Below are 70000 nucleotides of genomic sequence, written 5' to 3' on the forward strand. Positions count from 1 at the left end.
AAACGTGCCATCGTCTTCAACTCGTCCTCAACTCTAGCAAGTCTTCATCACGTCAGATTTCAGCGTGGTGAGCTATTGTTCCTAGCTCGGACTGGATTCTCTCTCATTCACGTCTTGATGCCTTGAAGTTCTGGCATGGACTAGCCGTTCATTTATTTTAGCTTCTTAGATACTCTTAGATTTAGTAATTTGAGGATGGATGTTCTTGTGGTGATGACTTCCAGATTTTGGGAATAATAAGTATTAAATTTTAGAAGTTATTTATTGGTTATATTAATGAGTTTTAAGTCTTCCGCATTATATTCTGTTTATTATGGTTGAAATATTGATAAGAAATTGGGATTAGATTGGTTGGTTCGCTCACATAGGAGAATAAATGTGGGTGCCACTCGCGGCTCGTTTTGGGTCGTGACATTATCATTTATCCTTATTAGCATAAGTATAATTTTATGACAGTAAAAATAAATACCAGGATCTTTAACATAAGCAATGGTGTCACTGAGCCACTCAACATGAGCTAAGTACCCAAATATTTAATTTTGAAGAAGAAGAAGAAGAAGATGTTCGAACTTTCCGTTGTTTTAAAATGAGAGGAAATTATTTTATATATAGACAACAAAGGATAGTGTAAATAAATATTTATTGTACCTTATCGGAAAAGGTTATAATTATTTGAAAAAGTTGCAACCCTTCGGAAAGGTCAAAACCTTTTACAAAAGTCACAACTTTTAATAAAAATCTTAACTTTTCATAAAAGTCGCAATTCCTTATTAAAGTCACAACTTTTCATGAAAGGTAAAGACTTATTTTGAAAATAAATAAATTAAAAGAGAATTCTAATTCTATTTTGTGGTGGCGCCACGTAGGCGAGCCTGAGGTTCTCTTATATATGTATATATATGATAATGATGATTTGGAACCTATGACGGGAAATTTACTTATGACATGATTTGTTGATTGTCATTTTGATGAATGCGTATGCCAATATTATGGAGAGAATATAAGCAGTTGAAAAAAGAGATAGATTGAAATTCATCCTTATCTCATTCAGAACCTCAAACAAATCAATGTGAACAAAGGTTAAAAAGATTTTTTATTTGTTAAATGTTGCAAATCAACTGCCAGATACATTTACTAATCTTTTAAGGGTTACTAAATCTTATTCTTCAGTTGCAATTTCTCCAGTTTGAGTTGATGTCTCGATAGGACAAATTGTTAAAGCGAATGAGTCTAAACACATTTAAACGTGATAGGTCAATTGGTTCAAATTCTCGAAAAAGAAAAGAAATAAATTAACAAGAAGATCATATTATGGAGGAAATTGCTCAAGAAGAGTTCCAAGAGATAACAAATGATAAGACCATAGAGGAGGTCAAAATAACTGAAATAATGAAAATGAAGAAATCTCAATAAGTCATGTCTCGACGAGAAAAAATCGAAATAATATTGTAGTGAAAAATATTTTTGCTCATAATGTTGTTGAAATAATGTAACAAGATGAGAATTTAGAATCGAAATCTGTCAATGAATGCAGACATAAAAATGATTGGTAAAATTGAAAGGATGTTATGCAAGCGAAATTAAGTGATGTTTTTGGACCAATAGTCCAAACACCTGAAGGTATCAAACCAGTGGGGTATAGATGAATTTTATTGGAAAATGAAACGAAAAAAGTGAAGTTGTAAGATATAAAACACGACTTGTGGCAAAAGATTTTTCCCAAAGACCTGACATTGATTATGTGCAGGCATATTCTCTTGTGGTGGATGAAATTACCTTCAGGTTTCAACAAAATTTGATAGTTCATGAAAAGTTTAAATGCGTTTAATGGATGTTGTCACAACCTATTTATATGGCTCATTGGACCACAATATTTTTATAAAACTCCATGAAGAATTTAATGTACACTAAGCATATAAAAATTCGCAAGAAACTTGTTTGATAAGGCTTCAAAAAGACTTGTATGAATTGAAACAATCAGGGAGGATGTGATCGTGTTAGCATTATTTTGCTAAAGGAAGGGTACAAAAATGACCCTGTTTGTCCTTGTGTTTTTATAAAATGGTCTGGATCCAATTTTGTTATAATAGATGTGTATATTGATGATTTAAATATTATTATCACTCCTAAAGAGTTATCAAAAGTTGTTGACTGTTTAAAAAAAGAATTTGAAATGAAATATCTTGGTGAAACAAAATTTTGTCTTAGCCTATAAATCAAGCATTTGAAAAATGAGATATTTGTTCATCAATTAACATACAAATAAAAGATTTTAAAGCGATTTTACATGGATAAATCACATCCATTGTTTACCCTGATGGTTGAGATCCACTTGACATATATAAAGATAACATTTCGATCCCAAGAAAATGATGAAGAATTTCTTGGCGATGAAACTCCATACTTTAGTGTCATTGTGGCGCTAATGTATCTTGCCAATAATACTCGAGCAAATATATGTTTTGCAATAAGTTTATTGGCAAGATTCAACTCATTACCAACAAAGAGACATTAGAATAGGGTCAAACACATATTCAGATATCTTCAAGGAACCATTTATATGAGATTATTTTATTCTAATAAATTCAAGTAAGAAATGATTAGTTATGCAGATGTTGAATATTTGTTTGATCCACATAAAGCTCGATATCAGACATGCAATTTATTTACTTGTGGAGGCAATACTCTTAGTGTTCAATGAAGCAAACATTAGGTGTTACTTCATGAAGTCATGCAGAAATAATAATTACCATGAAGTAATTTGGGAGTGTGTTTGGTTGAGATCAATGACTCAACATATTCAAGAAATGTATGATTTTCCTATGAAATAAATATTAACATATTTGCTCAGGTGATGATTTAGCGGATCTGTTCACTAAAGCATTGACAACCTCAACATTTAAAATGTTGGTATTCAAGTTTGAAATACGTCTTCTCTAAGACGGGGAAATAAACTACGCGCTGCATCTTGTTCCCTTGGCCTAGGTTATGAGTTTTCCTGGAAAAGTTTTTAACGAGGAAACAAATAAAGCGTATTACAAGATATGTCTATTCTTTTGTCCTTCACTAAGATTTTAACCCACGAGTTTTTTTCTTAGTAAGATTTTAACGAGACATATTGTATATGGTCATTCAATGGAGAGTGTTGTAGATATTTTTGTGGTTAAATGGATGGTCCTAACTCCTAGATTAATTCCCTCCTTTATGAGTAATAATGTTGTTGATAATGTGATCAAATGAATGATCATAACTCCTAGGTTAATTTCCTCCTTTATTGATCGTAATGTTATTGATAATATGATCAAATGAATGACCATAACTGTTAAGGTTTATTCTTCCTCTATGGGTAGCAATTCTCAAGGTTTAATGTAATGTTTTTGACACTCATTGATATTCATCAATGTAATCTTATATATAGTGGCGTTGAGAATAATGTTGAATACACTTGAAAAAAAGAAACTTATCTTTTATTGTTCCTCTTATCTTATATTTTTCTTGTTTTCATCTTTATATTGCTTTTTTGTTCTTAAATTTTATAACAGAATTTTTTTTTTCTTTGCATCTATTTTTGCAACTCAAATATATTGCTTAGTCATATTGCGTAATGCTTTAAAGTTGTGTACTCAACTACATGAGTTATACACGCAATAGTTTTTCTTTATTTTATATATTTTTTTCTTAGTAGACGTAAATCATGTACGCTAAACTGTATTAATTAATAGCGTCATAACTACATATAGCTTAGATTGATCAATCAGACATTCTTAGCCAAAAAATTATAATATCAAATTTTACTAAGGGTCAAAAATTAATTTTCTTACATATATATTAAACTAATTTTGAACATCTTTAATGAAATTTTTGACTTTATTATTATTAATTAATGTATAGTGTTAGATCTTGAGAAATAATTTGAGAATATAATTAAAAATAAATATTTTTTTTAATATAATGAACAAATAAAAGTTACTGAAAGAGGTAGTTGTTTCCCTCAACCTAAGTTGCTTTTGCGTCCGAGCAAAACATCCCTAAGTTGAAACTAACCAGATGAATATGAGTATTTCCTAACAGCTTTTAATTTCGAGAACCCCAATCACAAAATAATCTGTGTATACATGTGGACATTGCAATCACAAATATATATGGCAATAATTTAAGCATGTTTCATGTATTAATGTATCAATAGAAATAAACGAACGATTTGCACAATATGCTTAAGTTACCACTACTTTTAAATAGCATTTTTATTTTTCACACAAATATATAGATAAATATTGGCTCTGTGCATTTATTCGTCTATTCAGTATAAAGGAAGGAACTGGAAGAACGTAGTTTACCAGATTAATTGGACAACTAAAGAAGTTGTGAGTAATTGAGGTAATACAGAAAAACATAAAACACACTGTAACTAATATTCTGAGAAGTGTGCAGCTTAACTTACAGGTTGCAGTTCATTGTTTATCTACATTATGTATAAACTCTGCAGTGAGGTATCTAAAATACTAGTACATCTCTGCAGTCAATACAATGCAGAGGTGAAATGAGATATCTGTAACTTTTGGCCTGATATCATATTTCACAAGCTGTTACATAGTAAGCAACCGTTTCTTTAATGTCATGCTTCATGTCCTGAGCCTCTGATAAAATGGATAGCCGTTGCAGTTGTCAATCCCAACAATCCACCAGCTACAACCTGCACTTGAAAGCCTTCCATATTCACTCTTTGCGATATGTCGGAAACATTAAGCATACATGTCCACTAATATGTTCGCTCTTGGAATTGCATCTTATGCAGGATACGTAACATTAGGTTGTTGACTAACAATTTTTCCCATCACCATTATTCCACAAGACATCACTTTTAACATTAGCATCATTCCACAAGACATTTTTGTAAGGTTATTTCCAGAGGCGTAGCAACATATAGCTCAGGGTGGCCAATCGGACACCCTTCTTTGAAAAATTATATAGAAATTTGTACAAAATATTTCTATCACAAATGATTTTCATTAAATCTTGGACACCCTTAACATAAATTGTGACTTTGCCACTGGTTATTTCATACTATAACTTATTTTTAGGGTAAGAAGAGAAAGGTCAAAAGTAAATGATGATCTACTGTTGGAAAGATTAGGTTGTATCCATAGTCAATTTCCTGTGAAGGACTGAAGATTTTTTCACAAGGACAGACTGCATATACACACACATGCACACACACCATTATCATTCATGTACTCCCTGCCCCTCCACCCCTCATAAAAGAAAATGATCAAGTAATTAAATTAATTATATTTAGAATACAGAAAGAAATAAGGCAAAGAAACAAGACAGAAAAGAAACTTGATCAACATGGCAAAATGGGGTGGGGGAGGGAGTTACATTTCAGAAAGCCTTTTACGGTGGATTAGGATAAAAGCCGATCTACAAGTATTTTTAAGTAGAGTCAAATAAAGAAACCTGAGGAGGAGTGTGACCAAGGAGTTCTCGTAATGGCCTACTATCTGCAAGAGGATGTTCAGAAGGAAGTTCGTATAAAATTTGATTCAGGACCTGAAAAAGAGAAAAAACAGAGAGTTAGAGCTGAATGTTGGTATATGTTTACTGAAATTTCTGTGCAATTGATTATACTGCTACTCTAAAGTACTGGAAAGGATATAATGTCTCTGCTTGAAAATTCCTGTAAACAAATCTAAGCAAGGCAGCATGCATGTAAGTTGATAGACATGCTTCAATATCAAATCAGATATCCATCAACAAACAATCACACCTCTGCCTGACGTCCAGCATGTAATCTTACACCCGTGGCATCATACATGACCTGCCACAAGAATTTATGACATTAGAGATTTCTTGGTTACCAGAATACAACAGAAGACAAAATGCTCAGTTACTTTATTGGGGAACAGTATTAGGTAATCACGAAAGAGGACAACTTTGCCCAAATACCGGACAATACATAAGAAGGATCTTTTCTTACTTTCAGGAACCAATGGGATCTAGTGTTTGATAAAACTTCTTGTGGTTATCCTTGCTATCAAACAATCAAAGGATTATATTTATCCCACCTTCCCAACAATATAAGATGTGTAAGAAAGTAAGATAAAAGCCTACTTTTTTTAAAAAAAATTTGTAAACTTTTTGAAAAAAGATACATCTTGACCAACTCTAAGTGTAACAATGGTTTCCTGAAAAAAACATGGGAACAAAAAGACTGGCACGTCTTCAAGCTAGTTGAACCAAAGGTGGAATTATTTTATGTTGGGACTCTAAGTATGGAAAGGGGAGATCTTACAGATTGGAGCATACACATTATCTTGTAATTTCAAGGCCCAACTATGTGATTTTGAATGTCTTGACTGGTGTTTATGCTCCTATAAAAGCAAACTGGAAAGAAGATTGGTATGTGAGGCATTAGCTAATGTAAAAGGTCTCATGGAGGGATATTGGGTTATTTTTGGTGACTTTAATGTGTGTAGATTCCACTCCGAGAAAAGGGGCTGCGTTAGAAGAACTTAAGTTATGGGACTATATGGAGGGTGTATAGAGGATAGAAGCTCATTGCTTTATTGTAAGATGTGCTACTTACACTTTTCTTAAAGGAGGCAATCATAACATTGCGGCTAGAATAAACCGGATATTGTTTCCACAGAATGGAATAACTAGTCCAGCAACATGAAGATATCTACTATATAGAGAGTGATTTAAGAACATGTTCCAATTGCTCTCTTCTGTGGACATTTGAAAATTAGTGGTTAAATGCAAAAGGTTTTGTTGATAGAGTTATTAATTGGTGGAGTGATTTTGCATTTTTCTGGGAAACTTGATTGCATTCTAGTCTGTAATTTAAAAGCTCTCTAAGGAAGCTAAAAGAGTGCAGCAGGAATGAGCAAGGGAATCAGAAGCTTCAAAAGAATAAATTGACTCTTGTTTGGAGAATAGAGCATTAACAGAGAAGGAAATTGCTAAGGAAGCCAATTTGTTCATGGAATATGAAGGATGTCTGAAAAATGAAGAAGAACCTGGAGACAGAGCCAAGGGCTTTATCGCTCCAGAAGGGGAACAGAAACACCAAATGTTTTCGCTAGACTGCTAATCCTCACAGGGAATATAATCACATTGACCAAATTGTAGTACATTTTTGAGAAAGAATGAATATGATTACCATCAAACCAATAACCTTTGTTACCAAATTGTGGTACATGAAGAGACCATAGTTGAGCCTAACAAAATCAAAGAGGAGATCATTTTTTCTACAAGAAGTTGTACACTGAAGAATTGAAATCCACTAAAAAAATTAGCAACCACCCAACAATCACCGATGTTAAAAAAGAGGCATTACAAGTAAAGTTTGAAGAACAAAGAGGTTTTTGAATATTTGAAGATGTGTGCCACCGACAAACACCCTGGCCTTGATGGTTATACAATGGGCTTCTATTTAAAATGTTGGGAGGTTCTAAAGAAAGATAAAATGGAGACTTTTTACAATTTTCATTCAAATGAAATGTTTGAAAAGTACATTGCCCTGAACCCCAAGAAGGGGCAACGGAGCTCAGACTTCAAATCTATTAATTTGATTGGGAACTTTTACAATCTGATCTCGAAGGCCCTGACAGAGAGATTGAAGAGGGTGGTGGAAAAATTGATGGACAAACAACGAATGGCTTTCATTAAAGGAGGGCAGATAATGGATGCAGTGTTGATAGCTAAAGGACATAGCTTACGATCATCGGCTTTGATCATGCAACTAGGCACTTGATTAAGACATTTTGCACAAACCATTCGTACTCTCATAACTCAAGTTGGATAACTGTCAAACAGTTTAAAGGAAAATCTTTCGACAATTTCATTTATTTTCCTCCTTTTTTGTTTGTGTCACGCTCATCATCAATCCCATTCTACTACTCTAATAGTACAAATTCTTGCCAGTCTCCGAGGGACATCGAAGACTTGGAACTACATCGATAGAAGGTAGCCGTACCGGAAGGTGCGGCTGGATCACCTCCTTTTCAGGGAGAGCTAATGCTTGTGGAGTATTTTGGTTTGACAGTGCTTCGCACCCCCAAAAAAGAAGGGAGCTACGTCTGAGTTGAACTAGGAGATGGAAGTCTTCATTCCTTTCTCGACGGTGAAGTAAGACCAAGCTCATGAGCTTATACTATATACACTATATACGATATTCTTAGAAAAAATCATATAGAAAAACAAAGGAACCTATCCGTAGTAAACAAGAACTCATATCTAAGGGATTGCTCGGTTCAGGCCAAAGAAGCAATGTCACTCGATCATTATCAAACTGACTGATGTGCCGTGCAGTTAGGCATCCTTAGTCAAAAGAGTGGTATTCAGGATTGGTCGTTGTGTGTCACCACCTCCCAAACTATCCTATACATTCGATTAAGGTTGTCACTGTGAAGCTATAGTTAAGGTCGCACATCCGATTCATGAACAGAGGATTCATAAACATAATCAGACAGGCTTGACATTCCTTAGAAAGCAGAGAAGAGCAATTGACTCCATAATGACGCAAGGCAAACATGACATTTTATGCAAACTTGATATTGAGAAAGCTTATGATTTTGTCAACCGGGGTTCATTCTTAGTATGTCGAGACAAATGGGTTTTGGTGAGAAGTGGATCAACTGGATTAAATGCTACAATTCTATTGTGAACTCTCCGTCCTTATTAATAAGGCTCCAAGAGGCTTTTTTAGTGCACACAAAGGGATTAGACAAGGGGATCCTTTATCCCCTTTCCTGTTTATCATAGCAATGGAGGGTATAAACAATATGTTAAACATTGCTAAGATAGGAGGAAGGATATAGGGGTTTGAAGTTGCCAAAGACAGTGAGAGCACTTGAGAGATCACTCATCTTCCATTTTTGTGGTGTTGAGAAGGAACAGTGGTTAATACTGAGGTTGATATTGGTTTATTCTTAAGCCATTTCTGGTCTGCTCTACATACAAACTGGAACAAGAGTCACCTTTTCCTAATTAATTTGGTCCACAATATAAAGCACCTACAACAGATTCTAGGAGGAGTGTTGGGAGCACATTGACATTATATCTTGCCATGCCTTTGTGAGCAAAGTCAAGATCCATAGATATGTCGAACCCAGTTATGGAGAAATGTGAGAAGAAATTGTCCAGATGGAGATCACAGTATTTTCCACTAAGAGGTAGACTAACTCTGATAAACTGTCTTAGATGCTCTACCAACTTACATCTTGTCCCTATTCCAAATACCTCGGGCAGTGGTTCAAAGGCTGGAAAAAATCAGGAGAGTTTCTGTGGCAAGGGCAACAAGGAGAAGAAAAGCTACCACCTGGTAAATAGAAGCATATTATCATAAGCCAATGATAAGGTGGATTAGGCATCAAGAGCCTTAAGAACCAGAGCAAAGCTCTTAAGGTGAAATGCATACGGAGATACCCACAGGAGGCTCGAGCTTTATGGTGCAATGTCATCAAAAACAAGTACGGGGAGCTGCACAAATGGGCAAGTAAAGAAGTCACTGCCCCTTATGGTGTTAGTCTTTGGAGATCCGTCAGGCTCTTCTGGCCATTCCTTAAAAGTCAATCTACTATCGAGGTACACAATGGTAACAAGACTCTTTTTTGGTTAGACAAGTGGATAGGTCATAATAGTTTACAAGGCTTATTTCCTAACATCGTTACTTTGGATCAACATCAACACAAAACAGTTGCTGAAATGTGGATATAACAGGGCTGGGATTTGGTCCTTAGAAGACAATTAAATGATTGGAAAATTTCAAGAGTGACTGCATTCTACAAGTTTTTGGAGAACTTTCAAGGACTAAAAAGAGAAGAGGATTGCGTATGGTGGAATCGGCATAGAAAAGACATATATAAGGTGGAAGAGGGATGCAAGCTGACAAACCAAACTGGATCTCAAATTATTAAGTGGCCGTGGAAGCACATTTGGAAAGCCAAAGTACCACACAAAGTGGCATGTTTCACTTGGCTTCTAGTTAATGAGGTTGTTTCGAACAAAAAGGGGAATTCCACTATACAACATATGTCCTTTATGTTTTAAGGATGCTGAGACAGTCATGCATCTCTTCCTACATTGTAAAGTCACTGACCAACTGGGAAAAATTTTCCTATCTCAAAGGCATCTCATGGATAATGCCGAGTCAGATTGATGATACTCTTTTCAGTTGGGAGGAAGTTGGATGGAGCTAGAAACAGAGACAGATGGAGGATTATTTCTGCCTGCATTTGATGGACTATATGGTCAGAGAAGAAGGACAATTATATTGGTAACAGGAGCAACAATGTGTAGGAGATTAAACTTAAATGTATGTTGTTCTTCTGTTTTTGAAGTACAAATGTTTACTCTAATGAGACTGAGTCAATTCTAGATGCTTTAGAGTCCATTTAGAGTTAGAATCAGTTTCTTTGGAAGTTTTTTTTGTTTTTTTGTTTTGTTTTACCTTCCTCTGTTGTAAATATGATTAATTCAGTACTACCTAAGTACTAATATCAATACAAATGTACCACTTTCAAAAAAAAAAGTGTTGGATTCAATAGTTAATCTTTAAAAAGTCTTTGATAGTTAGAAGGTTAGATAAAATTATTGTGACTAAAACAGGAAACAATCTCATATTCAGGTTCAAAAATTAAACCAGACCACACCATAATCCTATATAACTAGTTACATGAAATCTCCCTCTATTGTATAGACTGTACACTATCCCTAGCAACCTAAGGTGATATGTTGTACATAAATAACCAAACCAATAAATGAGTATCAACTCTTGAAGGCACTACTACATAAAATTTGAGTTTTCTGAGATTAAGCATGTACAAATCTTACAGGCACGAATTATTAACATTTGAGTTCTAGTGATTAGGCATGTACAAGCTGAGAACTGTGTTCTTTGTAACAGTGCAATAAGTGTTGTTTATCCAGTAATTCTGCATCTGCTTGATGCTCTTTAATGATACCGCACTTCATATAAAAAAAATTTATACGTCGAAGTGGTCGAAGTTCAATAGAAATACATATAATTGAGAGAGAGAGAGATACCACACACGCTAAAACTAATGCACAAGCAAAGAGCACCCCCCCAAAGCCCTCTTGCAAACCAACAGCCACAGCTAGAGCAGTTACGGTTGATGAATGGGATGAGGGCATTCCACCAGATCCAACAAGTTGCTTAAGATCCCATCGTCTTTCCTTGTACCTGTAGGAAATTCTTTTTCAATGTCACACTCAAAATGCCTGATCTCTGACTAAATCATGTAATCCATTTGTAATGTAAACAGATAACAGTAAGCAGAGATGTGGATATACACAGTGTTACCAAAAGCAAAAAGCACAAAAAATCTCTAAGGTCCGTTGGGGCTTTAAGCACAAATAAAGTGTTGACTTTAATGTAAAAAGGCATAAAGGAAGAAAAAACGACAAATATATATTCATGCTTAGTCCAATACTAATAATTTATTAGCATGAATGACAAATATATGAACAAAGAAATTGAAAAATAATTACGATAAAATGAAATATCAATTGTTGTTTAGTGTTGTCTCTTCAGAGAGATTCATTAGCAAGGAAAATTATGCCTTAGAACCTTGACAGCGACTCAACACATTTTGAGGCTCGCTTTAGGACTTAAGCGCGCCTCTGTTAAGACTGGATATACATTTGATATGCCAATAATAATGAAAAATACCCCATGTGGCAGTTAACTTTCCATTAGCAGAATACTTGTATTGTGCAAATACACACATGGATGGAGAATTTGAGTATTTGAAATTGTAATATTGGTTTTAAACAAAACAAACTTTTCTCTAATTCATCAAATGACCCAGACAACAACGTGGAAGAGACGGAAAGTACAAAATTACAGAGAAAATTCAGATCCAACCAGAAAAAAATATGTTCTTAGACACTTAACCAAGCTCTTGATGAGTAGCATTAATCGTCACTTCATTCTACTCTCCTTTGCCTCCGTGTTGGGCATTTAGTGCCCTATCTTATCACCTCTGTCAAGTCCCTGACTGCTCTATTTTGAGATAAGTGGGTGTGATGCTATTATTTATAAATTAATATCTTTGTCAGTTACATTTATGTATGCAAGATCCAAACTTGTCTTGTAGCAGCTGTTAAATATTAAAGCTGTTCTCATCTAAACGCCAAATAATGTCCTAAAGCATAAGCTAACAATCTGAACAAATGCCATCTTTCAAAAAAAAAAAAAGAGAGGGGGAGAAAGGATACCATGAAGTGAAGAGCTTGGTGGATTGGGCAAGAGCAAAGGCAATAAGAGCAGACATAAGAGGATAATTAGTGAAAAATGAAGATGACCCAACAGAGACCGTTGTTGTCATGGTAGCTGTCATCATATTTTCACTAATTTCTTGAGTTTCAAATCAAGATTCAGATTTCAAAGTTATAATCCAAGATTTGGGAATAAGAGGTGTTGTGAATTCTGCTCCTTCTTCGTTTGCGTGTGACGAAAATCGCTATTTTGGGTTCACACAACGAACAAGCCAACCACATGGTTTCATCAAAGACTTGAAGAATATTCTTTTGCATCCCCAATTTCAATATTTCAATTTATGGAAGGGTAGGTGACTATATTTAGTAACACCAACAATACAAAATAGAAGACATTACTTTTACCATTTACCAGAGTTCTCGGTTCAAGATCGAATATAAAAAAAAAACTGATGCAAGCCCACTTCAAATGAATCATGCAATGAGCGATCTGTATTTAATTCGGAGATCCAATATAAGCTTTCAAGTTTCAATACTAAATGGAAATAAAAAAAAAACACAATACAAAACAAAACAAGCACTCCCTAAAAAAATATTTACAAATAATTCATACCAGATTTGTTTGTCTAAATTGTTAAATTGATATAATTGATTTATATTAATTTATATGTGTGTTTGCTAAAATAACAAATAAAATTAGTGAGAAGTTGATCTATTTCGATATTTGTAACTTTTCTACTTATAATAATAATTTTGAATTTGATCAAGTATTTTATTATTTTAGAGGTAATAATTTTGTAATTTCAATATATTTTCCTATAACAAAATTTTGAACTTTCTCTTCATTTTGTAAATGTCGTCAATTCAGCATTTAAATTCATATTTTAGGATTTAAATATATCCTGGAACAATGAGGATTCCCCAAATATAGTGTAAGTTGATAGAATCTTGTACTAGCCGTGAAGGATGTGTATTAGGAGCTATATTATAAAACAATATAGGCAGAAAAATATGTGATCAATACATAAAATGCACCGATATGATGTAAATATATAAACATGACATGATAACGTGATAAGTCTGTAAAACATGTTAATGTGATGACCTGATTATGAAAACATAGTACAAGATCATGCAATATTCTAAAAATCATATCATATGTGAGAGATATTGTTAATCGATCTAGACCATGTGAGCAGACTAGCCACGGAGCTTGGATACGGTTTCCCGATCGGAGATCCATGGATCACAGACGGTATCTCCCCATGGCCTTTCGCCTCTGAAAGCAACAATAAGAACTTCAGTATACTTTTCCCACATCGAATAAAGAGTTCCCTATTTGCTTAGATAAGTGTCACAAACAATGTTCCATGCGACACTTGACAACTTACTCGTAGTTCTTTCACGATCTTGTAAGCTTAAGTAAGCCCTTTGAAGCTAACCACTAAGAGAATGCAAATAAGACTTAGAGAGTTTTAGAATAAGGCTTTATATTGTTTGGAACATTGCTTAAAACTTTCTTAGATGATTTACAAATGAGAGGACCTTCTATTTATACTACCTCTTAAGGGCCTAAGTGTAAGTAAAAATTAGTTTACAAGTTCCTACTTATTACACTCTGGTCCCTTCTCTAGGAATCTCTACACATTCTAGGAAATTCTAAGGCTTTTGAAGAAAATATCTAAGGTATTCTAGAGAATTCTAAGGAAAGATCTAGAAAATTCTAGAGTCTTTCACTAACCTCTCCCTAACTCTAGATCCTTCTCACTTATTATTACAAAGTGGCAGGTCATGACACTCTCCCCCACCTATTGATACGACGATCGCGTCGCATTGCTGCTATGTGGTCAATCAAGTCTTGTCTGCTTGTCTCCCAACCAATAGTCCATTGAGTCGATCAAATCCCTCATGCAATTCTATCAGTCACTTTTTTATCTCTTCTAGCTCGGACTTATGATATACCTCCTTCCTCGGAGACACACACCTTTGCGGCTCTTTGGCATCACGATATTGTTCTCCTTCCTCATGCATGGTGGAAAGGGTCCTTTTGCACCATTGCCTTCTGTCAAACTTGCAATGGTGGCTATAAATGTCGACTCCTTCTTCTTAAGGCTTCTCCCGAGCTGCATGGTTGTCCTTCGGTCTTTGGTGCCTTAACCAGGGGAACCGTGCATGACCCTCTTTTCTCCATGACCAAGAGTTGTTGGAGGTACAAATCAATCACCGCATGTCATTGCTGGAAGAACTCTTGACCTAGAATTATATAAAACAAGTCTGAAGGAGCGACAATGAAATTGATCTTACCTTGCCTTTCGCCTAGTGTAATGCTTACTCCATGTGCGACTCCACAAACAGGAGTTGGTGGTGCATTGACCGTCCTGAATTAGGCATTACGTGGATTGTCACTCAGTCCCAACCTTGTCGTTGTCGTCTTGGTCATGATATTGATCTCTGTACCCGTTTCGACCATAGCACGAGCGGGTCTTCCATTGATCCTGAGGTTGACATACTGCGCGCCATATCCTTTTGGCTTCCTTGGTTTCTTGTTTATGGCTCTGCATAGTCCTACCAAGCCCAACTACATTATCTCTACGCCTTTTCCTTGCTCATATGCATCCTTCTCCTTCCGTTCTCGTAGGATAGCACCAAGGCTCTTCAGTGCAGGGCACCTCGCGTAGCCATGCGGCCACGCATATGTAGCAACCTTTCCTCTTTGTATGCTTCGTCTTTATCTCCACGTTGCCATGACATTTAAACTCCATGCTGTCAAACATATAGGTATCATGATTCTTGAGATATGGTTGCTGCTCTTCAACTTTGCCACGGTCTCCCCCACCATGGTCTTGACTACATCTTCTTCGACTCTGTCGGGCCTCTAATACTTGAAGTTTGTCAAAGTTTCGGCTTGTGTGATGTCTTCATCGATAATCCTAAATTTTTGACGTTTTTCAACTCTAAACTGGCCCAATTTTTTGTCCCATCCATAAAGTGGAACAACATATCATCATCTGTGAGGTTTGGTATCTGAAGCGTGAGGGTGGTAAACTTTTTCACGTATGCGCGTATGTTGCCCGTTTGTTTCAACTCCCTAAACTTGCGCTTCGCCTCGTAAATGACGTTGTTAGGGAAGAATGCCTTCTTGAAATCCGCTTGGAATTACTCTTAAGTGTCAATGGTGCAAAGCCCCTTACCTATTTCCGCCTCTTTATGCCTCCACCACATCATGACCATCTCCGAAAGATACAACACACCGGTGTTGATCTTGTTTCTGTCGCTCTTCACTCGGTTACACTTGAAGTAATTCTCTAAGTGCCATAGAAAATTCTCCAACTCTTGCGCGTCACAGACACCTTTGAACATAGGTGGCTTGGGAGCCTCGACCTTGGCTTCCCTATCTCGGTCAAGTGATGACAATCCTTCAACTTCCATGCCTTTCTTGAGTGTTTTCATCTCGGCCTTCATGGTCTTAATTGTGCTCAATGCCTCCATGAGCCGACACTCCAAGGAAGTGATAGCCTCTTTCATCTCGAACTCGGCATGCTGGCGTCCCTCCAACTCTTTGTGGATGTTGTCGGTCTCCTCAAGGGTGAAGTCCTCAATAGTTCTAAATTTGATGTCTTTCACGTTCATACTCTTGCCTAATATCTCCAGGGTCTTGTAAAACCTTGAAAATTCAAGAGGTGTCGTAAAGCCTAATATAGGTACCATGGGGTCTAAGTACTGTTTTAAAGTCCATTTTAATGAATTCAGGTCATTTAGGAAGTTTAAGAACCAAAACGTCCATGACGTCCGGAGGTATGGTTCAAAAGGGTACTAGTGTGCCTTAACCTATTTGACTAACATTTAGGAGTCAGAAATGTATGGAAATTGGTAAAAAGGTAGGTGATTGGTGTTTAAGTTGTTCCATGGTCGAAACGTCCGAGTATGACTCCCCAAGGACCGACTAAGGGCCCTTGAGGAGGACCCCTGCAGGTTGAGGCAACACTGCCTGAAGCAGTGTGCATCGATGAGGCAGTAAACGGCCCGTATGTGGACCAACGGGGCGTCGATGCCACCGTTGTCCCATACTTAGGCTGGTTGGTGAAAGCCCCTCACCCTAACAACCTCTAAACTTACCAACGGAAGTGCAGGCTATGGTCCATGTGTGGATTGACGGGGCGTCGATGCCACCGTCATCCCACACTTAGACAATTCATGGAAGCTCCTTGTCTGCACAGTCTCTGAACTCATCGATGGAGTGCCAAATGATGGTGGTGGTGGTGGTGGGGGTGTAGGTCCGTAGACTCACAGACGGCCCGTCGGTGGGGTTCCATCTGTGAGAGGGTGATTTTCCTGCACGTTTTAGTGTTTAAGTCATTTAATTTATTAAGTGATTTAGGGGAAAATTAAGGATTAAGGGGAGACTAATTAACTAACTTAAACTCCCATATAAAGGCCCCAACCCCAATTAACCTAATTATAACTAACAAAATAAACTCTCTTCCTTCTCTCTTCTTTATCTCTCTACTTGAACTCACCATTGAAAAATAGCAAGGATAAGGGTTTAGGGGCTGGAAAGGGACGAATCCACCATCTTCTAGTTCACCTTTGAGACTCTTTCCTCAAAGGGTTCCTTCAAAATGGATTTCAAAAGTTGAGTTTCTTATGGGTTTCATCCAATTACGAAATTGAAGTTATGGATTGAGTTGTTGATGATTTCTTTAGGTTATATTAAATAGACTAACATGAATTTAACTTTATTATGGTAATTGTTGATGGTTTAGTCTAAATTGAAGAACATGATCCTCAATCCCTAACCCTAGGTTGTGATCTTGATCTATACTGTATTGTGGTCATTTAATTGTCTTGGTTATTGATTAGATAACTATCCTATGGTGTTATTATGAATAAATTAAGATGAATTATAGGCCTTTCATGCTAGTTTCTTGAGATGTGATTTAGGATATGAAGTATATTGTGAAATTAGCCTATGTATCTTGTCTTAAGCTATGATCTAGTGTTGAATTGTGTTATAGAGATGCAATTGGCCTTGTTATCTTATTAGTTATCACTGTGTGATGATGTTACTGCCCTAATTGGGTTGAGTTATGGGTTGATGGTAAGACCTAGATGATGAACTATGAGGAAGACTTGGTAAGTCTTAGAATCTCTATCTTTACTTCCAATTGTGATTAATTGTGGTTAAGTCATGATATTACATTGGAGTATGACTTATGCTAGGATTATAGGGTGGTATGATGTTGAATTGAAATGTCTTGACTATGTTGTGAGGTTGATTAAGGTGTATATGATATAAGGATGGTGAAAACTATCAGTATACCTAGATATGCTATGAAATGCTAATGTGTTAACCTCACTTATATGAATTGTGATGAAAGGACTTATACTCATACAATTCTTATTGAGATATTGACGATGATGATTATACAAGGGGTAGACCCTATGACCTAAACTAAGCTATGATTAATAATTAAAGGCTTAAAGACATTTCAAAAAGGGACTCTAGCTTAGCACCGAGCGAACTAGATTGAGGAGTGTCCCTTCCCACCTAGGGAAGGTAGGAGCACTACATTACTCTTGATATTGGAGACTATAGTGCATGGAGCATAAAGAGGGTCCCAACTATATCTCCAAGTTCTTGAACTATGTTGCCCACATAGGAATACTAGCTAGTGGATCCACGTAGTTGCTATGTTTCATGTTTTGGTACTACCTTGGCAAGTAGTCCACCTTCTTCCGGTGTAGGGTTTTATGACACCGAATTCCACACTAGCTCATGTGGTCTATGTCGGTTAGGGAAAGATGTTCCCAAAAGGTAAAATGAATTAAAGGACTTGAACTCCAACTTGGATAACCTAAGAGGTCTAGCTTGGTCTAGGTAGGGGTATGAGACTCTACCTAAACATTGCACTAGTTAGCCTTGAGGGGAGTCTTAGGAGGATGTTCTTATATATGTTTATGTGATGATGATATATGATATATACATGATGACCTTGGCACATTGTTGATAATATATGTTAATTTAGTTCACTAATGAGTATTCCTTGGGTTATAATGTTAACATAAGATGAAATGTAAATCTAAATGTTATGTTATGTGAAGTTGGACATTGGTTATGTTTTCTTGTTGAGGCTACTTGATTGGGTGAGGTTATGGGGCTTTGCTTGGTCATTGCACTTGTTGACTTGATAAGGATTCATGAGTAGTTGTCTTGCTTGTTATGATATGATTGACTATTATTCATTCATGTGATGTCATTCTTTGATGATAGGGTTGTAGTAAATCATGGTTTCAAGTATTTTTGAATACATATTACTTGTTGGGTTAGTAAGTGTGTGTGGTTGGTTCATATGACTTGCTTGGCTTTGAATTAGGTTCCTAAAAGGGTAAAAATGACATGTTTTAACTAGAAGTCCCTTTTTAGCATGTTATATGTGCATAAGGTCTCATACTTAGTACATATGGAGTACGAACCTCATTTTCTTCCCTTTTCCCAAACATTTTAGGTTCCGGTCGTTTAAGAGTTTGGAAGGCGACATTGTTGAAGACTTGGATTCTTCATTTCATCCAAGTAGGGTAGGTCCTCAACTTCCGAGAGCAATGCCACTATCTAGCTTATGGACTTGTTATAAGCTTAAAGACTCTTTCACTTCTTTCCTTTTCAATTGAGTACTATACTTTTGTATGATGTATATGTGGTCTTGTTGAATTGATGTAAGGGCTATGCCCATATTGTGATAATCGTTTTGATGGTATGAGATTAGACAATCTTTGAGACTATTTTTCTATCTTATATATGTGTATGTGCAATAAAAGTAGAAGGCTATGTAACCTTCCTATACGAAGAGTCTATGTATACTCGATACGACTACATATTATGTGTATGTAGAGGTCTATGTAAACCTCCAAGTACTTGTAATGAAAGTTTTAAATTTTTCTGCATTTTTCAACCTATGAATGTAATGACATGAGACTAAGAGTCTAGTATTAGTCCTTGTAAAGGATGACGACGCTGATTACGTCTAGGGGGTAAACCTGGTTGTGATAAACTTGGTATCAGAGCATGAGGTTGAATATCATTGAGTTATATCTCTCTCTCTACCATGTCTATGTATGTTTGTATTCATAATTGTGAAGCGCGCCACACTTATGAGTAGGAACCTATATGATGCTTAGGAATCGCTCTCTTTCTTGGAAATCTTATATCGTGCCGATAGAGTACACTTATGGTGTGCTTTTGCATAATACTACTGTTGTGCTTATAGGAAGCATAAACACTCAAAGAGATGCGGCTCGAAGACTTGAAGAAATTGCCAATGCTAGAGCTCCTCCCCGTGGTGAGCAAGCCCCTCCACTTAAAGAAGATACTAATGTTGACCAAGCTCCGGTCAATCCTCTACCCTTGACGGATGGCGATTTAAGGGCTGCCCTCATTCAATTGGCTCAAGCCGCTACCGTCCAAGCCCAAGCCAGCCGGGAGGTTGTTGTCATGACCCGGATTCTGAAATCCGAATTACAACCGGCGTCGTTGACCTCTTAGAGGTTGCAGACAAGCCTCCTCTTGCATTCATCACATTTATCTAGTTAAATTTGCAGAAAATTTGAAACTTTTTAAAACGTATGAAGTATACATAGACGTCATATAATTATTAACTAGTTACATCATATACTAAGCTCAAAGCAAAGAAACAACCATCTAACATAAGGAATCAAATCAAAACAAAGAATTAGTATAACATAATAGTTTGCCAAACACGGCCTTACTACAAAGCTTCGAAATGGAAGTATGAAAGAAACGCTAGGGACAACATCCACTTGCTATGTCTAAAATTAAAGATAGACTAAAACCGTAGCATCCTCGAAATCAAGAGGACCTACCAAATGGGATGGAGTTTGCTGATGTCCAAACCGTTGCAAGAGTCTCCAATCTGTCCTCTAACCTAAACCTATAAAATAGTAAATTCGTATAGGTTTAGTACACCCCTTGTACTAAGTATGGGTGTATTCACACATACACATAAGGCTATGCATGATCAAGGAAAGCTCTTCCTAAAGAACATCCATTTATGGAAAGTGTAGTCACTAGACTTTCCTAAATCGTTAATTGTGAATTGTGGTATGAATATGATGTATTTTAATGCATTCAAAGCACACAACTCATTTTCTATGTGATTACAAGACGTTAGAATCATCAACATAATTTGAGAACAACTCGGGCGAAGATTTTAAAATTTGATATTGCCCAACCCGAGAGCTCCTAATTTGACACTTAGTTTATTTTTAAGTCTTTTTCTTCTTCTTATTGTGTAATTCAATAATTCCTTTGGCCCTATGTTTTACTTACAAGTGCAATGATTCATTGTAGTCCCATACCCACAATGAATCAAGTAAGTAATCTAAGGACTAAGGAATGATATCACTATCCTTACAATGAGTCATTCATTACGTTATATATTCATTAACACTTCATAAGCCAGTCTCTATTGGCTATGCCACTTATTTCATCATTTTTATATTCGGGAAGTTATGAAGCCTTGATTTGCTATTATGTTTCTACTCCCCTTTATTGGCATCATATAAGAAGTCATTATAAGCCAATCTTATTTGGCTTTGCCTATTATTTGCTGAAACTTCATTGGTATTGATATTGACAATTAACATTCTTAAGATCTTACTTTCATAGCTCGCTTTGAACATACTTTCCATCATCTTTATTTCTTGCTTTCTTAGAGACATCTTAGAAGTAAGATCATGCGAGCTAACATGAAATCCAGTGTCTTCCCCACACCGAAAAGAGGTGATTCACCGGTTAAAATGAATCTAGATCATGTGAGCTACTCATCCAGTGTCGGCTCCACACCAAAAAGGGGTGATTCCCGACTAAGGCGAATTTTGTATCAAGTGTTTACTCCCCACAAAAAAAGAGTGGCTCACGGCTATAGTGAACCAAGAACATCTTTTTGAGCATTAACCGACATAGATCATGTGAGCTAAACATGAAATCCAATGTCTACCCCACACAGCAAAGAGGTGATCTCACTAGCCAAGGTGAGATCGGAACATACCTATCTCTCTTAGGTGGACACCACACGCTAGTTCCTATGTTGGCTAGACATAGTTCAAAGACTAGGGATGTAAGGAAACTACTTATCCACCTCGGTGGTAGCCTCGTATCAGGAGACTTACACGTGCAAGCACATGCTCATAACTAGTCTATCAGTGCTTTGTTCACTTTCATTATCTTCTTATCTTTTAGAGTTGACTCAAACGTTATGGAAGCTTTCTTCTAGATAGATATTTACTTAATCTATTAATGACTTGTCATCCTTTTACATTGATGACATGTGAAGTGTCCTTACATAACATCTTTGGAATTAATGAGACTGGTCTCACACGTTCTAACACCTTCATTCGTGAGTATTTTTAACATAGTAGCTTAGGTATAAGTGAGGATTATCTCACATTTAACACCTCATTCTTGTCACTTTCTTAACTTAGACATCTTTAGTTATGTTATTACTCACGTTACTTGCTTACTTTCGTTTAGTAGCTTCATATCATCGTTTATGGACGATGAGCACTTCATTCAATGAGTTGCAGATGTTAATAGTTCAATCTTTTAGAGCATGTTGGGAGTTGTCCCAATGAATGACATGCCCTTGGTTATGGATTCATTGAATTAATTTAGAAGTGCTTGAGTTGTCATTTCATTATTTTGGCTACACAAGATTGACATATGATTAGTATTGGCCTAAATAATTTTGGTAAAGATTACATAACCATCTTTGTTGGCATAAGTCAATTTTCTTGTTCATCACGCTTAAGTTTTTATACATTATACATTAGCCAATCTTTTAGATATTTCAATACAATATTATAGCCAATTCCATTCATCATTCTTAGAAAAAGTATTGTTAGCCATTTTATTGGCATAAGGCAGGTAATTCATTCGATTATAATTTCATGGAATCATTAGCCAATTCTATTACATATTTTGGAAATAATTTTGTAGGCAAATTTATTGTCATAATCCAAACTTTCACCACACTTGAACTTTTAGTCTTTGATTAACTTACAAGAACAATTTAATGCTTGGTTTTGCTAAGCTATGAAGTTATTTTGGCATTATAGATTCATGAACTAGCTTTGATTCGTGTGGATAGGGCATTTTGGGACTTTTCCCATTGATTGACATACCCTATGTTATGAGTTCATTAATGTAGATATTGGTATCACTTTGCATATTTTGAATTAAGATTAGTATAAGATAATATTTTGGACATAGTTTTCCTATCCAATTTGTTGGCATAAACCAAACTTTCACATATGGTGGTCATTTAAACTTCATTTGTTGTAAGCCAACCTTTTTACATTCAATTAAATAATAATTATCATTCAATGAACAACTTATAACAATAGACTCAAATTCATAAACAACTCATAACAACTTCATCTTCCTCGAACACAAAATTAAGCAATATCTCATTCCTTAATCCGTGTTACTAATCACTCAATCATTCGAATTCAATCTATAGACCTTATTAATCATTAATAAATAAGGAAATTATAAAATTAGTTAGCACCACATAGCAACAACATGTTCAAGATTACATCTATATAATTATAGAATCGAAAACAAGGATAACTAGGGAGATGGACGTTCAACAATATCATTGGAAAACAATCCTAGTTTTAAAATTCATGAGTTTGAAACGTTTGAAAAGCCTCTTGGAGAAAGAATTCCATGAGATAAAACCTATACGTTAAGTATATTTTAATCTATAGACCACCTTGAACGAAAACATGGAGAAACCTTGAAATCGCCCTAGAGAAATCGATAAAATTTCTGCCCTTTTCTTTCATTCGTTGTTTTCTGATTTGCGTTGGGAAACTCTTAGTGTTTGAACGTGAGTATAAATCTTAGGAACTTATCTTGAATCATTCAACAAAGGTTTGGTAAGTTAATTAAATAAATTAATTCACTAATTACTAAAAAACCCCTCCTAGATTGACTAGAACTAGGAAAACACAACACTTAGTCAAATCTGAAATTTTTCTTAAGGATTTCATTTTGACCCTTTAAATTAATTAATTCAATGACTAATTTAATTAATCAAGGGACCTAGGGTAATTAATAAAGTACCCCTAAGTCATTGGGACCATAACTAACCATTTTGGACCATCCTAGGTTAGGTACTAGGTTGTCTTTTGCTTGCCTTAACCGAAATCTGGAAATTGCTTTGTCATTTCGGTTTTGTCCATTTAAATTAATTAATTAAGGTTAAATCAATTAATTAAGTAACCTAGGGTAATTACAAAAGTATCCCTAAGTTGTTAGGACCATAACCAACCTTTTGGACAATCCTAGGTTAGGTACTAGGTTGTCTTTTTAACTAGTTACTAGGTTGGTGTCACCCAATTTAAGTCTTAGGTTGTCGGGTGCACTAATTAGTTTATTTCAGTTTTTCCTAGATTAGTTAGTTAGTTAGTTAGGGCAGTAGGTTAGAGTATAGAATTATTTAGAGAGCTAGCTTCACATGGTTGAACCCATGTGCACGCCCGCCCCCCATAACTACCCTAACCAAATTCGGTTAGGGTGGTCCCCTCTTGGCCGATTCCCACATGCTTTGCCCATGTTCTTGCACATGGGTTGGTTGTACTTTTTTAACTAATTAATCTTGATGGCTCATTTGGGAATGTTTACTTATTGTCCCAAGGACCCTCACTATGTCATTGGGCACTGCTTAATTTACATGATCATTTTAAATGGCTATGTGCTATGGTGCTAGGCTTGACACTTAGATGCCTAGTACCTAATGAATTGGGTTGAAAATCAATACATGATGAAATTCATAATTTTAGACTAGTTTCTTCATTGCAGGTATAATTCTAAACAAGATTGGATCATGTTATGCTTATTTGGGTATATATAGAAATTGGCTAACACTCCTTAGCCAATTTTCTATAAAATGCCTAATATTTTTCAATATTGGGCATTGGGACGCCTATGTACCCCCAATACGCATTCTTAAAGACCTATTGGTTGTTCACTAGACATGTGATTTTCCAGAATGTTACAGTTGTGTCCCGTCCTCATCAACAAGTCACTATTATGGCTTCCCATATAAGGGACTTCACTCAAATGAAACCTCCTACTTTTTACGGGTCTAAGGTTGATGAAGATCCTCAAAATTCATTGATGAAGTCTCTAAAATACTTTTGGATATGGGGTTGTCCAAAAGTGAGAAGGCCGAGTTGGCCACATGTCAACTCAAGGACGTGGCGCAAGCTTGATATAGACCCACTTCGAATTTTTCAAAAGTGAATTTCTTCAATCTCTCAAAGCTCTAAGAAAACTAGAGAAAAAATGCCTCAAAAGTCAAAAGATTATTTAATAGGTTTGAAGATTTTTAAACTAAATGTTCAAAATCCTATTTATAGTCACCAAAACTTTTCTTCGAAAGCCCATTCGGTGAAGTAAGTCGGGCTTGGCAAGCATCCCTTTGGTATCTTTCATCGCCTTTTCACCTTGACATTCAACATCCAAAAGGTCTGTACCTTTGGGGGATCTATCTTTGCTTTACGGAATCACTCGGCTATACACCGACTGCTCCCTTTCTTCACTGACTTAGTTCTTTCCTTCAGAGCTTGGCACACCAAAACATAAGGCAGTCTTATGAGCCAGCCAACGACATGTCGAGCTCTCTTTGCGATTCTCAGGCTCGCGCATCGTCACTTCTTTAGTCGGTTTTGTAACTTTTTTCCTGTTAGTGTCCTTGCTTTGTTCCTCAATCCATATTCTTGAAAATCAAGATTTCAACATCAGTTTTTGGCATAAAATAAGCATTTGAGGAGACTAAATCAATACAAACAAAGACCTAAATGAGTCCAAATCCAAGACTCATCAGAATGTGCTGTGACATTTGAAAAGGAAAATATAGGGAAAAATAGTTTTTTCCATTTTTGGCATGGTATATATAAATAAAATTATAATGGTAATATTCTTGAACAAAGACATGTTTGGATTAACATTAAAGTTGGTCATCTATTGTTTGACTTACTAATTTTCAATTAGCGTGTGTTTTATATTTTTATGCAGCAAGACTTTCCCCTAAATGTGACATGATACCACGAATCCCGAAAGACTTTACGTTAACCAAATGATGTGGCATAACACTAAGAAAACATACATACTCGAAAAAATGAAAAACAAAATAAGTCTCAAAATTCTAACTTAGAGAAATAGAGAAAACTGAGTATAAAAGCACATAATCGAGAGTACAAATATATCTGACATAACCTCTAATCATATTGAGTTTCTAGAAAAGCCCTAGCTCACTCAAACATCTGAAACTGAAAAGTAAAGTAATAAATGAACATCAAGAACTCATAAGTGACACGTCCAAGGACCATGCATACTCACAAAGATAGTGCTAAGTTGATAGAATCCTGTATTAAAGTTTGATGGGATGCGTCTGTACCTATATTATAAAATAATATATGCGTTAAGTACTCGGAATTTACTAAATATGTGGAAGATGCATAAACAAGACATAATAAAATTGTAAGTTTGAAAAAATGATAATGCAATGACCAAATAAATATAACACGAAAGTCGATAATTTGATTGTGAAAACATAGTATAAGGTCAATGAAATATTCTTGAAAGTAGTAATCATAATCATAATCTTAATCATTTGTGAGAGATACCGTTAACAGACACAAGCCGTATGAGTTCTAACCTTGAGTTTAGTGTACAAATCTCAAACCAAAAAGAGAGTATCCTACTTTCTAAGGTAAGAACCATAATCATGAGCTTAGGCTGATCCACTAGTTTGAGTCTATAAAGACCGAGTCCCATGAAGGCACGTAGTCTTGGAATAAGGGGATTCCTAGTAAAGGTCTCAAGCCTCTAATGGGTGAGCATTTATCACACAATCCACTCAGTGCTAAGTAACTCTTAATGGAAAAAATGCATATTGATAATAATATTCTTTGAAACAATAAGAATCTAGTAATGCTGAACTATTAATAAATATCAGATCATCTTCAAAAGAATATCTCCTTAAAGAAGCATGATTTCATAAAATAATATTTGAGACACCTATATGAAACACCTAAATCTTGATATTCATATAAATCGATTTATTCTTTATGTAAAAGCATCCTTCATTAATTGAATCCTCTATAATAAAATGCATGTGTATTATCATAACTCAAACAATGATTATAAAATACTTGCATAGCACATGTGCATGATAATATTACTAAAATCAATGAATTATGATTAAATCATGCATAATAAGATCAATTATGTACACTAAAGTTAAATTCAAATTAACTCATAAGAAATCATGAAACCCTAGAGTTGGGGTAAGAGTTATAATTGATGAAATTGAGGTTTCTTTAGGATTCAATGGACGAAGAATGTTAGCGAAAAAACTTACAAGATAATAAAATTGCAAGATTACAATTGAAAATAAAATAAAGAAATTAATCTCTTCAAGATGAGGCGCGGATACCTCGCTCTCTTTAAGGATATTCAAGTCGACTGCAGCAAATGTTTTCACCGGTCCAGCAGTAGTCCTCTTTGACTTGTCCCCTCCAGGATATAACAGCCTTCATAAAGTATAACTCAACAATTCTGGAGAAGAGTTGAGTCCAAAGCTCCACAAAAAAGAACACCTCCCTTTAACTAATAATAACTCTCTTTTAGACTAACTCTTTCACTCTTTGTTTTCTCTTGTGTTTTGTGTGTACCAAACCAAATGAAGACCACCACTATTTATACTACAAGAAGTATTCCTAGCAATGAATAGGAAGATAATGGAGGTAGTAATAGTGAAGATAATGGTCTTTAGGAGTTTCATAGGTTATATAGGTTACAATAGGAGTTACATATGTTACATAGGTTACAAAGAGTAATGGAGGAATTAAGAATGAAATAAAGTGATGGATACCCGATGCTAATGGATGATGTAGAAGTTATTCATTCCAATGTTTATTAGAATGTTTTTCTCTCACAATGAATTAAGCCAATAAAGCCAAAAGTAATGGCATTACATGGCTACCAAGTCAAAGATGAATAGCAAGATTAAATTGGTAGTTTAAAACACAAATGCCTACCAATGGTCATTCTTATAACTCCAAAATAGAGCAATTTAATATGTTAAATATTAATATTAAAATGCTATCGATGAAGTTACCTCATATCTTGATGAAATCCCTAAATGAAATCTATAATGGTGATCTGTTATCCTTGGAACCCTAGATTTTTAAGGAAGAAGACATCAGAGAAAGGATTTTGAATTGAAGATGATGAGAGTGAATAGGGGAGGCCTAGGTTTGGGGTTTTGATGAATTAGTTGTACTCTTAAAAATAAGCCCAAAATGCATAGTATATGAATTAAAAGAGTAAATATACCCGACTACCCTATATTAAAACTAGTAAAAAAAAAATCATGAGTTTGTTTACGGGGTCCGTACATACTTACAGACCGTACGGTCCAGTGTCCACTCGTGGATCCCAATTACTGAAATTTCAAGTCTTTTACGAGAAACAACAGGAAACCATCCATTACTGGTAGATCATTGTACGATGATAACAATCCATCTATATAACCCAAGGCAGTAAAATCACATGTTTCTGAGGATCAAGTCCACTAGACTAACTGTAACCCGTATACCGAAGTACGAGTGGAATTGTTGGCGCGTAAAATGATGATGAGGCTGGACGTTTTTGACGTTGTAAATCTTTAACTCCATGGCCTATGCACTACCTGTACATCGATGATAGACCCATAAAGTCATCTCATAAACATTGAGCCAACATTATAAAATTCTAAGGGTCGTCCACGACTAGGTTCCAGAAACTATAGATCATTACACAAATGTTCTGATCATTTTTGAAACACAACATGAACAAATTTACAACAGATTTTTTGAAAGTTTTAACTTTCAATTGAGTTAATCTCTTCTGAGGTGTTATACGTACGATGTAAAATATTTTTGAAATAATAAGTCATTATATGAGGTGTAGTTTCTAGCTAGTTTGTTAGTATAGTATTAACATAATGAGATCATTGTAAAAAATATTCAGACTTTAGGATAAAAAAATATATTTAAATTATTAAGGATAGTAGTGAATCATTTTATCCATATCGTGGATTGACGAAGAGTTGAGTTTTCTTCTTTGTTACAATATCATAAGATGGTGAAATTAACGAGATAGCTATCACATACAACATGTCACACCCATATTTTTCCTTCAAATTTGATCAGGTTTTGAAAGAAAAAAGTTTTTCAATTACAGTGAAATTTTGAAAACGAATTATTTTATTTATTCAAAGTTGGCACTTGCGTTTTGGTGTTCGAAGTCACCTTATTTAAATCCCTAATCAAAAGGAAATTTTACTCTTTATTTTTGTATGGTTTGCGAAAATAGAGATCAGATAAGAATTTTGTTGACCGAGAGGAAGGTGTGAGACATCACTCGAGTCCCGTGGTTCTAGCACGATTTTTTTTATTGACCTTTATATGACTTGACTTAATTTTTAGATATTATATTATTTAGCTTAATTATAAAAAGTGTGATTTACCCCAAATTCTTTGGTTTATTTTAAATATATCCAAAACTATCTTATTTTATAAGTGTGTGGACCTTTCATGTATTTTTATTATTTATGTATTTATTTACTTTAACGTTTTCCCTGTTTTCTTCTTCTTACTCTTTTTAATTTTATTATTTATTTATATTGCTTTCCCCTTCTGCTTCATTTTATTTATTGATTGATTTATTTTTTTTTACCTTCTAATTATTTTTATGTCATTAAAATGAAAAGAAAAACCTATCAGCTAAAATTAACATCTTTACAAAATGAATCTTTGGCACTAACTATTCTCATCATTTCAATTTATTAAGACATAACCACACATATCATCATTAAAAAGAATATAAAAATAATAATAGATTTAATGAACATAAAGTTGATATGAAAGATTTGAACATACTTCATATTATAACATCAAAGAATATAAATGGTTTAAACATATACAAAATTTAAGAATTTCAATATATTGCAATCAATGCTTGTATAATCATGACATTAAACTATATAAAAATAATTAAGTTTTACATGTGAAAATTAATTTATAAAGTAAAGACCACAATAGGAATCAGGAACTCAAAACCACAAAAGTAAACTTCCAATGTATTTGATGTCGTGGGTGTTCGAGTAGTACTGGAGTAATGTAAATATATATTGTTGAATTGACAATGGTGGGAGTGATTTTTTATTTTTCCGTGGAATGCGTATTTTCTTCGTGTGTGTATTGATGTTTCTTTTGTTTTTTGTCCTTTTTCCCGTGTTTTTTTGTTATGTGATGTCGTAGTATTTATAGGGGGTGTACGAGTATGTGTTGTGTGTGTATTTTATTTTTGTGTGTCTGTTGTTTTTCACGTGTGAGTGGAGTGGGAGACTAAGGTGTATTATGGGGTGGGATAGTGCAGGTAAAATAGGGTTAATTGGGAGGTTGTGGTAATTGGCAGGGAGGTGGGGTGATAGGTTAGATTATAATATAATATGATATGATATAATAGAGTCCGGAGCCTAAAGGATATAAAATATTAATAAAAATTCCAAAACGGTATATAAAATTTTATATTAACCAAAACGGTAGAATCGCTGCACCAACAGCGACTTACTCCACCGAAAAAAGCAAAATCGCTGTCTCTGCAGCGATTTTGCAAAATCTGATTTTTTTTTAAAAATAAAATCGCTGCGATTTATAGATTTTTTTTACAAAATCGCTGCCCCAGCAACGATTTCTTTATTTTTACCAATCTAATTCCCATTGTCTAGGAGGATCCTACTAATCTAATTCTTCATTGTTTAGGACTGTCCTGCTAATTTAATTCCTATTGTTTAGGAGGGTCCTGCTACTTCAATTCTCATTTTTAGGAGGGTCCTACTAATATATATTCTGTAACATCTCTTAACTTGAAATAACTAATAAACTAACAATATTCGTTTTGGAAAGAAAAGGAGAAATCTGGAAAATTTGTCTAAGGTAAGAAAGTAAGTTTTGGTCATTTTCAAATGGCCATTACTCCTATCTCAGGATGAGTTAGAGGTAGTTCTTGATATGGTTGGATATCTATCCAATACCGCCAAGTTTTCGCATTTTCGATATCATATGAGGGAGATTTTCCTATTGAAAAAAGTCCAATTTCGGATTTATCAAAGGGAAAACTAGTCTTTTAGCCACTTATTTTTTAAATTCGTTTGAAGTGTTTATTAATGGTAAAAATAAGCCTTAAGTCAGTTTTGGAAAATCACATTCACGCTTAGAGCTTGGAGAAGAGAGAAAAGAAGAAGAGAAGGGAGAAAAGTCAATAATTCGCCAAGAACGTCAAGAACTTCCAGTGGATTTAGTCGGGGGTGATCCCTATCAAAGTATCTGAGATGTTTTGTGTTGGGTTGGTTCACCCACATACCAATTTGTTTCAATTCATTGGTTTATGAGTTGTTTACATGTTAAAAGGTGAAGTTCTTGAAGAAAAATGTCTAATTCTCATTGATTGAATTTTTTGATGTCTATTGTTGTTCGATTCTTGTTTCTCTAGGTTGTTTCTGAGTTGACCTTGTGGGTATTAAGGGTACCATAAGTCCCAAGTATTTGGTGAAAGAATTAGGGAGGTTTGGAGATGAAAAACTAGTTGAAAAATTCATCACATGCACCGGGGGAATCCATATGCGCCGTGGTTGCACTGTGCCAGAAACTGGCCTCAGTCACTTGGCGCCTAATGCAGCGCGCCACTGTGCGCCATAAACAAGCCTCAGTCAAATGAGGATGGTGCACCCTAAACGCGCCTTGATTGACATTTTTCGCCCAATTTTTGTAGTTTAGCCTATTAAAGTCTTGCTAAGGTAGATTAACACCTTCCAATGATTCTAATTACTTCGAATGATCTTCTAAACACCTAGAGATAATCAAAGAACACAAATCATAACCTTTAATCCATAATCCAATTCAAGGAATGTTAAGATCAAAGTCCAAGAAGTTAAGCATCAAGTAAGTTAAGAGTTAAGAAGTAAGTCAAAGGAAATGTTTCTTAAATTTTCAAGAGTCCTTATTAAACATTTTGATGTAAAGTGGGTTCACAATATGCATTTTCCTTAAGATCGGTGTGTGTCTAAAAACTTTTTGTAGTAGTTTTAATATGTTTTTGTCTTTGTTTTGCAGGAAAGTTGTCCAAAACTGAACGCAGAAAGTTGTGGAAATGAAGTGCAGATTCGACCCACGAAGGCCATCGACGGCCTGTCATATCACCAACAGACCATAGGTGGTGACCGTCAATTGGAGGTTTAGGCATCTGGAAGCAACTCGGAGAATTCTGACTAAGTGTGGGCTACGAAAGGATCGACAGTCCGTCGAATGATCGACGAACCATCTTGGCAAATCGTCGATGTGATAAGAAAATGTCCCAGTACCCAGTGTTGAAGAAAAAGCTAAGTATGGAACGACGAGAAGCATCGACGGACCGTAGATGAATCGACGGACCATGTTGTTGGTCCGACGATTGGATTAGAGATGATTCAAAGTGCATGCTTTTAAAAGATGCTTAGTATGGATCGACGGAGGTAGTCAACGGTCCGTCGTTTCATCGATGGACCATCTATGGGGGTCATCGATTGAAGACGCATCTTGGACAAACTTTCCTTATTTGAACTCCTTTTAGTTTAGCACTCTTTTAATTATAAATAGGGTGAAAAACCTCATTTTTGGGGTTGGATTCTTTTACCAATTTTATACTTTTGTTCTTGGAGATACGATTTGCAATTAATTCAAATTTCCGGATTTGGTTTTCAAGATAATTGTGTGATTTCAAGCTGAATTTCTGGATTTTCTTCGAATTTGTCAAAGTAAGTTCATGATTTATTATTTATCAATTATGAATTGTGTTCTTCTAAGCATGGGTAACTAAATCCACAACTAGGATTGTGAGAATCATGGGTGATTAACAAAATAAACCTAGCTAACTAACAATTCTCAAATAGGTTATTGCATGCATCGATAATTCTTTTGTCTAGAAGTCTTTTTAAAGAGTGCATGCGTTAGAATTCGCCATATTGCTACTTGCCGGACCAAGGGGGTATTTAATAGGAAAAGAATTTATCGACATAGATTTAGTGGATGCTATCTAATAGGATAGTTTCATTGGTGCAAAGTAATAACTAAGTCAAATATTGAATATGATGCTTAATATGGAGTAAAGGTAAGGGTTAGTAACTTAGACACAGGTAGCCGGATCAAGGTACGAAGTGAAATTCTCTAAATGTTAGACAAAGAATTTAGAGATACATAACTTATCACTTTGCATGCAAAACACTAGGAAGAAATTGTTATAGCTAGGATTATGGCGTTATGAACCTTTGGGGAAAACTTACACCCTAGTTTCTCTCACAACTTGATAAACACCAATAATTCACTTTTGCTACTTGTTTGATTTCACAACATTGCAACACTTTTGTTTCACAAAACCCCCCTTTAATTATTAGTTTTTGGAAAGGAATTGACTAAAAAGAGGTAATCGTACATTAAATTTAAGTTTAAATCATTTTTCTCGTAGGATCGACCCCAACCTAATAGTTGGGTTCTTTATTTGATATGACCACTTATACTTCTTTAGGAAAGTGTAATTTGAGCGTATAAAATTTTGGCGCCACTACTGGAGAGAGTGTTTTTTTAGATTAACTTTAAATCAATTACTGAATTCTAGCCAACAATTTCCTAATTTTATTTTTTTTCTTTGTTTTTGTGTCTTTCAGGTCTACCTCTTGTGTATGCCAAGTACACGGAGTCGAGGAGAACCAATACATCCACTCGATCCAGAATTGAACCGTACATTCTGCAGAATGAATGATCAACAGAATCTCGCAAATCTAGGTGATGGGATCAACCGTCAACTTCCTCCGCCGGTCGATGCTCACAACCAAGTGATTGTGGAAAACCTTGTTGATGGTGATTTGAGGTGACAACCTCCCGCCGCACGCCCTTAAGAGTTTTATAGGGGCAATGTTAACATCACCAATTCTGATGACTACTACTATAAAGAGGATTCTTATGCAATGAATGAGCAGACGGGGGGTCTCTAACCGAACGCCCAAGGCTTCAATCAGAAGAATTGGCGCCAAGGTCACGGAAACCAAGGTCGGAACTATGGGAATTACAACAGAGAGGGACATTATGTTTTAGATGGGAACTAAAACTGCGACAGAAACTTCAACCGGTATAACTATGGTAAAAGAAACGATCGAAGTGGGTCCTATGTTCCGCCTTAAAATCGGGAAGTTGCTCCTAGGGATGGTGGAGGTAGTATGGTGCGAGTTGAAGATATGTTGCAAAAGATGATGAGAAAGTTTTATGCTAGTGATGAGAACGCCAAAGAGTTGAGAGGTGATTTGGCTAATATTGGGCTAAAGGTGGATGCACATGCAATCTCAATCAAGCATCTTGAGTTGCAAATGGACCAATTGTCTACTACTGTGAACCCACGTCAAACGGGTACTCTTCCTAGCAATACTGTCCAAAATTCAAAAAATTATGGACATTGTATGGAAGTCACTACTCGAGGGGGTAAGAAAACCATTGATCCACCTATGCCGTCTGTAGTTGAAGATGAGGTTAGAAAATATGATGACGTAGTTGAAGATAATGGTGAGTTGGTAGATAAAGCAGTGAAAGAAGTAGAGATACCCCAAAAGGTGATCCCTATTCCTAGACCACCACCACCATTCCCTCAAACTTTTGTGACGAAGACTGAGGATGGTAAATACCAACGTTTTATTCCTATGTTGAAACAACTTTCCATCAATTCCCTTTGATAGAAACTCTTGAACAAATGTCTGGTTATGCCAAGTTTATGAAAGATATGGTTACTAAGAAGAGATCGGTAAGTTTTGAGGATGATGACCGGATGCAACATTGTAGTGCTATTGCTACAAGGTCTCTTATGCAAAAGAAAGAAGATACGGGCGCTTTCACTATTCCATGTATCATCGGGTAATTACACTTTGCTAAAGCACTATGTGATCTTGGTGCAAGCGTAAATCCCATGCCTCTCTCTATTTAGAAGAAGTTGGGTTTGTATAACCCTAAGCCCACTGCGATGCAGTTACTGATGGCCGATCTAACGGTGAAGAGGCCTATTGGGATACTCCACGATGTGTTGGTGAAGGTGGAGTCATTTATATTTTTGAACAATTTTGTAATTCTTGACTGTGAGGTGGATTTTGAGGTGCCTATTATTATTGGGCAAGTATTAAGCACCAAAAATGTTCGAATCCACCTATGCAAGAGGTAGTTAAAAAGGAGATTATTAAGTGGTTGGATGCCAGAGTCATATATCCTATTGTAGATTGTAGTTGGGTATGCCCTGTTCAATGTGTGCCCAAAAAGGGGGGGGGGGGAATGACAATGGTCCCTACTGAGAAGAATGAGCTTGTTCCAATGAACCCAGTGACCGGATGGACAGTTTGTATGGATTACCGGAAGTTGAATGCATGGACTGAGAAGGACCACTTTCCTATGCCCTTCATAGATCAGATGTTAGATAGGCTTGCAGTAAAAGGGTGGTATTGTTTTCTTGATGGTTGTTTGTAACACCTTGAAAATCCAAGACTCATTGTGAAGAATAACATAGGTGTTTTAAAGTGTAAACACTGTTTCTAAGTCCATTTTTATTGAATATAGGTCATAAAGGAGGTTTAAGAACCAAAGCATCCAAAACGTTTGGGAAGTTGGTTCTAAGGGATGTTAGTGTGTCTTAGCCTTTTTGACTAACTTTTAGGAGTAAAAAATGTACGAAAATTGGTGGAAAGGTAGCTTATAGATGTTTGAGTTGTTCCATGGTTTAAACATTCGGGTACGACTCCCCAAGGACCAACCAAGGGCCCTTGAAGAGGACCCATGTAGTTTGATGCAGCACTGCTTGGCAGTGTGCATCGACGGGACAGAAGATGGCCCGTGTGTGGATCAAAAGGGCGTCGATGCCACCGTCATCCCACACTTAGTATGGTGGAGAAGGTCCCTTCACCTGCACATTCTTTGGACTCATTGACGGAGTGTAGAGGTGCAGGCTACAGTCCGTGTGTGGATCGACGAGGCATCGATGTCACCGTCGTCCCACACTTAGACAAATTAGATGAAGCCCTCGCCTACACAGTCTTTGACTGAGACTACGAAGTGCAAGACGGAAGGGGGCTTGTCCATCGACTCAAAGATGGCCCGTTGATCATGGTCTCGTCTATGAGGGTCGAGTTTCACTGCCAAATTTTAAATGATTTCATTTAATTAATTGAGTGGTTTAGGGGTTAGTTTGATATTAAAGGAAGACTAATTAAGTTTATTAAGTCCCACTTTAAATACCCTCAACCCTCATTAACCTAAAGACAACTCTCAAATAAACTCTCTTCCTTCTCTCTTATTTCTCTCTCTAATTGGAAGACTCCATAGAAGCTTACCTTGGAAGGTGATTTGGGGGATGAAAAAGGGTGGATTCATCTTCAATTCTCAACAAAACATTAAGGTATGGGTTCTATTCACCTTTGAGATTCTTTCCTCAAAGGGTTCCTTCAAAATAGATTTCAAAAACGTTAGTTTTCTTATGGGTTTCATTCAATTACAAAATTGAAGTTATGGTTTCAATTACAAAATCGAAGTTATGGATTGAGTTTTTAATGAATTCTTAGGGTTATATTGAGTAGATTAACATGTAATTTGACTTGTTTATTGTAATTATTGATGGTTTGGTCTAAATTGAAGAGTATGATCCTCTATCCTAACCCAAGGTAGTGATCTTGACCTATATTGTATTGTGATCATTCAATTGAGTTGGTTGTTGATTTGATTACTATCCTATGGTGCTATTATGATTAAATTAAGATGAATTATAGGCCTATCATTCTAGTTCTTGAGATGTGATTTGGTTTATGAATTATAATGTGAAATTAGCCTATGTATCTTGTCTCAAGTTGTGATCCAAAGATGAATTGTGTTATAGAGATGCAATTGTCCTTATTATTCTATTGATTATCATTGTGTGATGATGTTACTCCCCGACTTTGTTTGAGTTATGGGTTGATGGTAATACCTTGATAATAGACTATGAAGAAGACTTTGTAAGTCTTAGAATCTCTATCTTTACTTCCTAGTATGATTAATTGTTGTTAAGTCATGATATTACATTGGAGTATGCCTTATACTAGTATTATAGGGTGGTATGAATTGAAATGTCTTGACTATGTTTTGAGGTTGATTAAGGTGTATGTGATCTAAGGATGGTGAAAACTATCAGTGTGCCTTAATATGTTATGAAATGCTAAATGTTTTAACCTCACTTATATGAATTGTGATGAAAGAACTTGTACTCATACAATTCTTATTGAGCTATTGACGATGATTATTATACAAGGGGTAGACCCTATGACCTATATTAAGTTATGATTGAGAAGTAAAGGCTTAAAGATATTTCAAAAAAGGACTCTAGCTTAGCACCAAGTGAACTAGATAAAGGAGTGTCCTTTCCCACATAGGGAAGGTAGGAACACTATATTAATCTTGAGATTGGAGACTATAATGCATGGCGCATAAAGAGGGTCCCAACTAAATCTCCTATTTCTTGAACTATGTCGCGCCCATAGGAATACTAGCAAGTCGACCCACATAGTTCCTATGTCTCAAGTTTTATGTACTACCTTGGCAGATAGTTCGCCTTCTTTTGGTGTAGGGTTTTATGACTTTGTATTCCACACTAGCTCACGTGGTATATGCTGGTTAGGGAAAGATGTTCCCAAAAGGTAAAATGAATTAAAGGACTTGAACTCTAACGTGGATAACATAAGGGGTCTAGCTTAGTCTAGGTAGGGGTATGGGACTCTACCTAGACATTGTACTAGTTATCCTTGAGGGGAATCTTAGGATGAGACTCTTATATATGTTTATGTTATGACAATATATGATGACCATGGAACATTGTTGATACTATATGTTGTTTAGTTCATTTATGAATATGCCTTGGATTTTAATGATAATATATGATGAAATGCTAGCCTAAATGCCATGATATGTAAAGTTGGGCATTGGTCATATTTTTCTTGTTGAGGATACTTGATTGAGTAAGGTTATGGGGCTTTGCTTGGTCATTGCACTTGTTGACTTGATAAGGTCTTGTGAGTAGTTGTCTTGCTTATTATGATATGTTTAACTCTTATTCATTCTTGTGATATTATTCCTTGATGTTAGGGTTGTAGTAAGTCATGGTTTCAAGTATGTTGGGATAAGTATTACTTGTATGATAGTAAGCATGATGGTTGGTTGATATGACTTTGAATTAAGTCCCTAAAGGGGTAAAATGACATGTTTTGACTAAAAAGTCCCTCTTAGCATGTTTTGCTTGTGTATGTGCATAAGATCTCATACTTAGTACATGTGGAGTACTAACCCCATTTTCTTCCCTTTTCCCAAACATTTTAGGTTCCAGTCGTTGAAGAGTTTGGAAGGTGTCATTGTTGAAGGCTTGGATTCTTCCTTTCATCCAAGTAGGGTAGTCCTCAACTTTCGAGGGTAATGCCATCCTCTAGATTTGGATTTTTTTATGAGCTTATTGAATCTATCATACCTTTCCTTTTTAATTGAATATTGTACTTTCGTATGACCTATACATGGTCTAGTTGAATTTATGTAAGGGTTATGCCCATATTGTGATATTCGTTTAGATGGTATAAGATGAGTCACTCGTTGAGACTATTTCTATATGTTTATATATGTATTTACAATAAAATTTGAAGTCTATGTAACCTTCCTATATGAAGGGTCTATGCATACTCGATATGAATATCAATTATGTGTATGTTAAGGTCTATGTAAACCTCCAAGTAGTGATAATGAAAGTTTTAAATTTTTCTGCATTTTTCAACCTATGAATGTAATGACATGAAACTAAGAGGCTAGTCTTAGTCCTTCAAAAGGACGACGACGCCGGTTACATCTAGAGGATAAATCCGAATGTTGCAAAGTTGGTATCAGAGCATGAGGTTGAATATTTTTGAGTTATGTATCTCTCTGTACCATGTCTATGTAGGTTTGTATTCATAATTATGAAGCGCGCCTCACTTATGAATAGGAACCTATATGATGCTTAGGAATCACTCTCTTTCTTGGAAATCTTTTTTCGTGCCAATAGAGTATACATATGGTGTGCTTTTGCATCTAATGCTATCGTTGTGCTTATAGGAATCATGAACACTCGAATGAATGCGGCTCAAAGATTTGAGGAGGAAGTTCTAATGCGGGAGCTCTTCCCCATGATGAGCAAGTTCTTCCACTTGAGGAAAATGCTAATGTTGATCAAGCCCCAGCTAACCCTCCACCTATGACGGAGGCAGAGATGAGGGCTATTCTTGCTCAAATGGCCCAATCCATGACTACTCAAGAACAAAATGTGAAGGTTTAAGCCCAAGCTATGACGGCCCAAGCCAATCGGGATATTGCTCCCCGTCCTTATCAACAAGTCACTACTATGACTTCCCGTCTAAGGGACTTTTCTCGAATAAAACCTCCTACTTTCTATGGGTCTAAGGTTGAGGAAGACCTCCAAGAATTCATTGATGAGGTCTAGAAGACACTATATGCTATGGGGGTGTCTTCAAGTGAGAAGGCCGAGTTGGCCACATACCAACTCAAGGATGTGGCTCAAACTTGGTATGTGCAATGGAGGGATAATAGGCCGTTCATGGGTGGTCATGTGACTTGGAAGATCTTTAAGGCATCTTTTCTAGATCGATTCTTCCCTAGAGAGATGAGGGATGAGAAAGTGATGGATTTCATCAATATTCGCCAAGGAGGGAAGAGTGTCCATGAGTACTCTTTGGAATTCATTAAGTTGTCCAAATATTCTCTTTGTTTGGTCTCCGATCCTTGAGACCAAATGAGCCATTTTGTGATGGGGGTGTCGGAGGACTTACAAGAGGAGTGCCAATCGGCCATGCTACATGATAACATGAACATTTCCCGTCTTATAGTTTATGCAAGAAAGGTTGAAGAGGAAAGGGACAAGCGAAAAAGTAGATATGCTAAAAGGGCAAGGCCATTTGATGGAGGTTCTTCAAAAAATAGGCTTGAGACTTAAGACAAGCCTAAATTTAAGAACCGGGTTTCTAATCAAGTCCCTTCCAAATTCCCAAGAGCTAGTGGTGATAGGGTGTCTAACCCTGAATTCAAAAAGGGAAAAGGTACTAATTAACCAAATGAGAAGCCAACTTGTGGAAAGTATGGTAAAAATCACTATGGTGATTGCCTTAAGGGGACGAATAATTGCTTTAGTTGTGGCAAGAGTGGTAACAAGATGAGAGATTGTCCAAACTTGGAGATTAAAGACAAGGGTAGTGGCCAAGATCAAGCAAGTGGCTCTAGTGATGCTTTAAAGAAGAACCGATTCTATGCTCTTTTCTCTAGGGGTGAGCAAGAGACCTCGATCTCCCGATGTGATGACCGGTATGTAGAATGTTTTCTCTCTTGATGTATATGTCTTACTTGATCCTGGTGCTACTTTATCATTTGTAACTCCTCTAGTAGCTAAAAATTTTGATATTTTAGCTGATATTTTGCATGAACCTTTTATAGTGTCTACTGCGGCGGATGAGTCGATTGTAGCAAAAAGGGTGTATAGAAATTGTTCTATAATGTTGCCCAAAATAGTTTCTTATGTTGATCTAGTAGAAATCGATATGCTTGATTTTGATATTATATTGGGTATGGATTGGTTGCATGCATGTTTTGCATCCATTGATTATAGGACAAGAGTGGTGAGGTTTAACTTCCTAAACGAACCCGTTGTAGAGTTGAAGGGGGGAATTCTATTCCTAGAGGTCATATTATTTCTTGTCTAAAAGCATGAAAAATGATCTGAAAAGGTTGTCTATATCATATAGTAAGAGTCCAAGATCTAGACTCCGAAGTCCCTCCTATCGAGTCGGTACCCGTAGTGAGTGAGTTCTGGGAGGTCTTCCCTAATGACCTTCCCGGTATTCCTCCCGAATGGGAAATTGACTTTTGGCATTGATTTTCTATCTGATACAAATCCCATATCAATTCCTCCTTATTGGATGGCTCCGGCCGAGTTGAAAGAGTTGAAGTCTCAACTCAAGGATTTACTATATAAGGTTTTTATAACGCCTAGTATTTCTCTGTGGGGTGATCTCATTTTATTTGTGAAGAAGAAAGATGGGAACTTGAGAATGTTTATTGATTACCACCAACTCAACAAGGTCACCATTAAGAATAAGTTCCCTCTCCTTTGGATTGATGACCTATTTGACCAATTCCAAGTGGCGAGTTACTTTTCAAAGATAGACTTGAGGTCGGGGTATCATCAACTTAGGGTGAGAGGGGAGGATATACAAAAGACGGACTTTTGGACTAGGTATGGGCATTATGAGTTCTTGGTCATGTCTTTCGGTCTCACTAATGCTCCGGCGGCATTTATGGACCTAATGAATAAAGTAATTTGAAATTAACTAGAGTCATTTGTCATTGTTCTCATTGACGATATGTTGGTATATTCGAAGAATAAGGATGATTATATGGGTCATTTGAGGGTAGTATCACCCTTAAAGAACATCAATTGTATGCCAAATATAGTAAGTGTGAGTTTTGGTTGAGGTCGGTGACTTTTCTTGGGCACATTATCTTTAGTGACGGAGTTGAGGTAGACCCAAGGAAAACGGAAGTGGTGAAAATCTAGCCTAGACCATTGATTCCGATTGACACAAGGAGTTTCTTGGGTTTAGCGGGTTACTACCGAAGGTTCGTGGATGGTTTCACGTCCATTGCGTCTCCTTTGACTACTTTGACCCAGAAGAGAAAAAAGTTTGAGTGGTCGGAGGCATGTGAGAAGAGTTTCCAATTGTTGAAAGATAGGCTTACTTCCGCTCCGGTGTTGACCTTAGTGAAGGGTACAAAGGGTTTTGTGGTGTATTGTGACACATCCCAAGTGGGATTGGGGTGTGTGCTTATGCAGCACGGAAAGGTGATAACTTATGCCTCTAGGCAACTGAAGGTTCATGAGATAAACTACCCCACTCATGACCTTGAATTAGAGGTCGTGGTGTTTGCTTTGAAAATTTAGAGGCATTACTTGTATGGGGTTCATGTTGACTTTTTACCAATCATAAGAGTCTCCAATATGTGTTTACCCAAAAGGAGTTGAATCTCCGACAAAGAAGGGGGCTAGAGTTGTTGAAAGATTATGATATGAGTGTCCTTTATCACCCTGTCAATGCTAATATAATCTTGGATGCCCTAAGTCGGATGACTATGGGTAGTGTATCCCATCTTGACGAAGCTAAAAAGAACCTAGCAAGGAAAATACATAGGTTGGCTAGGTAGGGGGTGAGATTGGAGAGTTCTCTGGATGGGGGTGCCATAGTTCATCATAACTCCGAGTCATCTCTAAAGGTTAATATGAAGTCCCACAACACCTTGATTTAGCTTCAATGGAGTTGAAAGAATCAGTTCTCAGCAAGTTGAATAAATCATTCTCCTTAAGGGGGGATATTGTGTTAAGGTACCAAGGGATATTATGTGTTCCCGATGTAGATGGGTTGAGGGATCAGATCTTAGAAGAAACATATGAGTCCCGTTTTCAATTCATCCAGGGTCGACAAAAATATACCATGACCTAAGGGACATATATTGGTGGGAAGGTCTAAAAAGGGACATAGCGGAGTTTGTCGCTAAGTGTCTAAATTGCCAACAAGTAAAGGACGAACACCTAATGCCGGGTGGCTTACTACAAGAGATCAAAATTCCTACTTTGAAGTGGGAAGACATCAATATGGAATTCGTAGTAGGTTTACCTCGGACCTAAAAGTCCTATGATTCCATATGGGTGGTTGTGGATCGATTGACTAAGTCCGCTCGCTTTATTCCCGTCAAATCTTCATATTCGGCGGAGGATTATGCAAGAATCTTCATAGATGAGATAGTGTGCCGCCATGGCATTCCGTTATCCATCATATCAGATCGGGGCACACAATTCACATCTAGATTGTGGAGGTCGTTCCAAAAAGGGTTAGGTACTACGGTGAAGTTGAGCACCGCTTTTCATACCCACATGGATGGTAAAGCACAGCATACGATACAAAACCTTGAAGATATGCTTAGGTAGTGCATTATTGATTTTAAAGGGAGCCGGGATAGGCATTTACCTTTTGTGGTGTTTGCCTACAACAATAGTTTCATTCATCCATTTCCATGGATCCATATGAAGCCTTGTATGGTAGGAGGTGTGGGTCTCCTATTGGATGGTTTGAAGTGGGTGAGCCATCGTTTTTTGGTCCCGAGTTGATTTATAAGACTTTGGAAAAGGTTCATATCACAAGAAAGCGGTTAAAAACGACCTATAGTCGGCAATAATCTTATGCCGATCAGAGGAGGAGGGATTTGGAATTTGAACAAGGTGATAAGGTATATTTGAAGATTTCACCAATGAAAGGGGTGGTTAGATTTGGCAAGAAAGGGAAATTGAGTCCTCTTTATGTGGGTCCCTATGAAATCTTGCAAAGGGTTGGTAAGGTTGCCTATGAATTGAAACTTCCTAGTGAATTGGCTTCGGTTCATCCCGTTTTCCATGTTTCCATGTTGAAAAAGTGTATCGGTGATCCCGAATCCATTCTTCCTATTGAGGGTCATGGTGTCAAGGATAACCTCTCTTATGAGGAAATTCCGGTTCAAAATCTTGATAGGCAAGTCAAGAAGTTGAAGAACAAAGAAGTGGTTTCCGTAAAGGTGTTATGGAAAAATCATCTAGCTGAAGGTGGAACATGGGAGGCCGAGGCCGACATGAAGTCCTGTTACCCTCATCTTTTTGAGAATTAAGGTTAGTCATTCTTTTTAATAATATAAATATTACTAGATATTGAAGTTTCTTGATTTTTGGGTGAAGTTTTGCACATTATACATTTTTGAAAGCACTTACAGTGAAGTTACTGTAGTATTGCTCTTAAAAACTTGAAATTTTGTTTTTTGCTTGGTTTGAGTTATGTTGTGCATTTTGATATGGTGAGTCTTCATGAAATGATAGGTAGCATGTTGTTAAGTTGAACTTTTTGCTAATTGATTCATGTAATGTATGTTGAGCTCATAAGTGTTTTGAGAAGGAAATGCCTCATGATAAAGTGTTTTGAGCCTTATGTATGGTAATATGAGTTTTGATATTTTCCTTGTTGAGATGACATGATTTATGTTTATTTGATATTGTTGGTTTGTTGGGCTGCTAGTCTTGGGTCTATTCCTTCCTTTAAAAGAATTCAGTGTCATTCGGGGACGAATGTTCCTAAGGGGGGCACAATGTAACACCTTGAAAATCCAAGACTCATTGTAAAGACTAACATAGGTTTCATAAAGTCTAAACACTGTTTCTAAGTCAATATTTAATAAATATAGGTCATTTAGGAGGTTTAAGAACCAAAACATCCAAAACGTCTGGGAAGTTGGTTCTTAGGGATGTTAGTGTGCCTTAGCCTTTTTGACTAACTTTTAAGAGTCAGAAATGTACAAAAATTGGTGGAAAGGTAGATAATAGGTGTTTGAGTTGTTCCATGGTTGAAAAGTCAAGGTACGACTCGCCAAGGACAAACCAAGGGCCCTTGAGGAAGACCCATGTAGTTTTATGCAGCAATGCCTGACAGTGTGCATCGACGGGAGACAACCTGTGTGTGGATCTACAGCGCGTTGATGCCACTGTCGTCCTACACTTAGGCTGGTGGAGAAGGTCCCTTCACCTGCACAGTCTCTAGACATATCGATGGAGTGCAGAGCTACAGGCTACAGTTCGTGTGTGGATCGACGGGGCGTCAATGACACCATCGTCCCACACTTAGACAAATTAGAGGATGGCCTTGCCTGCACAATCTCTAATTGAGACGACGGAGTGCAGGATGGAGGGGGGGTTGTCCGTCGACTCAAAGATGGCCAGTCGATTGGGGTCTCGTCTGTGAGGGTCGGGGTTCACTGCCAAATTTTAGATGATTTCATTTAATTAATTGAGTGGTTTAGAGGTTAGTTTGGAATTAAAGAAAGACTAATTAAGTTGATTAAGCCCCACTTTAAATACCATCAAACCTCATTAACCTAAACACAACTCTCAAATAAACTCTCTTCCTTCTCTCTTCTTTCTCTCTAATTGGAAGACTCTATAGAAACTTACCTTGGAAGGTGAATTGGGGGCTTAAAAAGGGTGGATTCATTTCCAATTCTCAACAAAACATTAAGGTAAAGGTTTTATTCACCTTTGAGATTCTTTCCTCAAAAGGTTCCTTCAAAATAGATTTCAAAAAGTTAAGTTTTCTTATAGGTTTCATTCAATTACGAAATTAAAGTTATGGATTGAGTTGTTAATGAATTCTTAAGGTTATATTGAGTTAATTAACATGTATTCGACTTGTCTATGGTAATTGATGATGGTTTGGTCTAACTTGAAGAGTATGATCCTTTATCCCTAACCCTAAGTAGTGATCTTGACCTATATTGTATTGTGATCATCCAATTGAGTTGGTTGTTGATTTGATTACTATCATATGGTGCTATTATGATTAACTTATGATGAATTATAGGCCTACCATTCTATTTCTTGAGATGTTATTTGGGTTATGAATTATAATGTGAAATTAGCCTATGTATCTTGTCTCAAGTTGTGATCTAAAGATGAATTGTGTTATAGAAATGCAATGAGCCTTGTTATTCAATTGATTATCATTGCGTGGTAATGTTATTCCCCAAGTTGGGTTGAGTTATGGGTTGATGGTATGACCTTGATGATAGACTATGAGGAAGACTTGGTAAGTCTTACAATCTCTATCTTTACTTCCTATTGTGATTGATTATTGTTAAGTCATGATATTACATTGGAGTATGGTTATACTAGGATTATAGGGTGGTATGATGTAGAATTGAAATGTCTTGACTATGTTGTGAGGTTGATTAAGGTGTATGTGATATAAGGATGGTGAAAACTATCAATGTGCCTTAATATGTTTTGAAATGCTAATGTGTTAACCTTAGTTATATGAATTGTGATGAAAGAACTTGTACTCATACAATTCCTTCTGAGCTATTGATGATGATGATTATACAAGGGGTAGACTCTATGGCCTAAATTAAGCTATGATTGATAATTAAAGGCTTAAAGACATTTCAAAAAGGGAGTCTGGCTTAGCACAGAGTGAACTAGATACAGGAGTGTCCTTTTCCACATAGGGAAGGTAGGAACACTATGTTATTATTGAGATTGGAGACTATAATGCATGGCGCATAAAGAGGGTACCAACTAAATCTCCTAGTTCTTGAACTATGTCGCCCCATTGGAATACTAGCTAGTGGATCCACGTAGTTGCTATGTTTTATGTTTTGGTACTACCTTGGCAAGTATTCCGCCTTCTTTCGGTTTAGGGTTTTATGACACCGTATTCAACACTAGCTCATGTGGTATATGTCGGTTAGGTCAAGATGTTCCCAAAAAGTAAAACGAATTAAAGGACTTGAACTCTAACTTGGATATCCTAAGGGGTCTAGCTTAGTCTAGGTAGGGGTATGGGACGCTACCTAGACATTGAACTAGTTAACTTTGAGGGGAATCATAGGAGGAGGTTCTTATATATGTTCATGTTATCACAATATATGATGAATATATGATGACCATGGAACATTTTTGATACTATATGTAGATTAGTTCATTTATGAATATGCCTTGGATTATAATGATAATATATGATGAAATGCAAGCCTAAATGCCATGATATGTAAAGTTGCACATTGGTCATGTTTTTCGTGTTGAGGATAATTGATTGAGTAAGGTTATGGGGATTTTCTTGATCATTGGACTTGTTGACTGGATAGGGGCTTGTGAGTAGTTGTTTTGCTTATTATGATATGTTTAATTCTTATTCATTCTTGTGATATTATTCCTTGATGTTAGGGTTGTAGTAAATCATGGTTTCAAGTATGTTGGGATAAGTATTACTTGAATAATAGTAAGCATGTTGGTTGGTTGATATGACTTACTTGACTTTGCATTAAGTCTCTGAAAGGGTAACATGGCATGTTTTGACTAAAAAGTCCCTCTTAGCATGTTTTGCTTGTGTATGTGCATAAGATCTCATACTTAGTACATGTGGAGTACTAACCCATTTTCTTCCCTTTTTCCCAAAAATTTTTAGGTTCCGATTGTTGAAGAGTTTGGAAGGCATCAGTTAAAGGCTTGGACTCTTCCTTTAATCTCCAAGTAGGGTAGGTCCTCAACTTTCGAGGGAAATGCCATCCTCTAGCTTTGGATTTTGTTATGAGCTTATTGACATTATCATTCTTTTCTTTTTTAATTGAATATTGTACTTTCGTTTGACCTATTCATGGTCTTGTTGAATTTATGTAAGGGTTATGCCCATATTGTGATATTCGTTTATATGGTATGAGATGAGACAATTGTTGAGACTATTTCTATATTTTTATATATGTATGTGCAATAAAGTAGAAGGCTATGTAATTTTCCTATATGAAGGGGATATGTATACTCGATATGAATATATATTATGTGTATGTAGAGGTCTATGTAAACCTCCAAGTAGTGACAATGAAAGTTTTAAATTTCTCTTTATTTTCCAACCAATGAATGTAATGAAATGAAACTAAGAGGCTAGTCTTAGAGCTTCAAAAGGATGACGATGCCGGTTGCGTCTAGGGGGTATACCTGGACGTGACATTATTCGGGTTACAATCTAATCTCTATTGCACCAGAGTATCAAGAGAAAACCACCTTTACTTTCCCTTATGAGACATTCACATTCAAGAGGATGCCTTTTGGGTTGTGTAATGGACCTGCTACTTTTCAGAGATGTATGATGTCGATATTATATGATATGGTGGAGGACATTATTGAGGTGTTTATGGATGAATTTTTAGTTGTTTGCGACTCTTTTGATCTTTTTTGAATCACTTGGCCGAGGTTTTCAAAAGATGTAAAGATTGCAACCTTGTGCTAAATTGGGAAAAATGTCACTTCATGGTGAAAGAGGGTATTGTATTGGGCCATGACATCTCATAAAAGGGAATAGAGGTTGATCGAGCCAAAGTCGAGGTTATAAAAAGACTTTCTCCACCCATATTTGTAAAAGGTGTGAGAAGTTTTCTTGGACATGCGGGCTTCTATCGGAGGTTTATTAAGGATTTCTCAAAAATTGCACATCCTCTGTGCAAGTTACTTGAGAAGGAATGTAAGTTCTATTTTAATGAATCCTGTCTGAAGGCAATTGGAGAGTTGAAGGAAAAGTTGGTGTCTGCGCCCATAATTGTTTCCCCAGATTGGAGTAAGCCACTTGAGGTGGTTTGTGATGCTAGTGGGGTTGCTCTTGGTGTGATATTGGGACAAAGAAGTGATAAAGTCCTTCACTCCATCTATTATTCTAGTAAGGCCCTAAATATAGAACAAAAGAACTACACTGTGACTGAACAAGAACTCCTTGTTGTTTATTTGCTTTTGAAAAATTTCACTCCTATTTGCTTGGAACAAGAGTTATAGTGAATACTGACAACTCCGCTTTGAGGTATTTGATGGCAAAGAAGTATGCAAAACCAAGGTTGATTATATGGGTGCTACTATTTCAAGAGATTGATTTTGAGGTGAAAGATAGAAAAGGGACCGAAAATCAAGTTGCCGATCACTTGTCCAGATTAGAGGATGAAGCTATGCGAGAGTTGGGCGAAAAGGCTAAAATTGATGATACCTTCCCTGATGAGCATGTATTGGCCGCTTCTCATGAATTGATTCCACGGTTCGCCAATTTTGTGAATTATCTGGCAAGTGATATAGTCCCATCGGACTTGTCCTTCCATCAGAGGAAAAAGTTCATGCATGATGTGAAAAAGTTCTTTTGGGATGAGCCTTATTTATACCGGAGTTGTGTTGATGGGCTTATTCATCAATGTGTGCCAGAATTTGAGATGCTAAGTGTTTTGGAGGCATGTCATTCCTCGCCTGTGGGTGGGCATCATACTTGTATCCAGACTGCCCATAAGATTTTGCAGTGTGGGTACTATTGGACAACCATCCACCAAGATGCTCATGAGTTCGCCAAGGCATGTGTGAGGTGCCAAAGAGATGGAGGCATTTCGAAGAGGTAAGAGCTCCTTTTGAATCCCTTTCTAGTGATTTAGTTATTAGATGTATGGGGCATTGATTTTATGGGCCCGTTTGTGAATTCTCATTAGATGAAATATATTGTTGTGGCGGTGCATTATGTGTCAAAATGGGTGGAAGTTGTAGCACTTGCCAACAATGAAGGGAAGAGTGTCACCTCGTACTTGAAAAAGAACATCTTATCTAGATTTGGCACACCTAGAGTCATTATTAGTGATGGGGGATCCCACTTTTACAACAAGTTTTTCAAAGAGTTATTGGAAAAATATGAGGTTCTCCACAATGTACCACTCCGTACCATCCACAAACTAGTTGGCAAGTTGAGGTGTCCGACAGAGAAATCAAGCAAATCCTATCAAAAACGGTGAATACCAATAGAACGGATTAGTCAAGGCGGATTGATGATACTCTTTAGGCTTACCAGACTGCATTGAATCCCCCCATATGTATGTCTCCATACCAACTTGTATATGGGAAGGCTTGTCACTTGCCGGTTGAGATAGAGCACAAGGCCATGTGGGCGATAAAGAAACTGAAGATGGATTTGAATGAAGAAGTGGAACAGAGACTTAATGGGTTGAATGAGCTTGATGAGTTCCGCCTAAAGGCATATGAGAGTTCATCCCTCTACAAAGAGAATATGAAGAAGTACCATGACCAAAAGATTGAGAAGCGTAAATTTGCGGTTGGGGACTTGGTGCTTCTGTTTAACTCTAGTTTGCGCTTGTTTCCGGGAAAACTCAAGTCCAAATGGACTGGTCCATTCTTGATTAGTTAAGTATTCCCACATCGAGCAGTTGAGTTGGAGAACAAGGAGGATTCAAGGTTCATGGTAAATGGTTAACGAATCAAGATTTACCTAGGGCATGCGGAGAGTGCCCATGAAGTGGTTGAGGCATATCACCTTGATGAAGTCTGAGTAATCAAGGATCTTGAATCGTGTCGCGACGTCAAATCAAGTGCTTCTTGGGAGGCAACCCAATGTGTGTCCTCTAGCCAACAATAGGTTTTTCTTTTCTTTGTTGGAATATTTGCATTCTTTTGTTTCACTAAATTTCATGTGTTAATTTTCATTAATTTTTTTAGTATGTTGACTAGAGAGTAGTTTAGGGTCCGTGTCTAAAAAGTGTTCAAAACACACAAATAGAATGACTTAATGGGTGTTCAATGTGTACGAACCTTGCCATAAGAATTCTACAGAAATTAATCTGGTGTACAGATCTACGGACCAACCAACGGTCCATCTTCCATCGACGGACCGTCGATGGTGCCCGTAGATCCCAGGTATGTTTTAATTTTTTGTCTAAGTTAGGTCACAATTGACGTACCAGTCGATGGACCATCGACGGGGTACCGCCAGTTCATAAAAAACCACTGACCCTACCCGACCCGACCCGACTGGATATATAAAAAAATACCCATTCAGTTACCCCCCACACCTTTTCAGTTTCCTTCCCCAAAGATTTCCTTCCCCTTATTCCCCTCTTTGTACATTAACTCCCACACTAAGTTCACTCCATTCTCTTCCAAATCACTCAAACTCTCCCGAAATCTCAGAATCCCCAAAACAAATATTCCCAAGTTTCTACTCAAAACTTCATAGATTCTCTGGTCGTTATCCGTAGGCGGCACGTAGGTTGGTTGTTGCAAGATCACCCACTCATTCACTCAACTACAACTTACAGGTATTTCATTCTCCTTTTCTTAATGAATTCTTGTTCATTTGCTTATGGAAACGAATAGATTGTATGTGGGTCTTGACTTAGGGACAAATTTACATGTTAGACTTGTTGCAAATTGGGTTCTATGTCCCTTAGAATGATATAAAGTGAATGGGTAGGGGGTGGAATCTGTGTATTTTCTATTTGCTTGTTGTTTTTCTGACTTAGGGCTTGATAGTTTCTTAGAATCCATTGTTATTGGCCTTTTGATTGTTATTGGATGTTGGGTGTACTGGTGTGCTTAAAATTGTCCATTTGTGGGGTAAAACAAAGTCCTAAAAAAACTTGTCTTTGACCAACAAAACGAGACCCCATCTATGGACCGTCAGTTGATCGACGGACCATCGATGGGGTCCATCGATGGATAACCCTTGAATCTGATTAAATGTGAAATAATGGAAATGGAATACGATCCGTCGATTTATGTCCGTCGTTTTTAACTGAAACCTTGATTTTTGAACAAATGTGAATTATACTAAGTATTTGATGATGGAAGTGGACTATGGTCCGTTGATTAATCGACGGGCCATGCTGCACGTCCGTCGTTTCTAACTGAATGTTAAGTGGAAAGTAGATTCTCAAAATTTGCTAAGTGTCCACTGACGGACACTATCGATGGACCATCGATTCATCGACGGGCCGTCAATAGTGCCCGTCTCCCACTTCTAAAATTCTATAATAAATCTGCGTCCTCTGTATCCAGGTTCTGTGTTGATTATGTTGATTGTGTAGGTTGATTACAGTGAAACTAACAACTTCCTTTTCAGGTACTCATGGCCCCCAAACAAGATATTGTCTATTCCAGGGATGGTCCAAGTCCGTGGCACCATCCCGACGGATGATTGGCTTATATGATGATGAGTGTGATCCAGAATACATGTCCCCAGACACCCAAACCCCGACACCAGCTGCTAGAGCCACTCGGGGCACCCCCAAGAAGGTGGCGCTTGGCGGAGTCACTATCTCCTAGTCTGATGAGGAGTGCACACTGACCGACACACGTATGGGTCTGCCTCGGGTTTTGAGGGAGCATCTGGCTTCGAGGAGGCTTCCTATTCAGAGTCGGCCCACTCTACAGAGTAGAACGAGGCCACAACCTCTGGTTCCAGATCACAGGGAGCCACTCCCCCAGCTGGGCCTGCCCGCAATGCCTCGTCTGAAGAGGCCCAAAGTTCGAAGTCTGCTCCGACACCCTAGCATGAAGTCCCTGCACTAGTTGCTTATGAGCCCAACCGGTGGTGCGTAGATGGCCAATACCATATATGCAGGAACTCCAAGTTGTTGAATGATATGGGAGTGATTACTCGCACATTAACAGTTGAGCGGTGGGTTCTTACAGAGAGCTTACACACAGTCCCCGCGGTACATGATTTGTTTACCCGCCATCGGCTTGAGTGGATGGCAAGGAGTGTGGAGTCGTACAGTGAGGATATTGTGCGAGAGTTCTAACCTTCATATGTAGTGGCTCTCTGAGGTGCTTTGGACAGGCGGGCAAACCCCGCTAAACACCACCACTCACAAATGTTCGTGTCCAAGGCTTCCGGGTGGACATTTCTTCTTCTACCATCCGCAACTTCCTATATGGTGGGTCCACTAATGCTACGAGGGTTCTCATCACCCCACAGTTTGACTACAGGTGGGATATGGTAAAGAGTGGCCATTTTATGTGGAGCAGAGAACTGAGAGAGTCCACCAAGAGGTGGATTGCACAGCAGCTCTCCATTGACGATGAGAGAGAATACTGGTGTTGGACCCTAGAGGCCTTATCAAGAAGGCCAACCTCACTTTTGCGGTCAAGTTCTTATGGTTGTTAGTCCTCCACCGCCTATCCCCCACGGTTGAAGATGATATACTCACTTCGGATAGAGCGGTCTTGGTAGCAGCTCTGGTAGCCGGGTTGGAGATTGATATTGCGAAGTTATTGATCTGTGTCATCGATGAGAGGGCTTTTAAGTCCTCTACCACTTACCTATTTTCCTGTATGATATTTCAGCTGTGCAGGGATGCTGGAGTTCCCATTTTGCATAGAGATTTCATTCGTACTCTTACCGGGACAGTGGATATCGCTCTCATCATGGATGAGGCCAATGAGACGGCACCACGGCGAGGGCCTAGAGTTGATGTGCAATCATCGGGTAAGAACTTGGCGAATATGGTAGAGCAAGCCCAAGGGGCTAATCACATCACTTCAGAGCCTACCGATACCACCCCGGTCGAGTCTGCCCCTTTCACTAGTGGGGTGCCTAGTTCCTCCCGGTCTACCCCACAATCAACAAGACTGGTCCCGATTACTAGGGTCCAAAGCTAGAGGGCCAGATGGTCACCTTGTTGCACTATATCCAGACTTGGATGTATAAATCTATTGCCGTGGATGAGGAACGGTTTAGGAAGAAGGTGGCTTAGCAGACAGAGCTAAAGATTCGGGTAGTTCATCAGCGCCTAGATGCATTCAAACTCCGAGTTCTAGACTGCCCAGCCCCCACCATTGATCTGACACTCTTCAGGAGGATGTGGCGAGTCTACGGGCTAATATGAACAACATAATTGAGATGAGGGGACCCGAGCCTGAGTCTGCTCTAGTTGAGACAACAGAGGACACAATGATTGCTGCTTTAATCACTGCTCCACGCACCACCGCCTGAGACTTGTGAGCGTGTCAAGAGGCAGAGTTCTAGCCATTACAGTGAGGGTGAGGATGATCGTGCTCAGAAGAAGGAGCGTACAGATTTGGAGGCTGCGAGAAGAGCTTCATTGCTTGATGAGGAGGCGCGTCTGATGAGGGCTGGAGAGTTGGTTGTTGGGTCGCCTAGCTCCAGAGTAGAGGTTGTTGAGAGGAGCACCACTGAGGGTGTAGATACTGATGTGGACACTATTGAGGGTGTCCATACTGAGGGCGTGGGTTCCAGGAAATCGGACCCGCCTGCTTGTTGATCTTCAGCGCTATGTGCCTCAGGTTTTCTTCACGTACCACCCTTTTTTTATTTTCTTATGCATTGGGAACAATTGCATGTATTTTTGTCGGGGGTGGGGCAAATGGAAAGTGAGTGCTAGGGTGAAGTTTGAGTAGCCCAACTCACGATCATCTCTTGGTGGTGTTCTTGTCTATGTTCTTTTGCCCCAAGAGACTGATTACTTTACTGTTAAACCGACATGTGTCGTAACTTGTACAAAGTATGAAAACAAACAAAACGAAGCATGACGGCTAATATTGAATGATATCCCGTTCTAAGAAAGTGCTTGCGTGAATAGGTTGAATGAATGTTTAATGTTGGCTCTAATCATGACATAGAGATGGACCCACTGCATGATCCTCACTCTAACACTCAAACTCGGTGACCGATAATATGATTGTGTAATGAGGTGCCAAGAGAGTGTGATGATATTTTATTGTTCCCCTGTTGGTACCTAGCTAGAACTTTCCCAGTTGGTCCTGCAAAAGGACTCTATGTTAGAAAATTAGGAAAGTATCATTGGCCCTTGTTCAAATTAGAAAACATCTAGCCTAAAGTTAAGTGAGCCGAATGAAATTGTTATCTCTTTTTGATCCAAATATTTTGAGCCTATAATAGACCTTTCTTTTCTTCACCAACTCAAATTCCCTGTGTGTAATGTTTTGGCCCTGGTCCCTCCTTGGACATGTGCACCTCAACTTAGGCCAAAAGCTTAAGTTGAGGGTGGGTAATGCAGAAACTGACCTCATTCTTGCCCTGACCCAACCTTGGGTAATGTGTACCTCGACTCATGGAAAATCCATAAGTTGAGGGTGGCTATTATGAGTGATGACCTAAAAAGTGGGTATGACAAAGAGTAATGTGGAATATAAAAGGTACAATGAACAAAAGAATTGACTCAATCAAAATTGTCAGTTGAATATATAAAAAAAGAAAAAAGAGTTTTGAACAAAAAGAAATAAGAGTCACTTCCACAAAAGAGAAAGGAAGGAGAAAATAAGGAAAAAATTACAATAAAAGTAGTGCATAATAAATAATGAAAGATGTAGGACACTTAGCCGTAGTGTCAAGGAGGGAAACAAGCCACTAAAATGTACCCACATGTACCATACTTGACCTTGAGCCTACGTTACAAGCCAAGAAAGTCCTATCGTGATCCTAAGACTCTAATATGGTGAACTTAAGCAGTGAAAACAAGGGTAAGCCTATGGCGACAAGTACCAACTAGCTGTGAAATTGTTTTAAGTGTGAGTGTTAAAAAATGATCCTTATACTCAAAGATAGGATCACTGTGTGAAAAAGGAGTGTATCTTTTGAAGTGAGGGCACTATTTGCAATATCAGAATGTTGGTACCTTGGTGAGAGACAAAAGAGTTGTGGTGTTAGTGTATGGTGAGTTTGTGTCATCATCTGTTCCACACGAGTAAGACTATCAAGCCTAAGAGAAGAAACATTCACTAAAGCAATGAAAAAAATTTGGGATTGATAGCCATGTGATTACTGAAGCTTAAAAGAGGATACTTGTGTACAAAGTGTTGTGTTGAGTCATAGTGCTTTACTTGAGGACAAACAACGAATTTAAGTAGAGGGTGTCAATGTACCGTGGGTTCACGGTACTTTCAGTGCTTTTTCCTTAAGATTGGTGTGTGTCTAGAGCCTTTTTGTAGTAATTTTAATATGTTTTTGTGTTTGTTTTGTAGGAAAGTTGTCCAAAACTGAAACACAGAAGGCTCTAGAAATTAAGTGCAGATTCGACCCACGAAGGCCATCGATGGACCGTAGGTGGTGACTGTCGATTGGAGGTTCAGGCATCTAGAAGCAACTCGGGGAATTCTGACTAAGTGTGGGGCTACGGAAGGATTGACGGACCATCCTGGCAAATCATCGATGTGATCAGAGAATGTCCCAGTACATGGTGTTGAAGAAAAAGCTAAGTATGGAATGACGAGAAGCATTGACGAACTGTAGATGAATCGACGGACGATGTTATTGGTCCATCGATTGGATCAAAGATGATGCAAAGTTCAGACTTTGAAAAGATGCTAAGTATGGACCAATGGAGGCAGTCGACGGTCCGTCGTTTCATCGACGGACCGTCTGTGGGGGTCGTTGATTGAAGCCGAGTTTTGGACAAACTTTCCTTATTTGAAATCCTTTTAATTTAGGACTCTTTTTTACTATAAATAGGGTGAAAAACCTCATTTATGGGATTGGATTCTTTTACTAATTTCATACTTTTGTTTTTGGAGATTTGTTTTGCAATTAATTCAAAATTCCGAATTTGGATTTCAAGATAATTGTGTGATTTCAAGTTGAATGGGTAACTAAATCCACAACTAGGGTTGTTGGAACCATGGGTGATTAACAAAATAAACCTAGATAAATAACAATTCTCAAATAGTTTATTGCATGCATCGATAATTCTTTCATCTAGAAGTCTTTTTAACGAGTGCACGGGTTAAAACTCGTCGTATTGCTACTTGCCGGACCAAGGGGATAGTTAATAGGAGTAGAATTATCGACATAGATTTAGTAGATGCTATCTAATAGAATAGTTTTGTTGGTGCAAAGTAATAACTAAGCCAAACATCGAATATGATGCTTAATATGAAGTAAAGGTAAGGCTTAGTAACTTAGACACATGAAGCCAGACCAAGGTTGAAGCCAGACCAAGGTACGGAGTGAAATTCTCTAAATGTCGGACCAATGATTTAGAGATATATAACTTATTACTTTGCATGCAAAACACTAGGAAGGAATTGTAACAGCTAGGATTATGGCGTTATGAACCTATGGGGAACACTTACACCCTAGTTTCTCTGACAACTTGATAAACACCAATAATTCACTTTTACTACTTGTTTGGTTTCACAACATTGGAACACTATTTTTTTCATAAAACACCCCTTTAATTATTAGTTTCCGGAGAGGACTTGATTAAAAAGATGTAATCATACATTAAAGTTAAGTTAAATCATTTTCCTCGTGGGATCGACCCCAACCTAATAGTTGGGTTCTTTACTTGATACGACCGCTTATACTTGTTTAGGGAAGTGTATTTGAGCGTATCACATTTTTAACTTCGTTTTAGGGCTCAAGTTTCAAGTTAATGTTAAGAGTAAAAGTTGAAGTCTTTCCTTCAAATAAATATAAGGGAACTAAGTTTTCCCTAAGAGTTGATTAATACTCTAGTTTTCAAGTTAAGATAAGAGTAAAGAGTTTAGTCCATTTCTCAAAAGTTATAAGGGAACTAAGTATTCCCTAAAAGTTTATGAATGTTTTCACATTTAAATTAAGAGGAAACTAAGATTTCCCAAAAGAGATTTGAACAAGAAAATGGAACTTTAATTCGAAGAGAGTTTTTTAAATTTAAGTATTGACCAATTATGTCAACCCAAAGAAAGAAAGTTTATTTCGAAAGCATGAGCTAAAGTATATTTTGAGAGTAGTAATAAGCACCGATGTGGGGATGAGAGTTCATATTGACACAAGTCTCCATGTAAACCACGTATCCATCATGGGTGTTAATAGGTTATACTTTTTAGATAATCACGTAAGTTAAGCTTGTGGATCAACTAAGTTATGGAGTTCTATGCGACGGCAAAGTATAAGACAGTTCTTCCAGTGTGGGCAAGACATTGTATCACCACTTAGTCTCATAGTGGTGGTTGTCGGTTAGAGAATCTCCAAAAGAAAACTATATTACTTTCATATATAAGTAAAGTTGAGTTTGTTATTGCATTATCTTTAACGAACTAAGTTATTTACTGATGTGTCGTGATTTCATAACATTTGTAATGCATTTCACTTAAGGGTTGTGTGTGTCTAAAGCCTTTTTATAGTGGTAATAATAAGTTTTGTGTTTTTTTGCAGGTATTCAGGTGGCAAGAGAAGAAAAACAATTGAAAATAGTTCAGAACTATACCTACAGATGCAATCCACGGTCTGTCGTTCAATCGACGGACAGTAGGTTGTGACCGTAGATGAGCATCTCATGACAGTGAAGGAAAATCAGGGAAGTCTGACCAAGTGTGGAACCATGAGAGGCAACGACAGTCCGTCGATTGATCGACGAACCATACTGGTAAATTGTCCTTTGGTTCAGAGAAGGTTCCAATACTTGATTTTTGAAGATTCTAAATATGGAGCTACGGAGGAGCTTCGACGGCCCGTGCTGTTGGTCCATTGTTTGATTCAGTGAGGTGCAACCCGGGGAGAAAAGAAATATTTCTATGTCCTTACTGACGGAAAGAGTCTACAGACCGTCGATTAATCAATGTTTCGTCAGTTTGTTCATCAATTGAACTCGCGTACCTGAACAAAACTTTATTTGAATTCCTTTTTCATTAGGAATTTTTTTTATATATGGGGTATTAAAACCTCATTTTTGGGGTTAGCTACTATTGCTTTTGTTCTACTTTGTGTATTGGAGATTGATTTTTGTAACTTTAGTAATTAATTGATTTCTGAATTTATGTTTGAAAGATTTTGCTTGCAATTTCAAGTGGGATTTCTGAGTTTCCTCTTCCTGTTAAGTAAGTTCATGATTTATTTATCTAAAACTATGAATTGTGATCTTGCTAATATGGGTAACTAAATCCACAGCTAGGGTTGTGGGAACCATGGGTAATTGACAAAGTATAATTAACAATTAAGATACTCTTGACAAGTGATTTGAATGCATTAATAATTCTTTCGTTGAGAAGTCTTTTTAACGCTGCCGAACATTAGAACTCGCCTTGTTGCTACTTGCTGGACCAAGGAGGTTGTAATTGGAAAAACATTATCAACATAGAGTTACTGTGATACTATCTAATAGGCTAGTGTTGACTGCTGCAAAGTAATAACTAAGTCATACATCAATTATGATGTCTATATGAGGTAATGGTAATGGTTAGTAAATTATACACACGTAGATGGAAGGTGCGGGGTGAAATTCTCTAGATATCGGACCAATGATTTTGAGATACCTAACTTATCGCTTTGCATGTAATACATTGCGAAAGGATTGCTTTTGCTAGGAATATCACATTATGAACCAGTGGGAACAGATACACCCTAGTTACTTTCTCATCTTGATAACAACCAAACTCTACTTTTGTTCACTTAATAATAAAACTATTTAAGGAATTTGTTTCACAACCCCCCCCACTTGTTTTAGAAAGACATTCGCTAAATAGATATAATTGTGAATTAAAGTTTAGTCTAAAAAATTTTTCTCATGGAATCGACCCCAACCTACTAGTTGGGTTCTTTACTATGAGTTGAGTTATTCTTTTTTCGAGCTTAAGTGGTTGTTTAGCATTCCAACTCGCCTACTCGTACATTCAATGTAATATTGCCAATTGGCTTGTATCTTATCATGATACAGACACTGTTAACCAAGATCAACATCATCCAGCGCCTCGTTGATCTAGCTAAGCACTCATAGTCAGTGGTGAGCTTCCTTGAATTCTGGAGGACATATATTTACTGTTTAGTTTTTTTTATTTATAGAATGTTGTGGGGTTTTTACCAATATTAATCTTAGTACTGTAGAGGCTTCATAAATAAATAGTGAGTCAGATATTTTAGTTTTTGAGTCTCTCTTTATTTACATTTCAAATATTTTATTTTGAGACTTTAGTGCCATTTTGGTTAAAACTTTTATTTAAGTTATCTTTGTGGGAACGTTTCTTGCGTTATATTGAGTAAAGTTTTCCACTGAGTTAAGTAAGCTAGACTAAGGGTTTAATCAAGGCCAGCAATGGTCATTGGGTGCTGGCCAGGTACATGGTATAAGATCGGTGCATTACAAAATTGGTATTAGAGCACAAGGTTCAAGAGTCTTAGTGAGTCTATGAATCAGTGTTTGTAGAGTCATAGTTATCGGTGTGAAGTGCGCCACATATATAATTATAAGGCTGAAATATTCAAGATTTTCTCACTTCTTTCATATTCCTTTTCATGCGTTACTGTTAATTTCTAAAAATTTTCTCTCTAATTTGTGCTTGCGCCTGTTTTAGATCATCATGCCTCCACAAAGACCAGCAAGAGATCGTACAGCCAAAAGAAATGCACCAAACGTGCAACCTCAAGGAGAAGTCACCAATGCTGAGTTCCGTGAGGCTATCCGTATGTTAATCCAAGTGGTGACTAACAAATTCGGGCAACATAGAGGAGCTCGACAAGAAGAGGCTAACACCTTGAGGATTCATGAATTTCTAGGAATGAATCCTCCGAGTTTCACCGGTTCGAGCACTACTTATGATCTGTAGAATTTTGTTGAGGAGCTAAAGAACGTTTTCGATGTGACGCATGTGGTTGATGCCGGAAGAGTTGATCTAGTTGCATACCAACTAAGAATGTGGCTAGGACCTGGGTCGATCAGTGGAAGGAGGGCAGAGATGAGGCTGCACCATGTTCGAGTTGGGCTTTCTTTCAAGAAGCTTTTTTGGGGTTTTCTTTCACCAAGAACTTAAAGAGTCTAAGGTACGAGAGTTCTTTTCACTAAAATAGGATAATTTGCGTGTGCATGCGTATGAATTGAAGTTCACTCAAGTGTCCCACTATGATCTTGAAATAGTAAAGGACATGAGGAGAGTAATGAGCTTGTTTGTTGCTGGCCTGGGTTATGCATCAAGCAAAGAGGGCAAAGCTGATCAACGACACAGACATATTCAAATTGATGGTGTATATGCAGCAAGTTGAAGCGGAGAAGCCGAGGGACAAAGAAGAGTATGAAAACAATAAAACTAGGATGGGGAATGAGTTTGGGTAGTAGAGGGATGGTTAAGATCGGCCACAGTTTCAGAATCGAAATAGGACTACACCATCATCTTCTAGTGCTCCTTCACCAAGAAACAAAGGTGAGCATCATGGTCTAAATTCACCAAACTTCATATCTAGACCAACAGAGTCGCTAGGAAGTGTGCTGAAGGAGGTAGTTTGATTAATGAATGTGCTAAGTATGGTAGAACTCACCCAAGTAAATTTCGTGATGGCCAGACAGGTTGCTTCAAATGTTGTTAAGAGGGTAACTTCATGAGAGAGTGCCCTAAGAACAGGGAGGGTAGTGGAAATCCAGGATAAAGAGACCAATATCAGTTGCTACACCAGACAGGGCTACATCTAGAGCAGCCACTTCTGCTGAAATGACAAGCAGTTACCTCACAAACCTCCATAGGAAACCTTAGACAAAGAGACATCACAAGGGTCCGGGAAAGTACCGTACAAAAAAAATTGTAGAAGTAAGGGGTGAGTACCAAACCACACGGTACTTAACAAGTAAACCTCTAAACACAAGATTAGGAAATAAAATATGGGTACTCCTTACACCCCAACCGAACCTCCCCAACTACAACCTGCATAAAATCAGTCCAAACTAAGAGTTGACCATTTACAAGCATACATCTCAACAACAAGCTCTATATTCATCAATTACAACCCCCACAAAAAGGCACTCACAATATCAGCAACATAAAAGATCAAGTTCATCAAATAGAGGTAACCAAATATCAAGTACTTTCCAACCAACAAGAAAATACATAATCATAAATAATGAAGGATGTCATGGTATGCAATGTAATATGACACCATGAAATGATATACCTCAAAATACCAAGTACCCTCTCAACTGTATATACGTGGTTCTCCTCGAAAACACATCGAGAGTTCATGACCCATGGGGAACTCGTGAGGTCCATATACCACAAAGATGATCTCCACGTGTCTGTGCGGACGATCTCAATGCATTATCATAAATCAAACAAATTCCGCAAGGACAATCTCCACGTGCTCAAATTATAATCCTAACTTCTCCATTGCACGAACGATCTCCACGTGCCCAAATGATCATAACTTGATCTCAACACCGAAATTCTCCACGTATTAGACCTTTGCTCATACCCAATCTCATGTCAATGCATGTGCACAATATGATATCAAATAAATAGGATGATGCAACATCTCAAAAAATCAGATGTCGCTATGACAAATAATCACCTCAATTATCACAATTATATGGGTTCAGTAAAGAACATAATCACACATAATAAATCAAGTCAATAATACATAAGCTAATGCCCATATGCTTTCTCGAATTACAATCAACATTCCTTAGTAATAAATTTTTCCTTTATAACACCAGTTCTCGTATCATTCTCAACCCATCACACACAAATAATTAATCATATTATATTTTACAAGCCCTTATTTAATCATTAGAATTAATCAAGGTGGAAAAATCAACCCTTTACCAAGTCCCATTACTCCCAAAAACATACCAGAGGGAAATAAAAAAATTTCTTACACTTAACAAGGGTTTAGAAATCCACTTGCCTCAATCAATAAAGAGTTCAAATAAATGACCAAGATAACATTTCAAAACAAACAACACCCATATTACTATGATCAATTTTCTAATTCATGATGTTAACCAATATGTTACATATCACCCTCCTAAATTTTAAGCCTAAGGTTAACCAATTCTTGATGTGAATCGATTTACTCCAAATATCATAAATTTGACGATATTCATACCAAACAATTTACCTAATATTTAGTTATATTGCAATATATCAAAAGTTGAATCAAAATATAATTATAATAAGAATTCAAGTAAAATTACCAAGCACTTACGGAAAGGGCACAATCTTCGAACTCAAAAATCATACGCCCTCACTATCTACTCCTCCAAATTCCCAATCGTTTTCCACCAATAGTATAAAAATTATTACACATTAATTATTCATTAAAATTAGTCACAACATACTTTCCCAGGGACCAACATTTGAACAATTCACTAAAATCTTATTTTCAACCCTGACAAGTATTTTGTCACTTTTATTTCTCAATGTTCGAGCAACACATAAAATTATCAATAATCAAATCATCCAACCAATATAATGATAACATTGAATAATAAACGCTTACTGATTCACTCGATTTCCTCTGTTCAACTGCCAAAGAGAGTTCACTCTTCTTTTTCATTTTTTTCGAATAGTTGCATGTCTTCCGCTTTTCCTTTTTCAGTTATGACGCATATGTTAACCCCAAATAATTTAATTCACTTTAATCCATGTTCAAGTGGTATAGAGTATTATTAAATGAGTACTTTAGCCCATTAACTATCGATTAAAGTTAATTATCTGTAATTACCCATAAAATAATTAACTCAACTTAAACGAATATTCAAAATTTCCAAAGATGACATTCCGGTTCATTACATTATCCACCATTAAAAATCATGTTAGTCCTCGAACATAAAGAATAAGAAAAAAGTAATAAATAAATGATGTTACTAAAAGTTTGAGTTATGACCTACTAGTTAGTGCTCATCTCTCCAAGTGAGTTCTTACTTGAGACCATTCCATCAAGATCAACTAATAATAACTAAAATTTCTAATAAAACTTTGAAAAAGCTACAATGTAGGATTGATCACCAAGACACAACTAAATCATGAATGCGATCTGAACCGAAATACAGTGGACCATAACACAATCATCAAGATGAATTTTTACTTACATGATAAAAAAAATGCTGAATCAACATCATCTACAACCAAATTAAAATTTAATCAATTACTACATTCTCAGAATGTATACACCATCACTAATCTTATCGATATTCCCTTCTCACAATATAATCTTTTCACGAGCTTAATTTATAAGAATATGATCTTTAGACAACGGGTACTTAGCAAATGAGGATAAACTTATCTAACCCATAGAAGGAAATGATCAAGTGAATAACCAAAAAGCAATACACTCCAAAATGAAGAACCTCTAACAATACTTTTTACAAATTGTAACTCTTCATAGTAGCTCTTATATAGTTTCTCATAAACAAGGATGTGCATATAGAAATACTGGTATACTTCAACTACCCAAACAACACCAAATTTATCATAACTAAAATGACCAACTCTATCCAAGAATGTCATCATATTAATAGGACAATCACAGAATAAGTACACCCGATCCACCACTAGAAATTTCACCCAAAGATGTGAAAACACAGGTGACATAGGCAAATAATTAAACTCAAAATAATGTTCAAAAAAGTTGTGACGTAATAACGTATGAACCAAAGTCAACTAACACAAGATAATCCATATCAAATATTTTCATCTATCTAACTCCATATCATTGATTTTTATCCACCTACAATCAACCACCCTAATTCCCATTACGATATTACAATTACTTGATTCATCAAACCCCACATACTTATCATAGTACTCCATTGAAACTAACACTCTTAATACCAACAAATATCATAACTACCCCAACCATTTACCTTACTCTCAAACCGTCACTAGTATCAAAGTCTTCTAAGCAAACACATTATCGCCTTTTAAAATCTTGAACACTGGCTCCCTTTATTTGCATTTAAGCATTCCATGACAGATAGTCACTTAAGACTAATAAAAAAATAATTTCGAATCTAATAGTATTTTTCCATCGAGGTACAACAATTGAATCAAACTCAAATCAACTTCACATAAACTTTCACATACAATATTTCAACTATCATTTCAATCCATCATATACCTAATGCCAAAACTTAGAGAGACATTTGACAACTCCAATAATTTTGTATACTATAAGCTTGTACCTTCTATTCAATATCAAATGTCTATGTAGCGCATCATAACAATCTATGTAGTCTCGTCAATAGAATAGTATCAATCCAACTCGAGAGCCTTAATAATCATGTAGAATTGTATCTCAGCCCTTAGTGAATCCATAAGTCAATTTTCATAATTTGACAATGTAGCTTAACATAACCACATAAAGTCTTTCAAACATCATTTATGGTCTCCCAAATCAAAGCTCAATCTTTATAAAAGTCATTGCTAAACCCCTTGTAAGTCTGTATCGAATAAATCCACCTTGTATAGGTGAAAAAACCTACTACCTTAAACTTCAAGAAAAGGGTCAATACAAGATGTCTTATTCATTTACTTTTCTAAAATTCTTCAATGACACGTGTCTCAAAACCCAATTCTAAACCCCTTTCAACATACCTTCTTATCCCTTGTAATAAGCATAAAATATTCTTGTTCTCACCTTTTTCCTAAGGCTACACTTCATCCCACATTATTTCCTCATTATGAATCTAACTCCAACTTTCAGTTTTAGTCGAGCGATGTTCTAGTGTCTCCTACAACCTTTTATACAACCAAGTTACTCCCAAAGTATTAGAAAATCAGAACCTTACTCACAATCATTATTACTATCCGAAATTCATTTAACCAATAATTCATATTATATAGTGTCATTCTAATCATAACATTCTAAAACCTTATTACGACCATGCTTCGTTAGCCCTTCATCACCATGGATTAAACTTTGCCGTCAATATGACATCCCAAACCTAACTATACTAATCAAATTCAAAAGATAAACGCAATTTTATATGCACTTTCTTACTGAACTTCTCAATTACCTCCACACAAGTATACTCGTTGAGACTTTCTTTACCTATAAGCTTGTCATCCTAAATCCACTCTCGTGGAGCTTATGGTGAAATCACCACTTAATTAAAATCCACCCTTTACAATCTAAACACATTAATATTGTACCAAAGATCCTCCACTAGAAGCTTCCTTATAAATTATGTTAGCCCAAGCATCGGTATTAGCAAACTAGTTGGTTTCTCAAACATGAATGCACATCAAATCTAATTATATGAGCATCTGATAGAACTGGTAACTCTTAAGTAGTTAGTATTCTCACTTGACAATCGTCATATCTATTTTCATATACAACTAGTAACACACCATGAAAACCCATTCGATCCACCATTAGAACAACTCATACCGACTGAAAAGATTGTACCCAAATAGCCCACACATTTTTATACATTAAGTAGTTGGAAAACATTATCAAATTTGTTTGGTCTCTAACCTAAAGCGACATGCCTTATTTTGTAGATTAGGCCGATAACAAAAGTAACGCACTCAACAAATTTAACAAAGTAAGCATCGATACTATAGTAGAAATCATATCACGATCTTTTTTAATATCTACACAATCTAAACAGTCGAAGTAGAAATTGTAACATCAATTGGTGCATCATTATTCTCATCATTTTCTAAGCATCCCATTCATGTTATGATAAATTTACTAATTGTAGTTTGCAAAGTAATATGTCCATTATCTAACCATCCATTCAATCATTCCACCTCCAATTGTTAAACCACTCTAATTATCGTATATACCAAACAAGTACTATTACTTTACTACCGTAACTAACCTTACATAACCCCTGTAGATTTTTAAATATTTTATATCTAACCACACATTCAATTCTAACTTATGAAGCATCTAAGGCACTATTTATGTTGTGAATGTAGCCTTGAATACCTATGAACTCTTCAATAGTGACTGGAAATCTTGGGTATCGTAAACAAAGATCAGGCTTAAAATGGAAAGGATAGGTATTGTAAGATGAGAGAAAATTAAAGAAGGAGAACAAAGTCTAATGTTGATAATGTTTGATATAGAGACTGCATTTGTTTGATATTTTGGATTTTTTTGAAACAATTACGCAGTTGTGACTGCTTTAGATTGATGTTTACCCGTTTTTGGAACAATTATGCAGTTGTGACTACATAAGTTTTTTATCTGTTTGTTTTTTAATAATTATGTTGTTATTGTGTGTAACGACCCTTAAAGTGAACTAGATTGAATTTGAGCCTAACATGTTGGTTATGAGTTAATAAGGTATCAAAATGATGAATATAAGTATTAGAAGTCAGTTTGAGGAGTTTGGAAGTCAGACGTCTGAGAACAGCCAAGATGTTTGAAAGTTAGCCTTTAGGCATGCTAGTGCGTTCTAGTGTGCCTTTGCATCTTTTATGTTTTTTTGTGTACAAATTGATAGAAGAGGTTTCTAACAATGTAGGTTAACATGTTTAGGTTTGAAACGTCTAGCTACAACTCCCCTAGGACCACCCTATGGGTGCTTGAGAAGGACCCAAACCTTCGTAAGAAACTGCCAAAAATTGTACCAATTGACGAGCATCAAGCAATGCATTGTTGATCATTGTACGTCCCTTCGTTTGGAGGAGTTTCTCCACACTAAGGTGTGGGAGATTAGCCCCAAAATTTCCAGTCTCTGACCAAAATAAGGGCCTGCAAGATGGTCCGTCGTCCAGTCGAAGGCCAGTAGATGCAACCATCAATGGACACCTGCAATTTCTTGCTGGTGTGTCGGCCACGGTTGGGGCAATTTGGGAAATTCACCTAGTTTCTAAATACTTCATCAACGGTTATTTTGGATCTTTTATGGTATATTGAGTTATTTTAGACTCTAAGCCCTAGTCTTAGACCACACTATTCAAAAATAAAACCCGAAGATCAAATGAAGTTATCACTAGACTCAATTGAATCTAGGAGCAAGATTAAAGCTAGGATTGGATTTCTTCATTGTTTCTCCATAAATTTTTTGCATATTCTTCAATATAGTTATGGTGATTTCATCCTTGACTCTTCTTCCATTCAAGGAGCCAATTCCAAAGGCTTTTCAAAGATGATAAAAAACATATAAATTCCAATTTTGGATTCTAAGAATGGATTCTTGCATATAAAGGTTTAAATCAACTTTTATCAAGTAATCGATGTTAGTTTAATGTTTAAGATCTAAAACTCTATAAACCCATGCATTACATGAATTAGTATTTTTGCTCTAATGTGGGTTAATTATAAATGGCTTAATTCTATTGAATTCATGTGTAGATTGTATTGGGCTATTGAATTATGTATTGATTAATACTATAATTGTTCATGGATGCCTTATAATGATGATATCTATGTGGAGTATTGATGGATCGTTGATTTGATTTAATTATTGGCTTAGTCTTATGTATATTGTTATGGGTAAATCTCTATTATGTGAAATTGTAATGAAAAGGCTAAAGGATGATGATTATGGCTATGAAAGGTGGTGACTTGACCTAATTCCTCTATTTAGTATAGTATCGATATTGAATTGTATTGATTGGTATGGTCCACTTATGGTGGTGGTGTTTAGGTGTTATATATGCTATGAACATGGCCTTGTCGGCATTATTATGTGAATTATGCTATTATCATGTTATAGCTTGTATAGATTGTCAAGGTGAAGGATGATAATGTGTATATGTATGTGTGTGGTTAAAGTATGATTTCCTCTAAATGATTATATGTGAATATGATAGACTACGATGAGTTTCTATGTGTGTTGATAGGGTATCTTGTTAGGTGGACTTAGTTGTCCCTACATGGTACTTGAATGTTATTGAATATGTGATATGATGATGTTGTGTCTTGATTGATAGACTTATGTCCCTCTACTTGACACATGTAATTTACATGAATGTGAATTCTTGACTTAGTAGGCTTAGGCACCTTTGTCATGTATGTGTATGAACGAATGATGAATGAACATCTAGGATCGGTAGACCTAAGATGGTTCCCTTCTAAGGATGACTAATATAAAACCTTGAATATGAAATTAAGTTCAAGAACATAGGACCTTGCAAATAGAAAAGAAGGTAAATAGAAGCCTTGAAGTGAAAGACTATAATGGTATCCTTCTTGAGTGGAATGATGGACTTAGGTGTAGGTTTGTTGGAACGACATGAAACCATCTCTAAGGAAGTAATAAGATCTATACAAATAAACCTTTATTGGCAGCCATAGTGTACCCATCCTTGGGAGAAAATGGTATTGTGAGTTGGTAGGGCATAGTGATTGTACCTTCTCTTATACACTTATGTAATGATTTACTCGATGATAACAAAGGCAAATCACCGAGTGAGTATTCTTGTGGTAGTAGCTCTAATTAAGAGGAGACTAGAGTACAATGAAACCCTTGATATTCCTTAACCATGTGCCAACATAGGATATGTCCTAGTTCTACCCTTGGAAAGTAGAACACCTTCCTCGGGGTTGGGTAGACTCGGATTCGATACCTAGCCAGTGTGGTCTATGTTGGCTAATTCTTATAATCATCATGTGGGATGTTCATTCTAGTGTTGGAAAAGTTCTACAACGTGTATGTAATGGAATAGAACGCTATTTACACATGGCACGAGTAAGATTTGAAGATGCTAGGATGAGTTCCCTAGGTCCTCCAAGACGATTATGTAAAGACATATAATTGTTGAATGTGTCTTAAATGTCTAAATGAATATTGTTGACTTAGGTAATGTTTGATGAATAGGAAGGTTCTACCTAGGGTATCTTTGAGGATTGCTTAGGTAGGCTTGAAAAAGGTGTATGGGCGGTCTTTTCATGTTTTATTTAGGTGAGTCTTAGAGTAACTTTAGGTGGAGAGTCTAAATAATGGGAAGGGGTTTATTTGATGAACATGGAGCTATGTATTATTGTAAGGTGAATAATAATTTTATTTTTGGTAGTATTAAGGATTTGCTTAGGTGTGCTTGAATAGGGTGTATGGGTGGTGTCTTCTTGACTTATTTAAGTGAGTCTTTGAATAACCTTTGGTAGGGAGTCAAAATGCTTATGTGTATTTTAAATGGTTATGGTTGTCTCTAATAAATTATTTGAACATGTCCTATATGTGTATATTGTGGTGAAAATGGTTCTTATACATTTTTCATGATATTTATATCAAAAGAGCATAAAAAGGATGTTATAAAGTAAATGTCCATTTTATCATGGTTTTCTTGCATTTTCACCGTACTTAGTGCATTCAATGTGCTAATTCCATATTTTTTTTATTTCTACAAGTGTAGGTGGCAAGTGAGTGTAAGCGTCTAAAGTTTCAATCTTGAAATACAATAAATAGGAAAGGAAAAAGAGCAAGCAAACAATAATTTTTGTATTTGAATTAATGCGAAGGTTACAATCTTTATAAAATATGTCAAAAAGATATGTAGTCCCCTGATTCTTCTCTTCACAGATGTTCTTAATTTGGCAGGATACTTGCGGCTCAACACTTGCAGCGAAGTCTTCTTTGTATGTTGAAAACTTGTAGGTCACCACTGAAGAGAAATTATGGATTCCTGTGTGTATGTATTTTTTTTTTTTGTGTCTTTTGGTCAGAAAAAGACCTCTTTATATAGGCTTAAGTTAGGAATTTAGGGGTATTTTGGTCCGAGCAATTTTGACCCCTGGGCCTGAAGAACATGAGTTGGGCTCATCTTGCCAACTTAATGACTTGGCCCAAGTGATTTGGACTTGATTTAATTCATACACTTTTGACTTAGATATTAATCCGACTTTATCAACTAGTAATTTGACTTGGTGAACATATGGTGATTTAAGATTTAATCCAAATTTAATATGGATTTATCAATAAAATTTCACTGTCTACAAATGCCCCCTACTTCGAGGCTTGTTGGGGCGCTCGATTTGTCGAACTTGTAAAGCCAAGACTTGAAGTACTTGTGAAACAAATATTTTTTTTCATCGTAGTTGATCTTTCACGAGACATTTGAAGCTTTATGAGAAATTACCATGTCGATATGTTGAGGTCAACATTTACCAGAGTCTTCATGACAATATTCTCTAATTTGTAAGAGGTCATTTGACTTTCGGTTGTTATCAACTCATTTCCGTCTTCAAATGTTTCCGGCTCATGAAAACTTATCGCATAACATTTCTTCATAGTGTGGTAATTTCATCTAGGTCATCAACTACGAAATGACCACTAATTCAATGAGCAAGGATTGCGTCAACAAGCTTGACTTGGTGATAGAGACCTTGTGGTTTCGACAAAAATTTTAGGTTTTACTTGAATAGAACAACGCAAGGAATTCAAATTCTCTTGACGCGAGTCTATTCTCATTCGGGTATATTTTTTCATGTATCTCCCGAGAAAACTTTACCATAATTTGGTC

General features: G+C 36.7%; 1 protein-coding gene across 1 annotated transcript; it reads right to left on the reverse strand.

The window, feature by feature from the left end:
- Nucleotides 1–4319: 4319 nt before the first annotated feature.
- On the reverse strand, nucleotides 4320–12813 carry LOC107015532 (uncharacterized membrane protein YuiD). Its single transcript, XM_015215842.1, has 5 exons — nucleotides 12244–12813; nucleotides 11050–11206; nucleotides 5768–5818; nucleotides 5458–5550; nucleotides 4320–4693 (listed from the first exon to the last, which is right to left on the reverse strand). Exons 1-5 carry the CDS (start codon nucleotides 12366–12368, stop codon nucleotides 4616–4618), a joined length of 504 nt encoding a protein of 167 aa, XP_015071328.1. The 5' UTR covers nucleotides 12369–12813; the 3' UTR covers nucleotides 4320–4615.
- Between the last annotated feature and the right edge of the window lie 57187 nt (nucleotides 12814–70000).

This window comes from Solanum pennellii, chromosome 4 (genome assembly GCF_001406875.1).
Source record: "Solanum pennellii chromosome 4, SPENNV200".
Classification (NCBI taxonomy): Eukaryota; Viridiplantae; Streptophyta; class Magnoliopsida; order Solanales; family Solanaceae; genus Solanum; species Solanum pennellii.

Bases quoted from the DNA above. Each gene is read 5' to 3' on its own strand.
- LOC107015532 (XM_015215842.1), bottom strand. From the start codon at position 12,368: ATGATGACAGCTACCATGACAACAACGGTCTCTGTTGGGTCATCTTCA. The intron at 11,207-12,243 runs GTATCCTTTCTC...AATTTCCTACAG, and splicing joins ACCAAGCTCTTCACTTCATG to GTACAAGGAAAGACGATGGG. The intron at 5,819-11,049 runs GTATCTCTCTCT...TTCTTGTGGCAG, and splicing joins CATTAGTTTTAGCGTGTGTG to GTCATGTATGATGCCACGGG.